At 38.8% G+C, this 72,089-nt stretch overlaps 1 protein-coding gene across 1 annotated transcript; it reads left to right on the forward strand.

The window, feature by feature from the left end:
- The first annotated feature begins 6,844 nt into the window (after positions 1-6,844).
- LOC126252299 (fatty acid synthase-like) lies at positions 6,845-55,364 on the forward strand. The gene is made up of 11 exons (XM_049953181.1): positions 6,845-6,939; positions 7,355-7,432; positions 8,091-8,342; positions 9,520-9,634; positions 14,386-14,556; positions 33,204-33,383; positions 33,536-33,734; positions 40,208-40,391; positions 54,648-54,796; positions 54,885-55,198; positions 55,329-55,364. The coding sequence occupies exons 1-11, from the start codon at positions 6,845-6,847 to the stop codon at positions 55,362-55,364; spliced, it is 1,773 nt and encodes a 590-aa protein (XP_049809138.1).
- Positions 55,365-72,089: the final 16,725 nt, after the last annotated feature.

Here is a 72,089-nt window from a genome sequence, read left to right on the forward strand (position 1 = left end):
TTATTGTGGCCAAGATAGACACAAAGCCCATGCCTACTACAGTAGTACAAGTTTATATGCCAACTAGCTCTGCAGATGATGAAGAAATTGATGAAATGTATGACGAGATAAAAGAAATTATTCAGGTAGTGAAGGGAGACGAAAATTTAATAGTCATGGGTGACTGGAATTCGTCAGTAGGAAAAGGGAGAGAAGGAAACATAGTAGGTGAATATGGATTGGGGGGAAGAAACGAAAGAGGAAGCCGCCTTGTAGAATTTTGCACAGAGCATAACTTAATCATAGCTAACACTTGGTTCAAGAATCATAAAAGAAGGTTGTATACCTGGAAGAATCCTGGAGATACTAATAGGTATCAGATAGATTATATAATGGTAAGACAGAGATTTAGGAACCAGGTTTTAAATTGTAAGACATTTCCAGGGGCAGATGTGGATTCTGACCACAATCTATTGGTTATGAACTGCAGATTGAAACTGAAGAAATTGCAAAAAGGTGGGAATTTAAGGAGATGGGACCTGGATAAACTGAAAGAACCAGAGGTTGTACAGAGTTTCAGGGAGAGCATAAGGGAACAATTGACAGGAATGGGGGAAAGAAATACAGTAGAAGAAGAATGGGTAGCTCTGAGGGATGCAGTAGTGAAGGCAGCAGAGGATCAACTAGGTAAAAAGACGAGGGCTAATAGAAATCCTTGGGTAACAGAAGAAATATTGAATTTAATTGATGAAAGGAGAAAATATAAAAATGCAGTAAATGAAGCAGGCAAAAGGGAATACAAACGTCTCAAAAATGAGATCGACAGAAAGTGCAAAATTGCTAAGCAGGGATGGCTAGAGGACAAATGTAAGGATGTAGAGGCTTGTCTCACTAGGGGTAAGATAGATACTGCCTACAGGAAAATTAAAGAGACCTTTGGAGAGAAGAATACCACTTGTATGAATATCAAGAGCTCAGATGGCAACCCAGTTCTAAGCAAAGAAGGGAAGGCAGAAAGGTGGAAGGAGTATATAGAGGGTTTATACAAGGGCGATGTACTTGAGGACAATATTATGGAAATGGAAGAGGATGTAAATGAAGATGAAATGGGAGATAAGATACTGCGTGAAGAGTTTGACAGAGCACTGAAAGACCTGAGTCGAAACAAGGCCCCGGGAGTAGACAACATTCCATTAGAATTACTGATGGCCTTGGGAGAGCCAGTCCTGACAAAACTCTACCATCTGGTGAGCAAAATGTATGAGACAGGTGAAATACCCTCAGACTTCAAGAAGAATATAATAATTACAATCCCAAAGAAAGCAGGTGTTGACAGATGTGAAAATTACCGAACTATCAGTTTAATAAGTCACAGCTGCAAAATACTAACGCGAATTCTTTACAGACGAATGGAAAAACTGGTAGAAGTGGACCTCGGGGAAGATCAGTTTGGATTCCGTAGAAATGTTGGAACACGTGAGGCAATACTAACCTTACGACTTATCTTAGAAGAAAGATTAAGAAAAGGCAAACCTACGTTTCTAGCATTTGTAGACTTAGAGAAAGCTTTTGACAACGTTAACTGGAATACTCTCTTTCAAATTCTGAAGGTGGCAGGGGTAAAATACAGGGAGCGAAAGGCTATTTACAATTTGTACAGAAACCAGATGGCAGTTATAAGAGTCGAGGGGCATGAAAGGGAAGCAGTGGTTGGGAAAGGAGTGAGACAGGGTTGTAGCCTCTCCCCGATGTTATTCAATCTGTATATTGAGCAAGCAGTAAAGGAAACAAAAGAAAAATTCAGAGTAGGTATTAAAATTCATGGAGAAGAAGTAAAAACTTTGAGGTTCGCCGATGACATCGTAATTCTGTCAGAGACAGCAAAGGACTTGGAAGAGCAGTTGAACGGAATGGACAGTGTCTTGAAAGGAGGATATAAGATGAACATCAACAAAAGCAAAACGGGGATAATGGAATGTAGTCAAATTAAATCGGGTGATGCTGAGGGGATTAGATTAGGAAATGAGACACTTAAAGTAGTAAAGGAGTTTTGCTATTTAGGGAGCAAAATAACTGATGATGGTCGAAGTAGAGAGGATATAAAATGTAGACTGGCAATGGCAAGGAAATCGTTTCTGAAGAAGAGAAATTTGTTAACATCGAGTATAGATTTAAGTGTGAGGAAGTCGTTTCTGAAAGTATTTGTATGGAGTGTAGCCATGTATGGAAGTGAAACATGGACGATAACCAGTTTGGACAAGAAGAGAATAGAAGCTTTCGAAATGCGGTGCTACAGAAGAATGCTGAAGATAAGGTGGGTAGATCACGTAACTAATGAGGAGGTATTGAATAGGATTGGGGAGAAGAGAAGTTTGTGGCACAACTTGACTAGAAGAAGGGATCAGTTGGTAGGACATGTTTTGAGGCATCAAGGGATCACAAATTTAGCATTGGAGGGCAGCGTGGAGGGTAAAAATCGTAGAGGGAGACCAAGAGATCAATACACTAAGCAGATTCAGAAGGATGTAGGTTGCAGTAGGTACTGTGAGATGATGAAGCTTGCACAGGATAGAGTAGCATGGAGAGCTGCATCAAACCAGTCTCAGGACTGAAGACCACAACAACAACAAACCCCAGCCTTGGGTACTCCCTGTATTAGCAGCTTCTTCAGTATTAGACAACATTGTGATTTTTCATGTAGCAAAACGATTGATGAATTTATTTGCGGTAATAGATTCTTTCACAGACAGGAAAGCATATTGTGTAAGGCTGTAGGAAGACCAGAGAAAAAAATGCTGGGACATAAGGATTGAAGAAATGCATATTGTCTGGCTTGTCACTTGTCTTTACTGGTTTTATGTTTCCTCTATTTAATTTTATGTCACACAAAGGAGAAAGTTATTGGCTAATAGGCAATAAAGAGCACATATTTTCTGAAGATTTCTTATTGTCCTGGTTACAAGTAATCCTACTCACTCTTAATTGTGAGGGTTTGTCCTGAATACAGGTTTGATGGCTTCCATTACAAGTCTGAATTCCAGAGAGTGAATTACAGTGCCGTGCAGTAGAAAAATACTGTGTAAAGAGGTGTGGCATTGCACTTTGGCACACTTATGGCTAAATAACGTGTCTTACATTTCCTTGAAGTTATGTGTTTTATACACTCCTGGAAATTGAAATAAGAACACCGTGAATTCAGTGTCCCAGGAAGGGGAAACTTTATTGACACATTCCTGGGGTCAGATACATCACATGATCACACTGACAGAACCACAGGCACATAGACACAGGCAACAGAGCATGCACAATGTCGGCACTAGTACAGTGTATATCCACCTTTCGCAGCAATGCAGGCTGCTATTCTCCCATGGAGACGATCGTAGAGATGCTGGATGTAGTCCTGTGGAACGGCTTGCCATGCCATTTCCACCTGGCGCCTCAGTTGGACCAGCGTTCGTGCCGGACGTGCAGACCGCGTGAGACGACACTTCATCCAGTCCCAAACATGCTCAATGGGGGACAGATCCGGAGATCTTGCTGGCCAGGGTAGTTGACTTACACCTTCTAGAGCATGTTGGGTGGCACAGGATACATGCGGACGTGTATTGTCCTGTTGGAACAGCAAGTTCCCTTGCCGGTCTAGGAATGGTAGAACGATGGGTTCGATGACGGTTTGGATGTAACGTGCACTATTCAGTGTCCCCTCGACGATCACCAGTGGTGTACGGCAAGTGTAGGAGATCGCTCCCCACACCATGATGCCGGGTGTTGGCCCTGTGTGCCTCGGTCGTATGCAGTCCTGATTGTGGCACTCACCTGCACGGCGCCAAACATGCATACGACCATCATTGGCACCAAGGCAGAAGCGACTCTCATCGCTGAAGACGACACGTCTCCATTCGTCCCTCCATTCACGTCTGTCGCGACACCACTGGAGGCGGGCTGCACGATGTTGGGGCGTGAGCGGAAGACGGCCTAACGGTGTGCGGGACCGTAGCCCAGCTTCATGGAGACAGTTGCGAATGGTCCTCGCCGATACCCCAGGAGCAACAGTGTCCCTAATTTGCTGGGAAGTGGCGGTGCGGTCCCCTACGGCACTGCGTAGGACCCTCGGTCTTGGCGTGCATCCGTGCGTCGCTGCGGTCCGGTCCCAGGTCGACGGGCACGTGCACCTTCCGCCGACCACTGGCGACACCATCGATGTACTGTGGAGACCTCACACCCCACGTGTTGAGCAATTCGGCGGTACATCCACCCGGCCTCCCACATGCCCACTATACGCCCTCGCTCAAAGTCCGTCAACTGCACATACGGTTCACGTCCACGCTGTCGCAGCATGCTACCAGTGTTAAAGACTGCGATGGAGCTCCGTATGCCACGGCAAACTGGCTGACACTGACGGCGGCGGTGCACAAATGCTGCGCAGCTAGCGCCATTTGACGGCCAACACCGCGGTTCCTGGTGTGTCCGCTGCGCCGTGCGTGTGATCATTGCTTGTACAGCCCTCTCGCAGTGTCCGGAGCAAGTATGGTGGGTCTGACACACCGGTGTCAATGTGTTCTTTTTTCCATTTCCAGGAGTGTATATAAAACTTTTCAGAAAGATGTGCACTATAAAATGAACATATTTTTGAAAAATCAATTTTTTTTTTAAATTAACATCCTATCTCAAATGCTCAAGAAGGAGTTGGCAGGGGGGGGGGGGGGGGGTAACTGACTGGATGCATTTTGTTTGCTGTATAAAATTTATAGTTGTGGTTGAAGTTTCCCGAGAAAGCAGGATAACTTTGGGCAGCAATGAAATATTATGGAAACACAATGTTAAGGCCACCTACATTAGCATCAGCCACTTACAATAAATACTATAAGATCACGCTAACTTCTGCTAATGGTCTTGGACTAAATGTTGTATAACTGTTTTGGACTAAATCTTGTATTAGGAAATTAAATACACAAATAATTTTGTTACTCAGTGTATTGAAAAGTAAGTTGGAACAACATAGTAGCTAATAGTTTAAATATAGTTCCTTTTTTTCATAAGACTTTCAGTTCACTAACTGCCAACATTTTAACACATGAATATGAATATACTTCCACTTGAATACAATATTTTGAAATATGTGTAAACTGTCTTCCACGTTCTTGAAAAGATATGTCACAAAATTTGTAGCATTTCAGTATATAAATTTCTAAACAAGAATAGCAATCTGAAAATTAACAGACTTCCACAGAAAGGATGCAAAGATGCCTGATTTTTCCTGTATCAATTTCATTAATTTTGTCCTGGAGGGTTGTTCAAGGTACAACATGTACAAGGTGCTATCCAATATATCTGAGAATTTTGTTATACCAGTCAAATAAGTAGCAATATGACATTCTACTGCTAGGTGTCTCAAGGTATATGTCGTAGCTGCTGTGGTCCAAAATCACATCATTTGGGTGCCTGCACTTGTGAGTTGTAGTGGTGCATATCAGGAAGTGTTTCAGTGCATCTGTGAATTGTGAAATCGGTAACGTTAAGGAGCTATGGATTTGCATCAAATTCTGTCCCAAGGTGAAGAAAATAGGAGCTGAAACCTACCAAATGCTGACAGAGGTAGTTGGTGTGAGTGCACTGAGTCAAGCAAGAATATTTTGAGTGGTTTGTGTGCCTCAAGAAAGGCCAAGAATCTGTAGAAGATGACAGACATTCTGGTTGACCGTCAACATCATAAATGATCATGAAATTTTGTAGCATGATAAACGAAGACCTAAGGCAGACAGTTCAAGATGATTGTAACAAACTTGGGCTGTCATATAGTGCATGTCAATGGATTTTAGCCAAAGAACTGAACACGAGATGAATTGCGGCGAAGTTTGTCCCTCGCCTTCTCAGCATCAACCAACGAAACCTCAGTATCCAAATATGAACTGAGCTGCAACAAAAATGTCAAGAGTGTCAAAATTCTTATCCAGAGTCATAATAGGTGATGAATTTTGGGTTTATGGTTATGATACTGAAATGAAGCAGCAGTCTTCAGAATGAACAACACCATCTTCTCCTAGGCCAAAAAAAAGCTCGACAAATTTGCAGCAACATGAAGTCAATACTGATCATTTTTTTCAATGTTCAGGGAATAGAGCATAAGGTGTTCGTTCCAACTGGTCATTCTATCAATGGGCAGTTTTACTGTGAGGTTTTGAGGTGACTGAGGAAAAGTGTTCTCTACAAACTGTCACAGTTGTGGAAACAGAAAGACTGGTTGGTGCACCATGGCAACACAACCATGCACGTATCACTTGTTTTGTCATAATTTGTGTCCAAAAACAACACTGCTATGGTCTCCCATCCTCCCTACTCACCAGATGTAGCCACATGTGACTTCTGCATGTTTCTGAAGATGAAAATCATGTTGAAAGGGGGATGTTTTGGCTCGATTGAAGACATCCAAATGGAATCACAATGAGTCCCGAACAACCTTCATCCTGCAGACTTTCAGGGGTGCTTCCAGAAATAGGAACAACACTCTGATGACTGCATGAATGCGTGAGATGACTACTTTGAAGGTGATGGAGGACATTAATATTCTGATTTTTACAGTGAAATTCTTGAATATTTTTGGTGGCACTTCATATTTTGGAGACCTGGTGTAATTACGTTTTCTCTATCAGAGTCCCTTCTAATGCATTTTGAAAATCAACTTGGTTGCAATTACAATAGATGTGCCCTACTACTTTTCTTATATACTTTCAGTGTTGCTGAAGGTACCCAGGAAATTCACATTGGTGATCTTAAAACTAACTCAAACAAACACTAATTGTTACTTAAGTATATTTTTGTGTGTATATATTTAAATGTACTTACAAGCAGTTCTGTTAAAGAGGTAATGGTTTACAAAATCAGGCTTCAGCTGTGCAGAAGTTTGTTTTCACAGTTTAAAGCACCGCATTATTCTGCACTGTGTGGACACCAGTTATCACTGTATGGCAGCTTTTGCGCACAAAGTCAAGTGAAACAATGAGGATCTCTGAGACTGTCAGCCACTGGACACTGAACTAAACTAATCTCTGCCCAAACGGGCCATGAAGGCCCAACAGTACCGGCTGGCTACCGTATCATCCTCTGCCCACAGACGTCACTGAGATGCGGATATGGAGAGGGACATGGTCGGTACACTGCTCTCCTGAGAAATTATGAAAAACAAAAAGTGAGAGAGAGGGAGAGAACTACTAATTGGCCTTTTCTCCTGTACAGTTTTGTCAGCCATTTAGTGAAATAGTGCAGAAAAATGTTTTTGTCAGCAAGTTCAGTAAAGCTAAAGATATCAGGTTCTGATAGGGAAATGCAGCAAAGAAGAATGTGATGAAATTCTTACCTGTGTATAATTTTTTGACAGAGATTGTATTGTCAAGGTACAGTTCATAATGTGGTCCAGTAGAACCGAACAGCTGGTGGTGGTATGGCTGATCATAAAGTAAATACAGTTATGAAAATGAGCAGATATAACTTGATCAGCCATCTGCATTATCTTTATTTTGCTTGGCTTATTTCAGTACTTGCAGAGTCTATCAATAACTGCCTATAATGATCATAGCACTAACAGGAATATATAATGGGTTTAATCATGGTTATGCAAAGCGGGTGCATATTTAATCTATACATATCAGTCTATGGTAAAAATACTGAAGTTGTTCATGCTGTGACCGTCAAAGTAAAGTAAACAACACACAGCTCTAATTCAACTGAAAAATAAGGGTCAGAGAACTGAATCCAGTGAACATGTGGAATTCAGTGTTGTCATTTCTGTCATCATATTATATCTTAACACTTCAAAGCCTCTTGAGTATAGTAGATATGTCCTGGTAGAATGTAAATACTTCAAGAGAAAAGGAAACCACTCATTGAAAAGCAGTCAGATACAAAAAGGAAAGAAAAGTTGCTAGATTTTGGAATAATCCTTTCTCACTCTAACCCAAGAAAGAATTACTCTGTAAACTGATAAGTTTTCTTTACTTTTTGCACCTCTCAGCAACTCATTGTTTCTGCTTTCTGGTGAGTCATCTCCTTTGCTGCTGAAGTATTTACAAAGCGTCATATTTATTTATTTGAATGAATTATTTTGTCTGTTGCAGATGTCTGGTGCTGCTTGATCCTGATGTTCCCAAGTTTGATCCTAATCTTCCATTCTATAATGACCAACTTGCATTAGGATTGGCAATGAATGTATATAAAGATCAATGCTGGGGAAGCTATAGATACACTTTGCAACCACCAGAACCAAAATCAGTAATGACAGAATATGCTTACATTGACATACAAAACCCTGGAAATTTGTCTAGTCTGTGTTGGTTGCAGGCAGAGCCACCACTCAGCAGCAATAAAGTGTGAGTTAAAAAGAAATACATCTGTTTCCTGATTCATTGTCTTTCTTTGCAGGTACCTCTACAGTCACATCTATTGTGATATGCAGTAAAATAGTGCATATTGGTATCGTTATGAAGAACAACAACATTTAATACATATGTTTGTAGCAACTTTCATTTTTTATGTCAATGGAAGTAATCAGTTTTTTTTTTAAATGTTGTATAATTGGATAGACTTACCCATCTGGGTGACTTTTAAGCATTCTTGCCATTTCTTAAATCTCACCAGTCATTTTCCTTCATCTGTCTACCTTCAGCTTTAACCCTTCTACCAGGAGAAAGAGCCACTAAGTATCCTGCTGCCGTTGGTGAACGGATTGTTTTGGTCTATCCAATCATATTAACTTTTGTTTTGTGTATGATAGTAGTACTACTCATACAAGGTGTCTAAAATCCTGGAATTTTATCAAGTAGGTACATGTCGACAGCCTCCATTAAATAGTGGGTAGCCCAGACACTCTCATTTCTTATGTATTGATGGTAATGTATGCTTGCTTGTTAATGTAGCCTTGAAGACAATAGTAGTCCAAATGATTTAATAATAAAAGCAGTGACAGTCTTGTTTGTCAACAAAGACCTTCACTTACTCTTAATGTAACTCTGTGACTTGACCAAAAGGGCAACAAAATACTGACCTGCCACTGTGTCATTGTGTCTTAAGGCATCATTTAGATGAGATCTGGAGGCACATGTGATCAGCACATCACTCTCCAACAAGATGTGAACTTTCCATATCTTGGATCCATTATATCTCATTCAAGTAACTCTTACAAAGGAAATTTCCCTGGCAGCATCAGTAATTGAATCCAGCTTTTCCGCATAGCAGTCAGACACATTACTGTTCAGCTATAGAGGTTAACTCACAACTTATTCTTACATAAACAAAATTTTCCAAAAGCAGCAACATATCCATGTTGTGACTTAAAAACACTAAAAAAAGCAAGAATATTTTATGTATGTAGAGATCATTTAGCACAAATATCATGTTTAATTAATGTGTCATTAATTTGTATCTTTAAGAAGAGTGTGTGTGTGTGTGTGTGTGTGTGTGTGTGTGTGTGTGTGTGTGTGTGTGTATGAGTGATTGTACAGAAAATATTGTCCATTGAGAAGTTACAAAAGGTATTTTGTTCAACAGGGACATTCCAGAAAATTCTTTCTCTGTGTATTTTTCTGCTTTGAATTTCAAGGACCTTATGATGGCAACTGGAAAACTCCCAATTAATGTTCTCCCAGGACAATTATCAGAACAGGTGAGCTTCTCATGAAATAGGATTTTTAAGAATAATTTATTTAGTTTTATGTAAAAATAATAAAATCACCTATACAGCAACATGTAGAAGTAGATTAACTACAAAACATTTTACCTCCTGTGTAATGATGGTGTACCCAAAGCAACTCAAGGGAGCTAAAACAAAACTTTAAAATAAGAGAGAGAGCAGACAAAACTCACACACACACACACACACACACACACTATTGTCTCTCAACACAACTTTCCAAGTTATTGTACCTGATTTGTTTGTTTTTTCTTCATTTTTCCTTTATGTATGAAAACACACACATTTTTCACATATTATTCATATTTACATCGCATTCATTTATTTGATTAGCTTTGCAGTTATACTTTCTTTTGTATGGCACATACCATGGATCCTTGCTCCTACCTATGGACAAAATGAGGTGATGTTCTGGTTAAGGTTGTGGAGTCACATTCAGGAGAAATGTGGTTCCAGTCCCTGAATCTGGCTCTGCAGATTTATGTTTTCCATGATTTTCCTTCTTCCTTTACTTAAATACAAGGTGGGTTCCTCTGAAAAGGATGTGACTGATTTTTTTGATTATCTTTGTCGTATCCAAGGTTGTGGTTCAAATGGTTCTGAGCATTATGGGACTTAACATCTATGGTCATCAGTCCCCTAGAACTTAGAACTACTTAAACCTAACTAACCTAAGGCCATCACACAACACCCAGTCCAAGGTTGTGCACCATCTCTGATGGACTCATTGTTGATGTAATATTAAACTTTAACTGTCCTTCCATTTACTTCCTTTAACAACGGAAAATTTCCCTGTATCTAGCAAAAAATCGGTCTCACGTAATGTTACTGGATTGTTATTAAATCATGTAAACCTCCCCACCCCCATCTCCATATTCCAATGGCCTGATCACTTAATTTCCCTGTCTGGATGTGAATCTTCCTTTCACAATGGTCTCCATCTGCTCAAACTTCATGAACCCTTAGCTCTCACCAGTTTACTACTTCAAAATCATAGCACCTTGAAATTTACATTCATGATCTAATTTTAGTCTCTCCATAAAATTCTTCTGCTTTGCAATTCCTAATTACTAGATCCCTTAAATATGCTTACTTCTGAACTATTACATCAACCAATACAAAACAACATTAAAAAGTATCTACCCTATTAACCACTTCTCACACCCTGGAATATCCCTATGCACTGTAATGTTGCTCATCTGTGTCCATCAGACATTCCCTTTACCCTCTTATAACCAACTAATCCTGTCTTGTTTGCTAATCTATTACACATAGAACCTAATCCCAAGAGTTCCTCTTTTTATCCAGTGTAAACCAGAACCCAAACAGACCTCAAAGACAAATCTCAAAATGGCCTCCAAACTCCTAGTGATAAAGAAGTAAGATTTCTCTACAAAGCCTTTAGCAGTAGTCCCATTTCCAAATGTAATGATGGTGGGTTTATCAAAAATACACTTTCCTTTCCCCATTTACTACAATGGAAACATTTCTTTTCCACATGTATGAGAGATTAGATTCAGCACAGTGTTGACTTTGAAGACTGGGTATCTCAGTTTTATCTCCATTCGACTGTGATCCATTCATACTTCCACCTAACCATCCATCAGAATCCTGTATGGATGTTTGGCCTCCAGTCTCACTCACTTTATTTCTGTGGATGCTTCCACAATAAGACCAATCTCACAAAAGCTGAAAGAACAGCTATTCACTGTCTTAACCATCCTATCTGCATTAAAAACTCCACCACTTTCATTATGAACCTTGATTATTACATGGAAAAGAACACTACTAATTTGTCTGGTACTCTCATCTGCCAGGCTGGTTGCAGTGACCTCATCCCAGAAGTCCAACTGGCCTCCAATCTCTTGATCTTCCAAAAAGCTCTCTCCAGAATGTCTTTCTCTCCTCACTTTTGCCATATCAAGCACCCAATTTCTGTGTACTTCCCTAAATCCATACACTATCATCCATCCATGAGGTCATACTATTGTTACAGCAGCCTCACTAAATGAACCTTTGCTCTTGTGAAGCAGTACCTCCAAACTATTTCCTACAACCTACAATCTAATATCAAGGACACTAATCTGTTTATGTATCAAGTGTCCATCTCTCCTTTCTCATTAGCATCTGGTGCTCTGCTCATTACTTTTGATGCTAATTTCATTCATATCAATAGTATTTTGAAAAGGATAGGAGAGAAGATATTGAGCTGCAGATGAGTGCAACGAAAAGACTGCTATACATTTAAGCTTTCAGCCAAAAGGCCTCCTTCTGAAGTAGGAAACACATATACAGGCACAACTAACACACACATGACCACTGTCTGTGGCCATTATAGCTGGACTGCAGACAGCAACTGCACCTGATGGGAGCAGCAATCTGACATGGGTGATGGGCTATGGAGGAGGCCTGGTGTGCAGAGGGGGCAGGATAGTAGAGTAGGGGTGGGGTAAGGTGTAGGACTGCTTGTGAATCTTCACCGATGGCCCTGGTCTTTACACCATCAAACATTACCACTCCCAACATTGATGAATTCCAAACCCACTACCTCCTTCCTGGTAAACAAGAGCAAAAACATCAGCATCTACACTGATTTCTCCTTTGAGGGTATCATCTAATAATAAATTGTGTTGCTGTCACAGGCACTCGAATGGCACCTTATGATGCCAACCTCTTCATGAGTCATGTGTCTAGCCCCTCAGAATCTTAAATCTCTTATTAGGCTGATGTATTATTTGGATTCAGGATGAGGACATCATCCTTCTTCCATTAATATATGTTGTTGTGTAAAATGTGCTTCTGGCATGGAGAACCACAAATAAAGCACATCATTATCAATTAAATTTAGTGTTGAAGCAGATCAGACACCACACGAATTGTTGTATCAGACTTAGCACTTCTATTTCTTTTAATATTGACCTTGACATTCAAGAGTATCAATGATGCATTCATTTCTGTTATCATAACTTCACTTGAAATAAAATTATCTTGTCAAATATTTAGTCAAGGTAGTTTTGGCCTAACTGTAATATACATTTTTCATCAGTTTAGACTATGTGGTAATATCTATTCATGTGACAAACACATATTTTCTTAATTAATTCAAGTTGTCAAATATTTTTTGACCGGGGATATGTGTTGCATTTTTAATAACTTTCAGTTAAATTAGCTTCTGATCACTATATTCAAGCAAATATCATTCATCTAGTAATCGCAGCAAACAAAACTTGTCTGTTTTCAGGTATGGGAATGGAATTACTTTCATAAACCAGGTAATCAGTTTTCAATAAAACACATGACCATTATTTATTCACTGTACTTTCTACATGGACTTAACCACTTAATAAATGAACCATCGACTATTAAAATGGCCAAGAGCAGAGTTCATATAAGAAATATCTGTACAATACAAGACTCAAAATGGGACTGACTACAATTTTAGTTCAACAGTAATTCATTTTTCACATTGACAAATCAAATTGGCTATAGGACATTAGGTGTCCTTCAGCTTCTTGTGATTGATGGCTGTCAAAAAGCTATGATTTGTGTCCAGTGATGCATGATGCTCAAGCTGCATGAAGCTTAGCTGTCTGTTCTCCTCATACATAAAAGAAACAACGCAAACACTTTGTATATGAACTAAACAGATAATAGTATTACAATCATGGACCAATAATATATATATATATGATAGAGGGAAACATTCCACGTAGGAAAAATATATCTAAGATGATGTGATCCCTCTCCTTCCCTCTTTCCTGATGAGGCAACAGTTTGTTGCGAAAGCTTGAATTCTATATATATATATGTGCTGGCAGGTCGACAGACACACAAACAAACACAAACATACACACAGAATTCAAGCTTTCGCAACAAACTGTTGCCTCATCAGGAAAGAGGGAAGGAGAGGGAAAGACGAAAGGATGTGGGTTTTAAGGGAGAGGGTAAGGAGTCATTCCAATCCCGGGAGTGGAAAGACTTACCTTAGGGGGAAAAAAGGACGGGTATACACTCACACACACACACATATCCATCCACACATATACAGACACAAGCAGACATATTTAAAGACAAAGAGTTTGGGCAGAGATGTTAGTCGAGGCAGAAGTGCAGAGGCAAAGATGTTGTTGAATGACAGGTGAGGTGTGAGTGGCGGCAACTTGAAATTAGCGGAGATTGAGGCCTGGTGGATAACGGGAAGAGAGGATATATTGAAGAGCAAGTTCCCTCTTTCCTGATGAGGCAACGGTTTGTTGCGAAAGCTTGAATTTTGTGTGGATGTTTGTGTTTGTTTGTGTGTCTGTCGGCCTGCCAGCGCTTTCGTTTGGTAAGTCACATCATCTTTGTTTTTAGATGTATTTTTCCTACGTGGAATGTTTCCCTCTATATATATATATATATATATATATATATATATATATATATATATATATATATATATATATATATATATATATATATATATATATATATATATATATAAACCTCTACCATTCCTGGAGTGACCACATCAGTGAAATAACTGTACATCTCAGTGTACACAAAGAGGATAACTGTGGAAAGTGAGACTTGGCAGAAGATAATAGGAACATAGAAATATATTGTTATTAACTGATCTCTGTATTAATTAATTCTGTAATAATAACAATAATAATAATAATAATAATAATATGTAACAGCTATGTTTTCTTTTTCAATAAATTATCATTCAAATACTTTTTCAGAACAGCATACTTGGTCTGGAATTCTCTGGGAAAAACAGAAATGGTAGACGAGTGATGGGCATTCTTCCTGGCCAAGGCTTTGCAACTAATGTTATTGCTGAACAAGTTTATGATGTTCCACAGTCATGGACTTTAGAGGATGCAGCTACAGTACCTGTTGTCTACACTACAGTAAGTATCAGTGTGGATTTTGTGTGGCATAAAGGCATTGTATTTTGTGATGAAATTGGTACCTTACTGAGTCAAACTGATCTCACTTTTTGTGTTGAGATGATTCAAATACTGGTCTGCATACCCATATAATGAATATTATTTACTGTGTGATGTAACCTGATAGCTATTGTCTGTTTGTGTGTTGCTTAGTTGGTTTTGTTGATGAACAGTACACTACCCATTTTATTAATTGGCAACTCCATGGAGAGTTCTGTGCACCACAACCAGATAATGGATACAATTGGAAGGAGATACAGCACTGGTCATATTTTTTTGTTTTATTATCCGCAAAATCGGTTCTCGGTCACTTATTGACCATCCTCAGTGCTGTAATATACAATTAAAATTGGTAGGCACTGGTATCAACAAGCTTAGAGTGATCACATAAACTGAAATTGCCTTCAAATTTGTCAGTTTTTTTTCCTTTAAGAGTGACATACTGAGTCCAGAAAGTCTTGAATTATCTGGTCTGATACTTTTTAAAGCTCATTTTTTTTCCACTAAATGACAGTATGGAACTGTATCGAATGCCTTCCTGAAATCAGGAGCTTGGCATTAAGCTGATTGCTGATGTCTATGGCGAACAGGCTCTCAGCTGAGTTTTGCAAGATCCCTGCCTGCAGAATCCATTTTGTTCTTTGTGTAATCTGTGTTGATTTTTCTAGAAGAGATTTTTGTTCTTCAGAATTATAACACGTGAGCATAAAATGTGTTCCATAATTCTACATCTGATTGACTCCTCAGTATAGGCCCATAATTATCTGCATGCTTCTTGAATGTGGAACTGACTTACACTTTTTTCTAGTCACTAGGTGGCTTTCATTGCTCCTGTGATCTACAACAAACTGCTGCTAGAAGGGGAGCAAGTTCATTCACATGAACTCTGTAGAATCTTACATGTATCTCTTTGGTCCAGGTGCCTTTCCATTACTAAGTTACTGTAGTTTGTTTTCTATTTTTAGCCTAGTATCTGCCATTTTGATGTCCCTGTGAAGAATCAAAGGAGAGACCACCCTCAGCAGTGAAACAGTTTTGGGTGACCACATTCAATATTTTTGGCCTTCTCCCTATCAGCCTCCACTTTGGTGTCAGTAGGGTCACTGGGTGACTGAGCAGATGATTTCAGCCACTTTCTGCTTACTGAATTTACATAGGGTTGTAAGATTAGTTAGCAAAATATTACTTTCAAAATTACTGACCACTTCCCCCATTGCTCTCAGTATGCTCGTTTTTGCTTTGTTTGACTTTTGTGTGTCAAGTATGTTTTGACTTCTCATAAATCTGTGATGAATGTTTCTTTGTTTAGATAAAAACTTTCCGACATGGCTATTAAACTATGGTGAGTCTTTCCCATCCCTTAAAACCTTGCTCAGATAATACTTGTCTCATGTGTGCTGGATGATGCTTTTCAATTTTATGCATTTGTGCTCCAAATTTCTGTACACAGCACTGAATTTTTGAGGTTGACTACCCAGATATTCTCTGCAGTTTGTATTCCATCATTCTTGCTAAGTAATATTATTTTCCTACCTTTCTTAAGGGGACCACACCATGGTTCAGGTCGAAAAAACTCGATTTTAGGTTTTCAACATATTTCGATAGATTAAGGTTTTATTTAAGTACTCTGAAAAGGAGTTTGCTGAAAAAATTTTTTTTCAAGCATTTAAAGAGCATTTTCCTACCACGTGTGTTCATGTGCCACGCCCACTTTTCTGTCACCCACTTTTCTGCATATATTTTAGATTTTTATATCCCCTACATTGCAAGTTCAGGATTTTTTTATTCTTGAGTATGTTGGTTATGCTTGGAATGCAATGATCGGTATTCTTTTCTTTCTGCTGTTTGTAAACAACACGCTTTCAAACACATGGTTAGTTCTGTTCAAGTGTGATTGCGAGTAGTTGTTATACTTACATTTGCACTGCTTGTTTGTGTGTGTTTTGTTGTGTTTATTGAAGACGACAAAATGTAAAGGTATTTTCAAGAAATGACAATTTAGAGGAAACTAGTTTAGAAAGCTTTCTGTACAAGAGGTGGTGCAAATACAGTAGGGCTCAGGCAACTGGAGAATCTTATTATCACCAGCATTCTCTTCCTGCTGCTGTTATTACAGCAATTAAACCTATTTTCAGAGACTTGGTTCACCCTGACCTTCTAAGGAAATGTCTGCATGGGCAGACACAGAACCCAAATGAATGTTTCAACAGCATAATTTGGAACTGCCTTCCTAAAACTGTATTTGTAGGCATGCATGCAATGAAACTAGAAGTTATGATGCTGTTATTACATTCAATTGTGGTAATGTTGGAAATTTTGGGTACTGAAAAAGCTGAGAATTAGTCCTGGTGAAAATATGATCACTGGGCTGCAACATTGCGATAAAATGAGGATAGCTGATGCAGACAGGTCTGCATCTAATATGGCCAAGAAAGCCAGACAAACATCCAGGTAGGCGAAAAAGAAGCTAGAAGACCTGCTAGAGGCCAAAGAATGGCCATCGTATGCAGCAGGACAGTTTTAATTAACTGTATGTAAAAAATTTCAAAAGTTTTTTCCTTTGAAGTCAGTTTCCCACAAACTATAATTTTCAGTACATATGCCCCATTATATCAGAAACTATCATAGATAAATGAATGAAATTTTCAGAGACTCTGCATAACATAAAAAGCCACCTCTAGTACTAAATTCATTAATATTTCCCCATTAAGAAGTGCACAAAAAATATTTTCTGCAGAAAAAACTTAATATTTTTTGTTAATAAATTTAAAAAAAGTGTTTCTTAAAAACTATAAAATGGATATAGGAGATTTTAGTACAGTTGACTCTATTAGCATCATGTAACATACAGTAAAAATATTAAGGTCCTGCTTCAAATAGTTTTTTTCAGAAATGGGTCATATACTTACCTAAATTAACAATAGGTTAGATAGGCAGGTTGTGGTCCCCTTAACAGGTTGTAGCAACACCCATAGTCACTGATGCTATCACAGCCTTATGACCACTGAAGCCTCATCTGTATTAACTTATTCAAAAAGTTGAGATTGTTAGGTGGTATTAACACATTACCTACAGAGTTGGCTCTCAAACTATCTGCTCAAAGCACTTTTTGAACAAGACAATCAAAATAATGTCATGCAAATCCATGTCTCTGGTGCCAGTTCTGACTTCATGACTCTCCTGTTCTGTAGGTGGCAAACTGAAGCCTACCCCCTATTATAGTAGCATCATCTGGAATCTTATTCATTGAATTCTACAAGTTATTTCTTAAGTACTCTGCCACTACAGCTCCTGAAACAAGCAGTTTATAAAAGCATCCTATCACTATGTTTGACCCACATTTGATGCTTAACTTTCACATTTGGAATCCTTAATAATTTAATGAAATATTATTGAATTCTGTACGGCAATTAATATACCACCAGTGCTGGTCTCTAATCTATCATTACAATTTAAATTCCAATGTGTATTTAGATTTTGTTGCTATACAGTGCCACTTTCAACCAACTGTTCCTTATAATATCTCTGCATTATTACCTTTCATAAATGATACAAAGTACGAGACCTACCATGGATCCTCGTGCAGTTTACTAAGACATTAACATTTTAGATTTCCTATCTGTGAGAATGAAAATTCTTTGAGAATAATGTAACTGATCGATCTTTGATTTTCAGCCATGTAGGAAAAGATAGATTGCTACTTACCATAAAGAAGACATGTTAAGTTGCAGACAGGCCCAATTAAGAGACACTCACATATAGGTTTCGGCCACAGTCTTCATCAGTAAAGAGAGACTCACACACTCAACATTGAAACACACACACAAACAAGCCCACCTCACACACACACATGACTGCCAACTCCAGCATCTCATGTTGGAATACATCATCACGTGAGATGCAAGCAAGAACCTGGAGGGGGTGGGGAAGGGGCAAGAGAAGGGATGGTAGTGTACAGTCGGGGAGAAAGATGAATGTTGTCTGGTGGACTGTACAGGGACAAGACTGCCAACAGGCACAGCATCAGGAGGTTGTGGGGCAGGGAGGTGGGGAAAAAAGGAACAAAACAGGAGAGGAGGTGGGAGAGACGGGTGGATGCGTTGGCAGAGGGCTGTAAATAAATAGCGTGGGAGACTAGAATTGTGAGGAGATGATATGGCAAGGGGGTGGAAACTGCTGGATGCAGTGTGTGAGGACAGTATGTTACCATAGGTTGAGGCTGGGATAATTACGGGAGGGGAGAATGTGTTTTAAGGATAACTCCCATCTGTGCAGTTCAGAAAAGTTGGTGGTGGAAGGAAGGATCCAGATAGCTTGGGTAGTGAAACATCACCTGAAATCAAGTGTGTTATATTCAGCTGCATGTTGCACCACAGGGTGGTCTACTTTGTTCTTGGCCATAGTGTGGCAGTGGCCATTCATTCTTGTGGACAACTGGTTGATTGTCATAACAGCATAAAAAGCTGTGCAATGATTTCAGCAGAGCTGGTAAATGAATAGCTACTTTTCCAGGTGACCCGGTCCCTGATGGGGTAGGATAAACCTGTGACAAGACTGGAATGGGAATTGCTGGGTTTGTTGGATTACGCTGGTTTTGTACCTGGGTCTTCCACAGGAGTATGGTCCTTGTGGCAAGAGTTTCAGATTAGGAATGGCATATAGATGGACCAGGATGTTGCAGAGGTTGCGTTGGCAATAGAACAGCACTTTAGGAGGGGTGTGAAGTATCTCAGGTCAGATGTCCCTCATTTCGGGGTATGATGAAGGTAATCAGAGCCCTGGCGAAGGATGTAGTTCAGTTGTTCCAGTCTGGGGTGGTAATGGGTGATGAAGGGGACATGCCTTTATGGCTGGTTTCTGGGGGTGGTGGGAGGATTGAAGTTGTGAGGGGAGTTCTGTTTGCGGTCTAGGTCTGGGGTAGTGCCCATCTGTGAAGGCCTTGGTGAGACCCTCAGCATACTGAGCAATAGAGTTTTTGTCACTGCAGATATGCCTATGGGTAGCCAGTCTACACAGCAGGGATTTTTTGGTGTGAAAGGAATGGCAACTCTCAAAATGCAGGTGCTGTTGGTAGTTGGTGGGTTTAATGTGGACAGAGGTGCACATGGAGCCACCAGAGAGGAGAAGGTCAACATTTAGGAAGATGGCATGCTGGTTTGAGGAGGACCATGTGAAGCGAATGGGAGAGATGGTGTTGAGGTCATGAAGGAACAGAGATAGGGTGTTTTGCTCTTGTGTCAAAATCATGAAGATGTCATCAATGAACCTGAACCAGAATAAGGGTTCTATGTTTTGGGAGGCTAGGAAGGTCTCCTCTAGATGGCCCAGAAGAAGGCTGGCATAGGAGGATGACATGCAGGTACCCCTGGCTGTGCCATGAATTAGTTTATATGTCTTCCCTTCGAATTAGAAGTAATTGTGGGTCAGGATAAAGTTAGCAAGATGTATGAGGAATGAGGTAGTGGGTTTGGAGTCTGGAGGACCGTGAGCATGAGGGATGTTGGTATATAGGAAGGTGGTGTCAGCAGTGATGAGTAGGGATCCAGGGATCAAAGGAGTGGGCATGGTGGAGAGCCAGTGAAGCAAGTGGTTAGTGTCTTTGACACGAGAGGCTAGATTATGGGCAATTGGTTGGAGTTGTTGGTCAGTGAGTGCTGAAATTCTTCCAGTGGGGTCACAATAACCATCCACAATGTGGCGACCAGGATTGTTGGGTTTGTAGATTTTGGGGAACATGTAGAACCTGTGTGTGTGGTTGTCATAATAGGGGTAAGGAGGGAAATTGATTCAGGGGAAGTGTTCTGGGAAGGGTCTGAGGCTTTAAGTAGGGATTGGCGTTTGCATTGGACTTCTGGGATGGGTTTACTCCACCAAATTTTATAGGTAGAGGAGTCAGACAATTGGTGGAGGTCTTGTGCCAGGTAGTCACTGCGATTCATGTCAACAGTGGTGAAACCTTTGTCTGCGGGTAGTCACTGTGATTCACGACAACAGTGATGGAACCTGTGTCTGCAGGTAGGATGATTAGGTCAGGATTTGTTTTGAGGTTGTGCATGGCTGTTCTTTCTTCAACTCAGAGGTTGTTGTTCTGAGGAAGGGGCCTGGAGAATGATGGTGAGGCTAAGTTGGAGGTAAGGAATTCCTGGAAGGTGACCAGCAGGTGGTTAAGTGGGAAGGGGGGATCATGGTTGGATGATGGTATGAACTGGAAGAGGCAAGGTTCAATGTTGGAATTAGGGTGGTTTTGGTTGGAGGGATTGGCAGCAAAGAAGTGCCTCCATTGCAGGGATCAGAAGAAGGAGGACAGGCCTTTGACAAGTCCAGTATGGTTAAATTTGGTTTTAGGGCTAAAGGTGAGGCCTTTGGATAGGACTGAAACTTCTGTGGAGCTGAAGCTTTTGGTGTAAAGCTTAGCAACAGTGATGGGAGGCTCTGGATTTGTTGGAGGGTTGGTAGAGGGTCGGTAGGGAGTTTTAGGGGATGTGGCAAGTTGAAAAGGTCAGCAAGGCAGGGTTTAGCTGTAATGAGGGGTGGACGAGGAGGAACACTGTGGATATAATAGGGATTGGATAGTGGTGCCCCGAGGCAGCAGTAGAATATCAGCAGATTGGATAATTTATGGAGGTGATGTCTGGAATGCTCCTTCATGTGCTGGAGAACAAGGGATTCAGTTTCAGAGATGTGATGCATGGAGAGTCACCTAAGCTGAAACAAACCATGTCTGCACTCTATACACTGTCAACCATTTCTGATCCATTTAGGAAGACCTTACAGTTTCCAACCATATGACATGAGGTCCAACATGACACAACCTAGTTTGCAACAGAACCTTCAAGTCTTCTCCTCATTTTAAAACCAAAGGATCTGATCACTTTGGGAAACAATACTGCAGAGTGATCTCATTGAAAATCTATGGGTAAGGCTGGTCTTCTAAACTTTCTCTACCAGTCACTGAAATGAAGGAATTATGAGTTTGGACCCCAGACAACAGGCAGCGTTCATTCCAGTGTGTAACACAAATTGTAGCTTGTTGCACCCTCTTCCATGAAAGCTTGCTGGAATACTCTCTTCAGCATGTTGAATGAGAGTGCACAAAGCGATCCTTTCCATTTTTTCTGCCTCATAATGGATACTGTCAGTAGTTATTGCATGATTAACAGACTCTCGAACTTCTGCACTTGCTTCCCTGACACAGGAGACTGCAGGCTTCCCAGCTGGTGAAGTGTGTTTCCATTGGATCAGTTACAATTTCAGTGGAATACTACACCTCAACCTTGTTGATTAGCTTCCCTTGCACAGGCCCCCTTGACCAAACACTAACATGTCAGTCACAGCCAAGTGGACAAGCGGTAATAGATCCCGTACTTCCTCTAGAGGAGACAATATTCATGGGAAAGGATAGAACTTGAGATACCTTTGATATCTCTGGTACATGACTCTCAGTATTTTACCTAATACACCTGTTCAAAGAAGCGTCCAGTCACTTGACAACAGTCAGAGTGATTTCCATCTGACTGCAGACAGCAACCAACTAATCTCGTACCTATAACATCGATCGCAGTGGAGTTGCATTCTACCTGGTGCAGTATTTACATGAACATTAAATAGGTATCTCTGAATAAACCTTGCTGATTCAGTTTTAATTTAAAGCTCTGTTATGTTGCAAGGAAAGCAAGTTTCCTTTAAGATGTGAAACTCAAAGTGCTCAATAAAAATGGTTTGCTTTATAACAAGAGAAAAACCTGGAATAAAATTTACAGACTCCTTAAAATAACATTATATCTTGAACTTTGTTTTTGAAGTTATGCTTGCTAACAGATCCATGTAACAATGTCTAAAACAGAGCTACAGTTGGAGTCATGAATGACAGTGGTCTAGTTTATGGTGGTTCTGCTCACCTATGTCACACATTCTCTGACAGGCAGTGAGTGTTCAGTGGTGTTCTGAGCAATCTGCTGTGAATCTTGTAGCCAATGCAAGCTTTAAACATGATTTTAGCAAGTTATTTAGTGAATTTTTGTTCCGTTTGTTGTGAGAAGCATACTTTTACAGCATAAACCCTTTCTTTCAAACACAAAAGTAAATATACGCTCATTCCTCAACTGTTGCTTTTCACTGGGAACACTGTAACCCCAGTTTGTGCCTCGAGCTGCATGAACCATTATTGTTTGTGAGTAGGACTAAAATGTGCAACAGACGTTGACTATATAGAGCATTGCTGAATGAGAAACCAAATGGAACACAATAAGACACTTATAAATTGCACAAAACTAACTATTACACCATAGTAGATGGCTTTGTAATAGAGAAGTGTACATTGCAGTCACAAAATGTCAAACATGACGTGGAAGAAACAGCTCACTAAGCAGGGAAAAGTGGAAATTTTGCTCTAATTGCTTAGCGGCTTATGGAGAAATAATTTCTTGAAAAGATATTGCTACCAAAATTTGCAGACTAAACAACTGTAGCTCACCATTTACTATGAAATAAGTTACTCAACTGTAGCTCACAATTTCCTATGAAATAAGTTACTCAAGTAAACACACACTTAAACTAGGATGTGTTTGAAGGAGGATACTTATGCCAAAATTTGTGAAAATCTCTAATGAAGTTTACAACCTATAAAATAGTACATTTTGCACACCCTCTCGGACATTTCAGAATACACAATGTATCATGATACACACAAGCCTTGACACAATCAATGGGAGAATGTGGAAAATGACTTGAATAGTAAAATATTAGAATCTTTAATCTGAATTTGGACCTATCTGGCACAGAAAGGATAAATTGGAAACCAGCTTATAAACTCAAATAAATGTGTAAAATGCTGGATGTTTTACTTAACTGAATCTGTTAGACTTTGCACTAGTGTGTCAACGACAAAGACTGTAGTATCAGTTTGTCCCACTGAACTCAACAAAAATTATGGAGAATAAATGTTCCTGTCAAGCCTGGGTACGTAACTTGTCTTTGCTGCAATTATATCTGCCTGCAAGAAAGTCTTAGGGTCTCCATAATGTCAGGACCTGCTTGTCTTGATTAATCAGATCTACTAAATAATGTGGTTGAAATGAAAATGTACTGAATTCGAAGTTTGTTCGCACCACAAAGATGACGTAACGTTGACTCTACAAAATCAGAGACAACACTATCCATGACAGGGGTGCTGCCACTGGTCCTTAAAAAATCAGACTTTGAATACATTCATTGTTTATAACAGTAATTTTGAAGTTTACAGTTAAGAGTTGATTAGATTTCGACAGAGTGTTACAGAATTTCCATTTATAACTCATTGCAATCATTCCACAATAATAAACACGCCAAAATATACAGTTATTATTACCAAATACATGAAATAACTTTTCATAAGAGTATTTGATTTATAAATGTTAACAACTTCTTAAACAAAGATTTAATATTTTACTATATTTCTTCATAATTTCCTTTCAGGTACATCAATTTCATTAATTTAGTCAACTAATGTCATTGCAAAGTGTGCTAATTAGTTTATTTAAGTTCACATGTATAGACAGCTAACAGTAACACAACAGTGAACATTGGGAGAATACTTTGGAAATACAAAGTCAAATGCCTGATGCCTACACTACAAGCAAGATATTCAGGGCAGAAATCTCTAAAATGTCAGCTGTTGTTTCCATCAACAGCAATTTTACAACAGATTTCCACGAAACACTATGTAAATCATAACACTAAAAATCAATTTTATCATATACAAGGAAAAGGTTCTATTAACATGACTAGAGTTTCCACAGTTTTCATAAAACTCTGTGGATGAAAGACGTGTGCATTTACCCAACATTAGTTTCACAAGTTTTGTCCTCTGTCATTATCAAACTAATGAAATAGTGCTTCATCTCTAATGACTCTGTGGTGGTAGCATATTAAACACGAAATAGTGGTAATAAAAAATTGTTACTTTAAGTGCAAAATGTAAGATTTATTGGAAAGGTATTGCAGAGCTTTAGTTATTGAATAACTTAATTACACCATGGGAAAGGAAAACTGTGGTGGTAAATAATCAGTTTCTTTTCATTGTTAATACGTATTTTGATGCATGAGAATGTTTCCTATGAAAGGTCTGTAATTATCCTGTCAAACAAGAAATAAATTGTGGAGAATAAAATTTCAAATGACTATAATCTGATAGCTAAATTCTTCAAGTAAAAGTTAAATAACAACAAAAATGCTGTAGCTTTTATCATACTAAGCAGAATTCTTTTATAAGATTTGCTGAGGATGTCAAACAGCACAAATCTACCATTTTGATATATTATGAGCCTTGACAAAGCCTTTAACCATGATGATGATGATGATGAGGTCTCATACTCCGAGGAGCGTAGGGGACGATGCGGGAGACCCGTACTGCTGTACTTGGCAAGGTCCTAGTGGAAGTGGTTTGCCATTGCCTTCCTCTGACCGTAATGAGAAATATGTTTAGATTAGATTAGATTAATTATTCATTCCATAGACCCATAAAAGAGGGAATGTCCTGAGTGTGGAACATGTCAGATAAACACATTACAAAAATGTAATTAGCAAACTTGAGTTTCATTAATTTTAATGATCCTCAGTCAATAAACAGTAAAATTATGTACATGAATTAAATTTAAACTTCTAATATTTACAGGTTTAATACTTACATCTGCTTTCATTAAATCCATCATTCAGACATTTGCTAGTTTCTTGGCTATTACAACCAAGTATTGTCAAAAATTAAAGTAAATTATTCATTTCAGTTATCCTCAGTTAAGAACAGTCAGATTATATACAAGATTTAAAATTAAACTTCCACTATTTACAGACTTAAGACTTACACATCTGCTTTCCATACATCCATCATTCACACAGTAGGTAATTACTTGGCTGTTACAACCAAGTATTGTCAAAAATTAAAGTATAATAAATTTTCATTAAAATGGTCTACTGCACTTGTTGAGAAACTCATGGATGGAATAGAAGGAGTTGGGCACCAAAAATTCTTTTAAATTATGTTTAAATTGTGCCTTGCCTGAAACTAAATTCTTAATGGTTGCTGGTAACTTCTTGAAAATATGCGTTGCTGAATACTGGACTCCTTTCTGGGCAAGAGTAAGTGATTTTAAATCTTTATGTCTATTGTTCTTATTCCTAGTATTGATACTGTGTACTAGGCAGTTAGTTGGAAAAAGAGATGTATTATTTTCAACAAACTTCATTAAGGAATAAATATACTGAGAAGCTGTAGTTAATATGCCCAATTCTTTGAATAGGTTTCGACATGATGTTCTTGGATTTACACTACTCATTACTCTTATTATACGCTTCTGTACTCTAAACATTTTTTCTCTGTTTGTGGAGTTACCCCAAAATATGATACCATGTGACATAATGGAGTGAAAATAATCAAAATATGTCAGGTTTTTTTTTTTTTTTTTTTTTTTTTTTTTAGATCTCCTATGTCTGACATCATTCGTATTGCAAACACAGACTTGTTTAGGAGCTTTAGAATTTCGTTAGTATGTTGCTCCCAACTGAATTTATTATCAAGTTGTAATCCCAAGAATTTTACACCCTCAACTTCTCCTATTTCCATGTCATCATATTTTATACACACACCAGAAGGAAATCTCTTGTGAACTAATATAATGTAAGGACATGCAATGCAGTCCTCTTACATGGATGAAACATCACCTTCATGATGTGATGTGGAGGGTCATACTGACAAGTTGCGTGAGAGGCATAAATCCAAACTCAGAATATCTTTTATGGGTAAGAACTGAGTGGAGAACATAGCATGTGGAATCCCACAAGTTACGGAACTAGCTACATTCCTCTTCTTAATCTATATAAATTACTTTTCAGTGTCATTAAGAGGCTAATCTTAACTGTAATGCTAGATGATGACACGAATATACTTTCTGTAGCTAGCCTACATGGAATACTTGTACTCCCTGTTGTTTTACAGAATTATCTTCTGGTATGAGCACCTACTGTGAAGAAAGTATTCCTTCAGAAAAAATCAGCGGTAATAATACTGTGAAATGAAGTCTACAAAGGCTCCTTAAAATGTCATGGATTTCTTACACCCACTTTTCAAAATGTTTACACCTCAATGCTATTTGTTGCTGTTAAAAAAATCAGTTTCAATTGAACAGAGATTTATATAATCACAATACACAACAGAGAAATGTACATTTTGCCTCCTTCTCCAGTTACAAGGATTGTCTTGTAAGCTACTGTGAAGTAGTCTATCTTCAACAGCTTCCATCAGGAATAAAGTAAGAAACTGGGAATCCATAGCTCATCAGGAATCTCCAGAACTTACACCTGGGCCAAGAAGGCCTCATGCTCAGCTTTGGCAACATAGCTCTCTTTGTAAAGGTGCATATAGGAGACTCCCTGTGCTTCATAGGAGAAAAGTGTGGACCAGCACAAATGAAACTGTTTGAACTGGTCCTAAAGTCAACCTATTTTCTATTTGATGGAAATTACTATGAACAAACAGATAGAGTACCAGTGGTCTGCTCACTGTGACCAGTAGTGGCCAATATGTGTACGGAGGCACCTGAAGATAAAGCCTTCAAGTCAGCAGTCTGCTGTGGTTAAACTCATGTTTCTCTTGGTTTGTAGATGATACATTCATAATGTGGCTGCATGGATGACATCACCAATAAGACTTCCTATAACACCTGATGTCATTGCTACAGAACATAAAATTCATGATCGAGATAGAAAAAAAAAAAAAAAAAAAAAAACTTCCACTTCAGGATGCACTCAATGATCAAAGACCAGATGGAACACTAGAACACAGTGTCTATCATAAATTGACACATACTACCATATATTTGTGTGCCTCCATCTGTCATGCTTCTTCACAACAAGAACATGTCCTTAGCACATTAGGGCTATCTCAGACAGTGATAGTCTAACAGCTGATTTCTTGCACTTAAAGTCTGTAGTCCATATGAATGGTTACAGCCACTACAAAATACAACATGCCTTAGGATCAAAGAACTTGAGTTGCAGCTTGCTGAGGATGAATAGATGCCTGTCGTGATGGCATTTATCCTGTACACTGGGATACATCAGCAAAATTCCTAAGAATGCCCTGGAAACACAGCTCAAAGTTCATATTCCACCCACTAGCCAATATGAAAGCCTTACTGGGAGCAGTCAAGAGTGATTTAGGACTCCAGAAACTGGGAGTCCACTGCATCCCTTGCCAGTGTGGGAAAATGTATGTATCCAGACAATCTGGATGGTACAGGAGAGATGCACTGAGCATAAACATCATACGGGCAATGAACAACTGATGAAGTCCACTGTGGCAGGTCACCCATCTCCCATGGACATGCTTTGAATTACGATGCACCAAGTTGTTGCAACAGTCCAACACATTCTGGGATTGTATTCTAAAAGAGGCTGTAGACATCTGTCTACATGAAGGACTAACAAATAAGGACAACGGCTTTTTATGAAGCACGGCTTAGTATCCAGAGTTGAACATGACCAGAGCACAGTTACAATCTACACTGGAATCCACTCTAATCATAACAGCTGAAGGAGATGAGGATTCACTGGTGACACGCCAGCAGAAATCCACGTCTGACACCAGCTGTGTTGCTACAGAGGACCCTGGATCGACTACCGAGGTCTTGCTTCCCCAATCACAGCACCAGATCCACACCCAGAGGTGGCCAGTTGGAGGGGGTGGGGGCAGAAAATATAAAGGCAGCACCCAGCAGAAGTTGATCATTCATCAGGATTGCCTGAAAATGACAAGAAGTCAGCATGTCAAAATATCATGCCTTCTGGACAACACAACCTGGCTAAATAATTGAGAAATATTCAAGACTTCTACACAGGAAAACCTAAAATTACACAAAAAGTTTTCGATTGGCACTCATTTTTACAAATTGTATGTTTGTATACAGGGCCTTCATTTTAACTGAAGACTCTGAAATATCACGAAAACTTCACATCAGATCAAAAAAGTTATAATTCCAATTTGTTTGTCTTGGACGGGGACATCCAATGATAACACACTTGACTCCCCACCCCAACCAGTGCATGGGTGGCGGGGGGACAATTTTGAAATCTTCAATGGGAACCCCCTTCCTTTATTGTAGATCATGATTCTATGGCAAAATCTACATACGTTTTGTCTGAAGCATTTTCTTCATTCTGTGTTGTAATCGGAGGAATAGAAATGGGTACACAATCATAATTTACGACATGCTACTCAATGGCCCCGAATATCCAATGGCACGTGGGACCCCACCTCCATGCTGCAAATGTAGGACAGGCCAGTACTTCATAACTTGTAATTGGAAACCCCATTCACAACGTTGTAGTCTTCCAATATTTCTAACAGGGGACTATTCAGCACACCACTGTGGCCATGTAGCAAAGCACAGGGTATCGTAACAGGCAGCACACTGCGAATGGAGCTCACGTATCATTCAGATGTACAACTGATAGCAGTTCTAAACTTTACAATACTTGCACATTGTTTATTGGCTGCACAACTTCTTATCATTTGGAGAACAGACGTGCAAGTGGATGATGAATGTTGCAACTGCAGAAGAAAAAATTGAAATGATTGTGATCTGCGGAAAATGTAGGAGGAATGTTGAGGATGCAGTTGTCTCACATGCTGAGAATTTTCCAGAGAAAGCTCACTCTCATTCTTTCTTTTACAAGGTGGTGAACACCTGTATGTTTGATGGCAGCATACAGACTGGCAAAAGGAAATTAAGGAAACATGTTACAGGAGAAGTAAATGAAACAGCTGTACAAACAGCAGTGCACCACAACCCATGGATAAGCAACTCGCAATTACACCACAAATCCGGTATGTCCGTAGGCAGTATTGTCACAATAGTGATGTGTCACTGCATCAAGAATTTCTTGGCACCGATTTCCATAATCAGGTAGTGTTTTGTGAGTGGGCACAGCAACAAATGCAGCCGAGTCCCACATTCTCTGCCGAGGTACTATTTTCCAATGAGTTCATTTACAAACCATGGTAGCATTAACCGGAATAATACGCATTACTTGAGACTAGACAATCCCCATTGTTTACACTGGTCGGTAGATCGGACGTCCTGTTGATTGGCCTGCTAGGTAGCCAGATTTGATGTTGCTAGATTTCTTTCTGTGATGATATTTAAAAGCTAAGATGTACCAACAAGTGCCAACAGGCTGTGAAGACATGGTCAACTGCATCAGAAATGCTTGTGCTGACATTCCCACAGGTATGCTTCTGTCTTATGTATGCTCATTTGAAAAGCAGATCACTTAGTGTATTGAATTTTGCAGTACTACTTTTGAACACTTACTCTAAATGGAAAAGCAGAGTAGTGTTTACCTCTAGCCATGGCCACAGTTGTGCTTTGAGTAGTCCCCTTTTTGATATATTGGAGGAATACAGTGTTGCAAATGGAGTTTCCAATTAGAAGTTATGAAATACTGGCTTGTCCTACCCTTGCAGCATGGAGGTGGGGTCTCAGATGCCATTCAATATTCAAGGCTCATTGAGTAGCATGTCATAAATTACGATTATGTGCCCATTTCTATTCCTCCAATTACGGCTCCATCTGTGGCAAAACAAAGAAAATGCTTCAGACAAAACATATGTAGATTTTTTAGGAGAATCATAATCTGCATTAAAAATGGGGGTTCCCATTGAAGATTTCAAAGTTGACCCCCGCCACCCATGAATGGAGTGGGGTGGGGGGCTGAGTGTGGTATCATTGGATGTCCCTCTCCAAGATAATAATAATAATAATAATAATAATAATAATAATAATACAGGATCAAACAATAAACACCAGATATTACAGCAAGCATATTATTAAAGATCCCAATACCACAACAGATAAATGCAGACTTTGCAAACAACAAAGAGAAACAAAAGATCACATCACAAGCGGATGTACAATACTAGCAAATACAGAATACCCCAGAAGACATGACAATGTAGCAAAAATAATACATCAACAGCTTGCCTTACAACATAAACTTATAAAACAACACGTTCCCACATACAAGTATGCACCACAAAATGTACTGGAGAATGATGAATACAAATTATACTGGAACAGAACCATTATAACAGATAAAACAACACCACATAACAAACCTGACATCATACTCACCAATAAAAAGAAGAAATTAACACAATTAATCGAAATATCCATACCCAATACAACAAATATACAAAAGAAAACAGGAGAAAAAATTGAAAAATACATCCAACTGTCTGAGGAAGTCAAGGACATGTGGCATCAGGATAAAGTTGACATTATTCCAATTATACTATCAAGTACAGGAGTCATACCACACAATATCCACCAGTACATCAATGCAATACAGCTACATCCAAACTTATATATACAACTACAGAAGTCCGTAATTATTGATACATGTTCAATTACCCGAAAGTTCCTAAATGCAATATAACATATACCGTACAGTTAAAAGGAAGTCACGCTTGATCAAGGTCCGCGTCACTTTCCATTTTTGACCAGACATTAACGTCTGAGAAAAGAAAGAAATAATAATAAAAGATTATAACTCTTTTTGATCTGATGTGTAGTTTTCAAGATATTTCAATGTCTTCAATTAAAATGAACATCCTGTATAATCAGTAATGGAGATGCCTGATAGCTGGACAGCACATTTAATTTTTCTTAGTAATGAGCAGCTATTAATATGGCTTGGTGGTAACTGTTGGTCTTTTCAAGTATAAACATTATTAAGTGAATGTATCATTGGCATAAATGTTGGTATGCATACAGCAATACTTAATTGATTTAGTTTTGTTGGAGGTGGTATATACTTGTCTTCCTCCAACCTCTGAACCAATTTACTCTACCAGTTATTGTGGGACCTACAGTTTAACACTGACTCCAAACCAAGGTGTAACTTGGTATTTTTCACATTTTAAAATTATTGCCAGAGGTGTAGGAAATGATAAGTGATGGGGGAAGGGGGGGAGGGGGGGCAGTAGTCATTTCTTTTTTTTTTTAAATAATATGAATGATTACAAAGAGATTATAGCTGTTAATGTTAACTAATTATCAGTTCAGTTTCAGACAGCTGACAATATATAATCAAAAGTGCCTGCAGCACTCTGTAGGGTGAATGGTGTTGATAAAGGCTGGTTGGCAGCGACCCATGTTGGTGAAGGCTCACATGCGGCAGCTTCCACCCTGGCAAGTAGGAAGAGCATCAGCACTACATGATGCTGATGTTAGGTGGAGTGGCTGCCGATGACCCCACAGTTTGACACAGTCTAGATGTCAGCAGCACTATGTGTTGTGCCACGTGTGGCACACAGCCTGCTGTTCCCTGGCAGGAATCAGATACAGTAGGCACAGATGGTCAATTAGTGGTATTTTGGGAGCAAGTCCCGCAAGCAGACCCATTGCAGGTGGCACCTGGTGTAACCTGGTCTTGAACCCATGGCTTGAGCTGGTGTGATGGTGGTGCTGCTGGATTACCAATTAATCTACCTAGAAATTCATTGCTATTTATATGGCTTGGGTGTGCACTTGTTACATTGAAACCCCACACTCAGTCATGTAGTTCATAACAAGAGTTTTACCATGGTGTGGTCATACCATTCTGCCCACTCTGGCCATTATCATGGCATAGTGCAGTTTTCTGCTGAATATGGCTAGCCCATCTCGCAAACGCTTTGTGTACATGTTGCTATGACCTATATGATGCCACACTATGTTTACTTCCCAGTGGTAACTTAAGGCAATGTTACACTGTGACTCTTACAAATTATTCCAAGTTCTACTAAAACTAGGTTGTGATATTACAGTAATTATGTACATGGTACCATGATCCATTTCAAAGCTCTCTTTTAGGATATACTATATGAAACGTGATGACTGACTGAATGAATTAATATAATGAGGAGTTCATAAGAATGATCATTAAGAACAACCTAGCAATCAAGTAAATAAAGTGGCAGTTCAAGAACATGTAGTAATTCACCATGTAGTCCACAGTTGAGAAGCATTTAATCTACCAGCTTGGGTTATATTTTCTAGTACTACAATTTTCAAAGTAGCCTGTGACAATGGTACAAATATACTGTGTACATCCTGCCAGTCCATATTTGGCAATTATCTCTTAATTTATCAACTCCTGCTTAACGTAAGATGTGTATGGACTCATTTTTCAGTTACCAGATTTACATTTATAGCTTATAAATGAATTGAACATCTACCTTTCTCCTAAGTCTGTTTATTTTAAATGTGTTTCTTGACTCATTAAAAATAAATGCATAATTCAAAGTACAAGAAATCAGTAGCTGAAGAAACAATTACTAATATGATCATGAAGAGATTTATTTATATGTGCAGTACTTTTTAAGCTGAAACTTCCATAAAAGCCATTCAAATATGAGACAAACTTTATCATCCTTGTAGTCAGCAAGGTCAATGTGCAAAGCAAGAAAAATAAAAGCACAATAACTTTCATGAAACTGTCTGTACAATATGCACCTTCCTTTGTAATTTTCTCTTGGTTTATAAATGTATGAATGGCTTTTGGACACTTGCCCAGCATTTCTTTTGTTATTTCAGGCATATTACGCTCTCATCATAAGAGGAAGGCTGAAACATGGAGAGACCGTTCTGATTCATGCAGGTAGTGGTGGTGTGGGGCAGGCAGCTATCTCAATTGCACTGCACATGAATTGTACTGTGTATACTACAGTTAGTAACCATCATAAAAAACAAACACTTTGTTCAATATTCCCACAGGTAAGAGCTATAGTCAGCTTATGCATGATAAATAAGACTTGGAGTGATAAAATTATTCTACTGATAAATGCATTATTTTTGGCAGTATATAAAAGTAACTCTTAAGAGATGCTTGTGCTTCTGTTGACTTTGTTTTCTCATTTTTATCCCAGCTTAAGGAATGCAACTTTGCAAATTCAAGAGATACAAGCTTTGAACAACATATTCTGAGGGAAACTCAAGGAAGAGGGGTGGATCTTGTTCTCAATTCTCTTTCTGGAGATAAACTACAAGCCTCAGTTCGATGTGTTGCTGAATATGGACGTTTCATTGAAATTGGCCAATATGATCTGTATACAGACAAACAACTAGGTAAAATTTGTTTCTTTTCATTAAAACAAATGCACAGTAAGAGCTCACACTTACCTGTTCTCCAAGATGCAACTGTTGATCAGAACTCTATCAATCTCATGATTAAAGCAACAGAATTATTCATAAACCAATGATTTTGTAGGAGGAAGATTTGCGTATGAAATAATGCTTCTTCACTGTGGATAATTACTGCTTGGTGTTAGTAATTTCAATGCCAGAAGAAGATAAAATAGTAATCTTACTTTTTTAAACACTTTCCATGTTCTTATCATGTGTCAAGTTCTAAGTTATAACTTCATCAGTTTGTTCAGGTTTTTAAGTAATTTCTGTTTTCGTAGTTAAATGTCATAATATTATAATTTGGGTGAGCAGATACTTGTTGCAGTCCTCATAAAAACAGGTGACTTGGTTGGTTGGTTTGGGGGATTAAAGGGACCAGACTGCGACGGTCATCGGACCCAAACAGGTGACTTATCGTAGCTTCTAATTGTGACAATTTCCTGTTTGAATCCCTTACTTGTACACACACATCTCCTAAGTAAGAATATGTGATGAGGTATCAAGTTACATTATTCTTTGCAGAACATTGGATTTCAAGTTTCACAGTGGAAAGCTTTGAACTAATGATTCTTCTGGTTCATCACCTTTCATATATTATAATTTTCTGAAATGCGGGTGCCTGTAAACCAAAATACTACCAACACTACCATAAAAATTTCGCATATGAAAGCAGCAGAATGGACTGTTGCTACGGAAAGTGTCATTATCATTTCAAAGTTTGTTTTCATTATTAATTTTACTTTTTTTGGTATGGATGGTACAACTCCATATTTATTGTTCTAAATTATGGTATTGTCTTTGACAATCCATTTCTCCCCCGCCCCCCGCCCCCCGCCCCCCGCCCCCCGAATCATGGTACCTAACTCCTCCCCGGACCCAATCTATTTTGCTGTCCAAATCCCTACAATTAGTGTTGCTGCAGGATTGAAGATGAGAATTTGGGTGTCTGTATTTTTAACGGGAATGCCGTTAAGTTTGAAATAAAAGTGAATGAAGAGCTAAGTGTCACACACCAATGAGATTACCTCATTCTTAATTGTCAGTGTGCTAACAGCTACTCCTCTTTAAATCAGTTGTTGCCTGTCCTCATTTTTATGTACTGAAATAAGTTTGTGCTAAAACTGAAAGAAAGCTACGTCTCACACACCTCTGAGATTACCTCATTCTTAATTGTGTCTGTGTGCTACTGGCTACTCCTCTTTAAATTAATTGTTGCCTGTCCTAATTTTTGTATTGTGAAACTGAATGAAGATTTCAGAAATCTTTTGCATGTGTCATTCCCCTCCCCCAGTCTATATATATTCTCTAATAATTGTTTCCTTTCCCATATGTGTGGTTCCTAAATCCATAATTAGATTATTACTCCCTGCCACATATTTTAATTCCTCTGTTCGATTACATGTTCTCCAAGTTTCAATACTACTAATTTCTTTCGAGAGTATATTTTGCAAATGGTATTGAATTAGGCTGATCTTAGAGCATTGGATTCCCTCCACTCTGACAGTGGTGGCTTGTCAATGTAAGGACAGTAAGAAACAGAGATACTGTATGCATGGGATTCAAAGGACATATTCTCTATTTACCAGTATTCTAGATACACTCAGTAGAAAAGAGAGAGCAAATGATCTTGAAGAAGTAGGCAGTGGAGCTGCAAACAAGTGCACTATTGTGTGTGGGTTGTTCTTCATCATCCTGATTGAATTTGGGGTTAATAGTCTGTTGTACTGTTTTGTTTAAGAGACAGATATACAGTGGGCTGCTTTTGGCAAAGAAGCAAGTTTATATAAACTACTAACAGATCCATCAATTGTTTCCCCTGTGAGTGACAATAACAGATACATTTTACTTGTAAATTTCCCACATGAAGTACCTTTCTGACAACAGGTGTTTATCATACATAATGTTACATGTTTATCAATGTGATAAATCAGTCAAGATTATCCAGTTGTCATGTGTCAATCTTCCAATGGCAGTGTTCCTTCATCTGTGCATATTCTGTGGCTAGTGTCGTGTAGTGAGCAAACATACTTGTGTGAAATAATAGCCTCTATACCCTTTAGTGATGGATTGGTTACAATTAGTGTGGCTGTTCATTATGAAGTCAACAAGGGAATGGCAGGCTGCATCCACGCAAGAACAGGCAACAGCTGGGGGTTATGGCGAGGATGCAGACCGGTAGTAGCTCACTATAACAGTCCCAACAAGTCAGTCACTTTATTACAAATCATGAAGCGACACTCAGATGCTTCTGTGTAATGTCCATGCATCTTATGCCATGCAGTGAGGTAGGGGCATGCAGCAACCAGCCGGCAGGTCGAGAAGTATCTGCCCCAAAATATTGATGATGTCTTGCCTGTTACTGGCATGCATCCCAGTTAGGAATACTACACTGTGTGAGTGTCATCGGCTGGAAAGGCACTGCGCTGACAGAATCGAGGCACGTACCCTGCAGCTGTCAAACAATTTTACAGAATCTATTAGTAAAAAAATTAATTTTTACGCTATGTGGATCTTTATATGTCAACTTCATGGTGAAGTGCCCATCATTTCATTAATGGTCATAGTTATTGTGATATTTCACATATAAGTCACATACTGCATGAAATTAAAAAATGTTGAAATGAAAAATAGGGTTCATTATGAATTTGTATTTGGTGCATATTAGACCATATATTGCTGTGTATGAAATGTAGCTATTATTTTGAATTTTTCTTTAAACTTGAGAGGGGATCAAGATCTGCCTACTGTCTCAATAAAAGGGGTTTATATAGCACATTCACTTCTGATTGCATGTGCATGAAAATGTAATATTCATAGCATCCCTCATATCTCACAAACAGTTCGAGATACCACAGGAAGATGGTGGCAAATGATAGCAGACAAAGAGGACAGTATTTTGCCATATGCTTAAAATACAGAAGTTTCTTATCTATGGTGATATTGCAGATGCTATAGTTTTTATTTTATTTTTTCAAAAAAATTCTGTAATTTTTTGAGTGATCCACAGCTAGTGAAATGAGAATTTGTTAGTATGAAAAACATGAAATTTCTTCTCTTATGTTATATTGTAAACCAACACAATGAGGTTTTTCATAAGCTGTTGACCTCTTTTGTCACTGATTGCTTGTTTAATAAGATATTCTGTTTCAGGATTCTGTCACAATAGCCACTGCTGTCAACAATAGAAATGTAGCTTTTACTCATAACTGGTGATACTTCTTCAAACTAGGCTTTCCTCATTTGTAGAAGCATCACGAGTTATGAGTAAAAGTTACATTTATCTTGTTGACAAGTTTAATATTGCCATTTTGTCAAAACACAGTACAATTTGCACAAAATCACCTTTCAGTAGCTATTGCAACATTATCCTGAAACAGATTGTCTTTTTAAACAAGCAACTCATGACCATCGAGATCAATAGGTTGTGGAAAACCTCATTTTGTTGGTTTGTGGTAACATAAGAGAAGAAATTTTATGTTTTTCATACTTACAAATACTCTTTTCAGTAGCTGTCAATGACTTAAAAAACTGCAGTACTGGTTTGAAAAAAATACTCACATAAAAAAAAAATGCATCACCTCGGTTCCGAGAGTTCTGGAACCTGTAAAGAAAATTGGAATAGAGATCAACATAAACATCATTTCTGTCCTTTTTACTGCTCATGAAAACCACACATTGTATGTTTACCTCCATACAGCGAGACCTTCAGAGGTGGTGGTCCAGATTGCTGTACACACCGGTACCTCTGATACCCAGTAGCATGTCCTCTTGCATTGATGCATGCATGTATTCATTGTGGCACACTATCCACAAGTTCAGCAAGGCACTGTTGCTCCAGATTATCCCACTCCTCAACAGTGATTCAGCGTAGATCCCTCAGAGTGGTTGGTGGGTCACATTGTCCTTAAACAGCCCTTTTCAGTCTATCCCAGGCATGTTAGATAGGGTTCATGTCTGGAGATCATACTGGACACTCTAGTTGAGCGGTGTCATTATCCTGGAAGAATTCATTCACAAGATGTACACAACAGGGTGTGAATTGTCATCCATAAAGATGAATGCCTCACCAATATGCTGCCAATATGGTTGCACTGTTGGTCAGAGGACAGCATTTACATACCGTACAGCCATTACAGTGCCTTCCATGACCACCACAGCATACATCGGCCCCACATAATGCCACCCCAAAATAACAGGGAACCTCCACCTTGATGCACTCACTGCACAAGGCAGTCAGCCTGACCGGGTTGCCTCCAAACATGTCTCTGTTGATTGTCTGGTTGAAGGAATATGCAACACTCATCAGTGAAGAGAATGTGATGCCAATCCTGAGTGGTCCATTCAGCATGTTGTTGGGCCCATCTGTACTGCAGCCTGCAGTACTTGGGCAGCCTGAGTGAGGCATTCATCGACAGTTCCTGTCTCTCTGTATCTCCTCCATGTCAAACAACATCACTTTGGTTCACTCTGAGATGCCTGTACACATCCCTTTATTGAGAGCCCTTCCTGGCACAAAGTAACATAGCGGATATATATATATATATATATATATATATATATATATATATATATATATATATATATATATATATATATATATATATATATATATATATATATAACAGAGGGAAACATTCCACGTGGAAAAAATATATCTAAAATATATGTCTGCTTGTGTCTGTATGTGTGGATGGATATGTGTGTGTGTGCGAGTGTATACCTGTCCTTTTTCCCCCCTAAGGTAAGTCTTTCCGCTCCCGGGATTGGAATGACTCCTTACCCTCTCCCTTAAAACCCACATCCTTTCATCTTTCCCTCTCCTTCCCTCTTTCCTGACGAAGCAACCGTTGGTTGCGAAAGCTAGAATTTTGTGTGTATATTTGTGTTTTTTTGTGTGTCTATCGACCTGCCAGCGCTTTTGTTTATATATATATATATATATATATATATATATATATATATATATATATATATATATATATATATATATATATTTCTGTAAAATCATTTCACAAAGATTGGCTTATGCCTCAATTCTGTCAGCATACTGCCTCACCAGACCTGTCTCTCCCTCTCTGCATGACATCACATCATCACATACCCAAGCTGCAGCCTCGAGTGGCCCACCAGTGTACGAGGACAAAGTTCCAGAAGGTGAGCTTTGCTGTAGTAGAGCAACTGGCAGCTGGCTGGGCTCGTGGGCTGCTTGCCAACCCTTAGTGTGGAGATGCCTGGTGGGTCCCCCTCATCATAGTCAACCTGCTGGGCTGTGAATACCTCTGCTGAAAAGTCACAGCTATTTATATGAGATAGCGGCTCGTCTGTTGTGCCGCTGCACTGCTTCCAGTTGCATTTCAGACATTTCTGTCCACCATTGGGGAAACTGATTCTGTAAGACCCCTGTCTTATTGCTGTGCTGGCAGATTCACAGTATTGGCCCTTGTGTGCCTCACAGTGTATAAACAGTCCCAAAACTGTAACTGACTTACCAGCTGCCTGCGGCTTCTGCAATGCTGGACTGTAATATTTCCACAGAATTGGCAAAAAATGGTGATAACACAACAATAAGTTTCTAATGCAGCATTTAATTGGTAAATGATCTGTGCAGTCCTATCAGCATGCAGCTACATACTGAACAATTGAATGAGACCCCCTTTCAACCATACTGTGTTGACTGCAGCAACCGACCCTGACAGTAGAAGTTTTACTCAAATTGAGACACTCATAGGGAAATGGTAGATCCTTGGCCTAGTGGTTCTTGAAGAGCTCAGTTCTTGCATCTGCCATCAATCATATGACAGTGATGAAATTGTCGAAGATCTGATGTGTGACATGTCTTGCAGAGACCAGTCTGACTGACAATATCACAGGCATTTGCCTTACATTCACTGATTTTGCAAAAGTGCTCTCTCTTTGTGTGACACATACCTCTACTTCAATTTCTCTCCAGTGTAAATGGATACAATCATATGACTTTTCACTGTTTATATTAACCTGATGTGTGACCATCTTTTGTGTGTGTAATAATACAAATACCTGTTACAACATTCACTAATTAATTGTCTACTATCTTACAATCATATGAACATAAGTATTCAAACCCTTCTTCATTTAAATTCAGCCTCAGTACTTTTAAAATAATCCTATCACTTTATTACGATTTCCCTACCACAATGAAACTTCGAACATTTCACATTCTAACTTTTATCACATTCAATTAGCCAGCACTATGTGTATTTATTTATTATGATGATAATATAACAAAATCAAACATTAGAAGTCAAAGGTGCTAACAGCTAATCTCAGTGACACAGAGAATTCTGTTAACAATATAAAAGTGGTTTTATTGCATATTCTTTTACAATAAACTCTAACTTGTTTGCTAATTTTTTAAGTTAGTGACTTTTTTGTAGGTCTTGGTGTGTTTCTGAAAAATATTTCATTTCATGGAGTCCGTCTGGATGTACTTTTTGGATCTCATCATGATGATGAACTGTATCAGCTGAAAGAGTTAATGGAGGAAGGAATAAGAAAAGGTGTTGTAAAGCCTTTGCCCAGGAAAGTGTTTTCAAGAAATCAAGCAGAAGAGGCTTTTAGGTGAATCCTATAATTACTTACTTAAATTTTGTCACAGTTTTTTACTGAAAGTGTTTAATTAAACTGTCATTTTCTCACACTCATCATCATCATCATCATCATCATCTGCAGCCTCTTTCTTCTTCACACTATCCTTTCTTCCAATGATCCACCTGTCTGTCAGTCATCCTCTAGGTCTCTTGCCTCATATTGTCATTTAGTGTGAATGTCTCAGTACCCAGCCAACTGCCATTCTTTTTTCTAACATGCCCCATGTATCTTAAACTTGTCTTTTGTCACACTGAATCACTGGCATATCCGTGTGGTTGCTTTTATGAGAGTTAATTAAAAAGAAAGTTTCCTTAATTCTTTGCTGATGAATATATAGCCCTGTTTCAGGGTGAAGAATGTAATTTTATTTCATAGTCACTTGTTAGATTTAGAAAGTCTTTAAAATTAGTGAAGCAGTTGTCACATGAAAAAGTGCTTGAAATATTCCTGACAAGAAATATACCTTTTTGATCATCCTTCTTACTACAATCTCACTTCACTTGCACTGTGAATTTTTCCTCTGTAGATATTTCTCCACAGCACCAACAGATAAAATTCTTAAGTGCAGTTAATAAATGTTTGAAGCAATTTATTTATTTTATTGAATGGACAAATGATACTTGAATTCACATGTAGGGAGTGAAAGATCAGGGTATGAAAATGTCCTGGGAGCAGAAGGATCGGGAAGTAGAAAGGAAGAAAGATAGGGAAATAGAAAGGAAGAAGGAAAGAGAGTGCTGGAATTCTGCAATAGAAATGGTGTAGTGAAATATAACTCCTGATTTTGCAAGAAAGAGAGCCACAAAGTAACATGGTACAGCTGGAATCTATTGCTGAAATCTTTGATGGATTACATTCTCTATAATTATGAAACAAATAGGGCTGTAACAGATGTAACAGTACTACCTCTTGGGGCAGTAGATGGCAACCACCATCTACCAAGGATCAGTATAAGAATCATGAAGGAATGAAAGAAGACAGAGAACCGGGAAAGGAGAATTAGAGTTTCATTTTTCTTTACGTAATATAGCATAAAACGTGAAAAGATTGTACAGTTGGGTTATAGTCATATTTTCCGTTTACATTTTGTCACAGCAAATCTACACAATTTCATTTAATTGTTTTTTGCTCTCTCCATCAATTTAAGTGTAGTATACCTCTTCATTATTTAACTCACATTTCTGGAAAGTAGCATAAAGTTTAAGTTGTTGTTTCAGAAACATTGCACTGTTGTTTTTGTTTACATACAGTTGCATATAGACCAAATTTGTGGAATCATATTTTCGTGTTTATCTGCAATTCAACTCACTTATTCTTAATAAACTATTACGTTTATCATGAGTGAAAAGTGCTTGACTTGCCATAGAACTGTTAGGATGGGGCCATGGTGTGACAGGTGCTGTAGTTTTTTCCATGTGGGTGACTGTAGTGGCATGGAAGTAGGGGCAGTAAATGAGACTCATCAGTGGTTTTGTTGGGTATGTAGTAGAGACAGGAAGATACTAGAACAGGAGGGGAAAATTGCTGCCCTTCGGGCTGAGGAAGACAAGGCCAGGGGAGATCTTGGCAGGTTAAGGAGGTAGAAGGGCAATGAGAGGTGAGAAGTGGCAAGAGGCAACAGGAGGAACAGGCCTAGAACTTTGTCTGACAGCTTCATGGTGAAATATGGGAAATAGATTTGACCTGTTGCTTCAGTTAGAAGCTGGTGAGCCACAAGCAGTTGCAGGTGTACATGGGGCACAACAATCTTTCAGCAGCAAATTGAAAAGTAAGAATGTAGGGAAATCAGTAAAGAGAAAGAAAGTGTTGTTGTTAGGTAGTTCCCATGGAAGTGGTGTTGGCCAACTTTTGCAGGATGAACTAGGATCAGAATATCAGGTCACCAATTTTTTTAAATCTAATGCTGGTCTGGAGCAGGTGACAGAGGATTTAGGATCACTTTGCAAAGATTTCACGAAGGAAGACACCATGGTTATAGTGCGTGGGCCAGGTAATAGTGTTGACACAGATCCTGGGTACAGTATAGAGTGTGACTTGGCAAAGATTGCATCAGCATTGAAGCATACTAGTGTTGAGTTTGTACCTGTTCTTGGGCGCCATTACCGACCACATTTGAACTCTTTTATCAGGAGAGTTAATTTTGAGCTAGAACTGTTGCATTATATTGGGTGCAGGGTCACATTTTGTTGTGGTTCCTGTTGATTCTCTCAATAAGTGGGAATACTAGGCATGGCCTTCACCTCAACAGGAAAGGGAAGGGTAAACTGGCTGGGAAAATAGCAGAAAAGTTAAAGGGGGTAGGCACTCTCAGGGTTGATAAAATACCAGTGGTTATAGGGTTCAGAAAAGGCCCTTTTTTAGGGTAGGGAGGACAGAAAGAAACCAAGTTTTAAGAGAGGTTAGGATTGAGACAAACCTTCAGTTTGAGAAAGAAACCAAAAAACATAATTCTAGATTATTACATCAGCATACACAGCTGTTGGTTAAGAATTTTCAACATCAGCAGAAATTTCAACTCTACCCAAATTTTAACTCAGTCATTGTGAAATATCAGCTATCTTTATTGAATCAGAATATTCAAGGACTGAGAAATAAAATTAATTAATTAATTATCTGCATAGATGAATTAAGAGTCCTCAAACCCAGCTGACATAATCTGCTTCTCTGAACATCGTGTGACCACTGGTATAGAACTTTTAAGTGTTACAGGATTTAGGTTAGCATCTCATATTTTTAGAGCAGAAACGGAGAAAGGAGGAGTTGCATATTCATTAGGAAATGTCATAAATTTAAGAACATAGACATTCATAAATTTTGCCTAGAACAGGCATGTGCAACAGAAGTAGAATTTCATAAATAATCCTTCATAATATTAGGTGTATATCAAGCACCTGCAGGTAACTTTAATCTGTTCATAAATCACATTGAAGCTGTAGCAGCCCATAACCAAAAACAAAGAAATAGTGGTTGCTAGTGACTTCAATGTAGATTGCCTTAAAGACTCTCCCAATAAGAATGTATTTGACTTAGTAATGCTATCATTCAACTTAATTCCCACTGTAAAGTTCAAAACTAGGCTAGCGAATTACTCCCAAACAGCTATTGATAATATCTTTAAAAGTCCAATGAACAAAATTATATTACAAAACCAGTAGTCAATGGCCTCTCAGACCATGACATGCAGTTCCTTCTGTTAATTGTTTATACTGAACAGGATATAAAATCTGTTAAATCTGAACTCAAGAGGGTAATCTATAAGCCAAAAATTGATTATTTTAGGACACTCCTCAGAGACATTCACTGAAGTGATGTTTACAGTGCTCATGACATGAATGAAAAATATAACACTCTTGCTAATAAAGTGCTTACCTTATTTGAACACTGTTTTCCACCAAAATTAACCAAGGTTAGAGCAAAATCTACAAAGAAGCCTTGGATTACTCAAGGAATAGAGGCAACTTGTAAAACAAAAAGAAATGTGTATCTGTCAATCTGAAACAGTTCTGACATTGATGCTACATCTACATCCACATTTATACTCTGCAAGTCACCCAACAGTGTGTGGCGGAGGGCACTTTACGTGCACTGTCATTACCTCCCTTTCCTGTTCCAGTCGCGTATGGTTCGCGGGAAGAACGACTGCCAGAAAGCCTCTGTGCGCGCTCGAATTTTTCTAATTTTACATTCGTGATCTCCTCGGGAGGTATAAGTAGGGGGAAGCAATGTATTCGATACCTCATCCAGAAACGCACCCTCTCGAAACCTGGACAGCCTGCTACACCACGATGCAGAGCACCTCTCTTGCAGAGTCTGCCACTTGAGTTTGCTAAACATCTCTGTAACACTATCACGCTTATCAAATAACCCTGTAATGAAACGTGCCACTCTTCTTTGGATCTTCTCTATCTCCTGTCAACCTGACCTGGTATGGATCCCACACTGATGAGCAATGCTCAAGTATAGGTTGAACGAGTGTTTTGTAAGCCACCTCCTTTGTTGATGGACTACATTCTCTAAGGACTCTCCCAATGAATCTCAACCTGGCACCCACCTTACCAACAATTAATTTTATATGATCATTCCACTTCAAATCATTCCGTACGCATACTCCCAGATATTTTATAGAACTAACTGCTACCAATGTTTGTTCCGCTATCATATAATCATAGAATAAAGGATCCTTCTTTCTTTGTCTTCAAAATACAGTACATTTGTCTATGTTAAGGGTCAGTTTCCAGTCCCTGCACCAAGTGCCTGTCCGCTGCAGATCTTCCTGCATTTTGCTGCAATTTTCTTATGCTGCAACTTCTCTGCTATAGCACATTACAAGAAATACTGCAAAATATTAAAGGCTGTAATACAGACATCAAAGAAAATATATTGCAAGGAAAAGATATTCATATCAGATAACAAAATAAAGACAATATGGGATATAGAGGAGGAGGAGACTGGTAGAACCAGACATGAAGAGGGGGCAAATAGCAATAACAGTAAATGATACATTGGTGACAGATGTTGCAGAACTTTTTAAGAAACATTTTATAACTGTTACTGAAAAGATGGGGTTGTCAGGTTCTGTAGATGCTGGCTTGGGATACCTCACACAAGACATTTCAAGTAACTTCCATAATATTAATTTGACCCTCACTACCCCAGCATAAGTAATGTCCATCATAATATCTTGAAAATCAAAAACATCTAGTGGGTATGATGAATTATCAACAAAGTTAATTAAAGGATGTGATTCTGAGTTAAGTAACATATTAAGCTATCTGTGTAAACAGTCGTTTATTGGTGGAATATTTCCTGAATGGATGAAATATGCTGAAGTTAAGCCACTGTTTAAGAAGGGAGACAAACAAATAGCATCAAATTTCCTTCCAGTTTCACTTTTGCCAGCATTCTCAAAACTTTTAGAAAGGGTAAGACACAGTGGGCTTTATAACCATCTTATCACAAATAACATAATGTCAAAGTCACATTTCGGATTTCTAACGGGTTCTGATATTGAGAAGGCTATCTACACTTACAGTGAAAATGTACTTAAGACATTAGGCAGAAAATTGCAGGCAACTGGTATATTTTCTGATCTGTGATTTGTGGACTGTGTAAATCACAATATCCTTTTAAGTAAATTAGAATATTATGATGCTGCAAAATGGTTCAAATCTTATATCTCTGGCAGGCAACAAAGGGTGTTATTAGGAAAGAGACATCTGTTAAGCTACTGGGAACTAATTACATGTAGGGTCCCACAAGGTTCCATCTTAGGGCCCTTACTTTTTCTTGTGTATATCAATGACATTTTAACAGTAACAACCCAGATGCCAAGTTTGTTTTGTTTGCCAATGATACAAACATTGCAATAAATAGCAAACCAAGTGTAGTCTTAGAAAGGTTGACTAATAAAATATTTTGCGGACATTAATCACTGGTTCCTGGCCATTCTTTGTCACTAAACTTTGCAAAAACACACTACATGCAGTTCAAAACTTGTAAGTGGTGTTCCACGAGTATATGCCTAACATACGATAACAAGCAGATAGAGGAAGTGGACTGTGTTAAATTCTGTGGATTACAGCTTGATAATAAATTCAACTGGGAGGAGCACACCACAGAACTCCTGAAGCATCTAAACAAATCTCTATTTACAATGCGAATTCTGTCAGATGTAGGGGATATAAAAATGAAAAAAACTGGCATACTATGCTCACTTTCACTCCATAATGTCATATGGGATTATTTTTTGGGGCACAAAAACGTGCAATAAGAGTTATATGTGGTGTGAATTCGAGAACAACCTGCAGAGGCCTGTTTAGGGCACTAGGGATACTAACTACTGCTTCCTAATATATTCATTCCTTAATGAAACATTTCATTAAAAGTATATCACATTTTCAAACCAATGGCTCAGTTCATGGATTCAATACTAGAAATAAGAATAATCTTCACAAGGATTTAAAGTCACTTACTCTTGCACAAAAAGGTGTGCATTATTCAGGAACACACATTTTCAATAATTTGCCAGCAGCCATAAAAAGCTTAACAACCAATGAAATTCAGTTTAAGAGAAGCCTAAAGGATTTATTGGTGGACAACTCCTACCACTCTATTGATGAATTTCTCAGTAGAACCAACTGATTTGTGTGTGTGTGTGTGTGTGTGTGTGTGTGTGTGTGTGTGTATTTATGAAGTACAATCTAACTTCTGCACCATTTCAGTGCAGTAATGTGTTCTTTGTAAACAAGTATTGTAGTAGACATATTATATACACTCCTGGAAATTGAAATAAGAACACCGTGAATTCATTGTCCCAGGAAGGGGAAACTTTATTGACACATTCCTGGGGTCAGATACATCACATGATCACACTGACAGAACCACAGGCACATAGACACAGGCAACAGAGCATGCACAATGTCGGCACTAGTACAGTGTATATCCACCTTTCGCAGCAATGCAGGCTGCTATTCTCCCATGGAGATGATCGTAGAGATGCTGGATGTAGTCCTGTGGAACGGCTTGCCATGCCATTTCCACCTGGCACCTCAGTTGGACCAGTGTTCGTGCTGGACGTGCAGACCGCGTGAGACGACGCTTCATCCAGTCCCAAACATGCTCAATGGGGGACAGATCCGGAGATCTTGCTGGCCAGGGTAGTTGACTTACACCTTCTAGAGCACGTTGGGTGGCACGGGATACATGCGGACGTGCATTGTCCTGTTGGAACAGCACGTTCCCTTGCCGGTCTAGGAATGGTAGAACGATGGGTTCGATGACGGTTTGGATGTAACGTGCACTATTCAGTGTCCCCTCGACGATCACCAGTGGTGTACGGCCAGTGTAGGAGATCGCTCCCCACACCATGATGCCGGGTGTTGGCCCTGTGTGCCTCGGTCGTATGCAGTCCTGATTGTGGCGCTCACCTGCACGGCACCAAACACGCATACGACCATCATTGGCACCAAAGCAGAAGTGACTCTCATCGCTGAAGACGACACGTCTCCATTCGTCCCTCCATTCACGCCTGTCGCGACACCACTGGAGGCGGGCTGCACGATGTTGGGGCGTGAGCGGAAGATGGCCTAACGGTGAGCGGGACCGTAGCCCAGCTTCATGGAGACGGTTGCGAATGGTCCTCGCCGATACCCCAGGAGCAACAGTGTCCCTAATTTGCTGGGAAGTGGCGGTGCGGTCCCCTACGGCACTGCGTAGGATCCTACGGTCTTGGCGTGCATCCGTGCGTCGCTGCGGTCCGGTCCCAGGTCGACGGGCACGTGCACCTTCCGCCGACCACTGGCGACAACATCGATGTACTGTGGAGACCTCACGCCACACGTGTTGAGCAATTCGGCGGTACGTCCACCCGGCCTCCCGCATGCCCACTATACGCCCTCGCTCAAAGTCCGTCAACTGCACATACGGTTCTCGTCCACGCTGTCGCGGCATGCTACCAGTGTTAAAGACTGCGATGGAGCTCCGTATGCCACGGCAAACTGGCTGACACTGAAGGCGGCGGTGCACAAATGCTGCGCAGCTAGCGCCATTCGACGGCCAACACCGCGGTTCCTGGTGTGTCCGCTGTGCCGTGCGTGTGATCATTGCTTGTACAGCCCTCTCGCAGTGTCCGGAGCAAGTATGGTGGGTCTGACACACCGGTGTCAATGTGTTCTTTTTTCCATTTCCAGGAGTGTATTTATCACCTTATATATTTAAAAAAAGTTTTTTTTTTTTTTTTAAATTTTAAATTCAGTGCATTACTGTGATCTTAGTAAATGAGTGTTATAAAATGATCCTTTCATACAGTGTTAATGAAAAAAAATTTCCTGACATGTTCTACATCCTGGAGGACCTCCTCACTATGAATCAATTGGAATGAAAGTGAATTTAATCTATTCTAATCTAAAAACTACAGGAAAAATATGTCAAGGAAGAATACCAGCTGATTATAATGGAAATATTACCTAGGGATGAAACAAAAATAGGAGTAGAGGAATGGGGGCAGAAGCTACAGTAGCTGTATTCGGAAGGCTGAGTAGCAGTAAACAGTCGAAGGAGACATTGTGATGGGGGTGAAAGGGTCAAGGATATAGTGAGAAGGAAGAACAAGGCCTTCAGACTGTTCTTCCAAGAAAGGATCAAATTAGCAAGAGGAAGAGTGAATTTTCTCATTTTGAGAGGTGTGATCTGTTTTACTAACTGAAAAATATTCAACAGTGTAGATCACAGAAAATATTTCTTTATTTAAGACAACTGGTTTCGACATACACTATGTGATCAAAAGTATCTGGACACCATCAAAGAAACACGTTTTTTTTTTTTTATATTAGGTGCATTGTGCTGCCACCTACTACCAGGTACTCCATATCAGCAACCTCAGTAGTCATTAGACATCGTGAGAGATCAGAATGGGGCACTCTGCGGAATTCATGGACATCAAATGTGGTCAGGTGACTGGGTGACACTTGTGTCATACGTCTCTATGAGAGATTTCCACACTCCTAAAACATCCCTAGGTCCACTGTCTCTGATGTGATAGTGAAGTGGAAACGTGAAGGGACAGGTACTGCACAAAAGCGTACAGGCCGACCTCGTCTGTTGACTGACAAAGACCACTGACAGTTGAAGAGGGTCATAATGTGTAACAGGCAGACAGTTATCCAGATTGCCACACTGGAATTCCAAACTGCATCAGGATCTACTGCAAGTACTATGACAGTTAATGGGGGAGGTGAGAAAACTTGGATTTCATGGTTGAGCGGCTGCTCATAAGCCACACATCATGCCGGTAAATGCCAAACAATACCTCGCCTGATGTAAGGAGCATAAACATTGGACAATTCAACAGTGGGAAAACGTTATGTGGAATGATAAATGACACTACACAATGTGGCAATCCAATGGCAGGGTGTGGGTATGACGAATGCGCAGTGAACATCATCTGCCAGAGTGTGTAGTGCCAACAGTAAAATTTGGAGGTGGTAGTGTTATGATGTAGTCATGTTTTTCATGGAGGGGGCTTGCACCCCTTGTTGTTTTGCATGTAACTATCACAGCACAGGCCTACACTGATGTTTTAAGCACCTTCTTGCTTCCCACTGTTGAAGAGCAATTCGGGGATGACAATTGCATCTTTCAACATGATCGAGCACCTGATCATAATACACGGCCTGTGGCAGAGTGGTTACATGACAATAACATCCCTGTAATGGACTGGTGTGTGCAGATTCCTGACCTGAATCCTATAGAACACGTTTGGGATGTTTTGGAATGCCAACTTCATGCCAGGCCTCATCGACCGACAACACCTCTCCTCAGTGCAGTACTCCATGAAGAATGGGCTACTATCCCCCATAGAAACCTTCCAGCACCAGATTGAACATATGCCTGTGAGACTGGAAGCTGTCATCAAGGCTAAGCCTTGAGCTGGAGGGCGCCATGAACTTGTAAGTCATTTTCAGCCAGGTGTCCTTCAACTTTTGATCACATAGTGTACTTTGCTGTAATCTTCAGATCATAAAAATATTTTTGTTGCAAAATGTGTTCATTTTATATTGAACCTGACAGTTGAAGAGGGTCATAATGTGTAACAGGCACTCACTTGACGACTTGGGATGAGATTCAACGTAAAATGAACACATTTCACAACAAAGATTTTTAAGAATTGAAGATGATAGCAAAATCTGTTGAAACCAGTTGTCTTAAATAAAGAAATATTTTATGTGATCTAGGCTGTTGAATGTTTTTTAGCTAGCAAGAGAGGAGTATAAGAAAAACAAGAAAGTGGCAAATAAGACAATGAGTGAGGAGGGAAGAAAGTGGATGGAAGAATGGACAAAGTTTATGAGGAAGATAGCAGAGGAAATAAGAAAGTGCCATATGGAATGGTGAAAACTAAGTGGAGAGGTCTGAGAGAGGATGCAACAATGTTAGATAGAAATGAGAAAGAGGTGAACAACAAAGAGACACTGAAGATAGTGTTGATGGAGTACTTTTAGCACTTTCTAAATCTGAAAGGACTTGGAGAGGAAGGTAATAGACTTTGGGAGAAGGAGGAATGGCACTAGGTAAAGGCAAAGTAAGTGTCAAAATGGTGAGGGCAGCAGGGGATGTTGGGAAACAGTGGCTGTATCTTTTGAGAGGAGGGTGGTATGGAATGAGAAGATGATTTAAAAGATTGGAAGAGGGCATTAATTGTTCCTGTATTCAAGAAAGGGAGTAGGAAGGATTGTAGAAACTATAAGGGGGTCACACTGATATCACAGTGCACCAAGATATATGAAAAGATCCTGGAGAGTAGAATCTGAACAAGGATAAGGACAAAATTCAGAGAGGAACAGCATGGCTTCATATCTGGGTGGTCAACTTTTGACCTCATATTTGCAGTGAGACAGTTCGAGGTGCATCACTATAAATTTGGGCAAGATGTTGTGATAGCCTTTCTTGCTATAGAAGAGGCATTTGATAGCGTCTGTAGAAGAAAGGTCTGCGAAGCAGTAGAAAACAAGGGTTTGGAAAAGGAGACAACAAGCAGAGTGGAGGAGATGTGCTGTGAAAGTTTGAGTTGTGTAAAAATGGGAAATGAAAAGGCAGATCTGTTCCAACAGACAAGTGATATGAAACAGGGCAGTGCATTGCCATCTCTCCTCTTCACTGTGGTCCTGTATGAGATATTGACTAAGGAGGCAGAGAAAACTGGAAAACACAAGATCAAAGCAACAGTGTTTTCTGATGGCTTGATGATTGGGAAAACAGAGAGGAGGATATTCGGGAACTGCTGGATGCTTGAGAAGAAAAATGTGAGACAGTATGATTTGACTTTTAGTGTCAACATATGTGAGATTCTGATTACAACTAGAAAGAAAGATAGACCAACTAGCAGAATAAGTATTGAAGCTGACCAATTGAAGAAGGTGGAATGTGTTGAGTACTTGCGAATTACTCATAGTACGCATAGGAAAATGGAAGAAGTGAGAAAGAGATTAGTGAACTTGGCAGACAGCAGAAGCATTCCTGTGAAGTGTTAGGAGACTATTTTGGAACAAAGGTATCCCACAAAAAGTCAAGGAAGTAATATATAGAAGTTACTGCAACCCAATACTGCCCTACGCATCAGAATCATGGGTAATGAAGAAAGAAATGTCAGCAAACTACAGTGATGTGAAATAAAGTTCATCAGAAGTAGGCTAGGAGTAACAATGAAAAATAGGATGTGGACTGAAAGGGTAAGGGAAATAGTGAAGAGAAACCCTCGCAGAGCAGAATAGAAACATGAGGACTAAGATGATAGGGGCATTTAAAAAGAATGGAAAATGAGAATATTCCTAAGAAGATACATGAAATAGAGATGCAGAGGAAACAATCAAGAGGAAGGCCAAGGGACAGACAGTGTAGAGAAAAGAGGTGAGGACTGGACCAGGGTGAATACAGAAAGATGGTAGTAAAACAAGACTAGATGTTGAGGCTTATGTTCCAAACAGATCCAAACTGGGTCTGGAAACTGTTCTAGAAGATGATGATGATGATTCTACAATGATAATTTATTTAAACTTGAAATGTTACAAGTTCAGTTAAACTAACAATTCAGTTGCATAATAGGCCATAGTACGTAAAAGAACACACTGTAAACATTTGAAATGTAACTGCTTGGCTACCCTCATACTTAATCTTTTGCATCACAAGGATAACCATGCCACCAACATATTTCCATCATTTGAGTGACCACTAAATTACAGTTTCATGGTGCAGTTGGTAAGATCCAGGCTACAAGCCAAAAGTTCAGAGTTTGATCCTCAGTCAGTCTCACAACTTTTTTCCAACACTAATTTGTTAATAAGACAAATTATGACGAGCTACACTGTGGTTCAGAGTCACTTTTAACTGTAAGTCTCCAAATAACTGGATGGAAAAGCCAGTTAAAAATTTGCAGGAAAGCAAAGTCATACCATATCCAATGGGAACATGTCTAATAATAACTGTATGCAAACCAACTTTTGGACTGATGACAGCTTTAGTTTACTTATGCACTTAATGGCCAGACATCAGTTTCCTTGCATGCACACTAATGTTTCTCAAAACTGCAACACCAAGAAGGATTGATTGAAATGACCTTTATACTACAGATTAAATACACTACTGTGCAAACATAATTAATATGATCAAACTATATATCACAGCAGGTATTGAGAATTCTGTATTATGTGAAGTCTCCACATGTTGAAATCTGAATCTTCCAGTATTGTAACAAAGAATCAAAGAGGACTTAGATATGTTCCTGAGGAATCTCCCTCTACACAATTCACCTGTGAGAGTTGATGACACACAGAGACTGCAAGAGGATCATGCCAAACAAATTTTTGGCCAAACATATTGCAGACATGTTCAGCTAGCAATATATCTGGTGAATTTGTAGATCAAAAAAGAACCAGTCATTCATTCACTGAAAAATTTTTGCATATTCCTCACTGCTTAAATTTTTGTGTATGATAGTTGGTCAAAAACCTGTGCCCCAGCTCTACAAATCTTGCAAACATTGCGTACAGTACTTGCATTGTCAGTGCAGCTGTTGCCACAGAGTTGAACATATGTGCCAAGAGCAGCAGCAGTTTCTGTTTATACACATGATTTAGCTATATTTTTGTTCCCCATTCTTCTGCAAAGAAGTGAATAGTATTTGAATCTTTAACTATGTTGACTAGTGTGTACCACCTTATTCTTAGTTTTTGCTTCAATTTTAGCGAATTTTTGTTCTGTGAGCTGACTTTGGAATGTTGTTAAAAACCAGAAATAGCATAGCAGCAGTACTTAGATTGCATCCAGTGACTGCTTGGATTAATGTTATATTCCTTTTGGCATACACAAATATTGATTAAAGATGGCTGGGGAGTGCACCTGTTGTTTATGGATGCACGAGGAATTGGCCACTCCCTGTAAACAGCTGTAAGCTCTGTTGGCCTCAGTTGACAGGCTTCAAGCATGTATTACATGCAAGGAGTAGTACTAGGGTAGCGGTGTATGTGTGGCATGCACATGTGGGTTTTTTGGGCCCTGGAAGATACAGTCTGATGTCATATGGGAATATTAGTATTCCCATTAATTAAAGAGATCAGCATTCGTTTTGGCAGAGTGGAGAAAGATAATGTTAATATAGTATTAGTTAACAGGAGGTGCATTTATGGGAAGAACCCAGAACTAGTCTTACTTATAAATGGTGATAAGGCCCACATAATACTAGGGACAGGAACCTGGCTGAAACCAAATGTTAACAGAATGAAGCTCTAAATTCTGATTGGGTTATACATCATAAAAATGTGATACTAGATTAGCTGTCAATCTTAGCTGTCAAAACTACAACAGTATATAGCACCAACAGAAGACTTAAGCTGACATCTCCCATCTACAACAATCATAAGTGAAAATTACATTAAATGACTGACAAATAAAATTAATCTGTAACTGAAGTCCTTCTGCAGCAATAAGATTGTAAGACAGTGACAGTGTCACAATGCAATATGGATATACAGTAGCCTAAAGATGGTCATTGTGCTAAAATAGGCCTATTGCTACTTATAATCTACAGCAATAAAACAGCATCAATTATAGCAGCATTTTGGTTCATTACTATTATTACATCATCAGTACTGCTACTCAGTGAATGACTTTGGCACAACACTGATGTTTCTGGCCACACAAGAGGTGATGCTGATTGGCATACATGTATGCCATTTGATGCAGGTTTCGTCTCTTTTGCTGGTACACTTTTCTGCACACTCTCTGTTGTTTGGATTCATTCAAACCATTCTTTCTGGGTGGTTCAATTTTCATGGAATATTGGTATTCAAATCTAGGAGAAAGAGCATTGGGAATAGTGCATGGAGGAAACTCAAGTGAAGGATAAAAACTGTGGGACATGTAGATACTTACTAAAACTGTATTCATTGTCATCCACTAACACCAGTTTTAACCTATACGAAATTAAGGAAGGGAAGATTAGTTTGAATGCATTCATTGTATTAGAATGTTAATTTTGTTCAGCTCATTCATCAACTGATGATTTTAACCTGTATACTTTCCTGTTATCTTTCTCTGTTAAAGTAGACTAGTTTTGTATGTTCAGATAAAATGTTCAGTGTCAAATCCAATCACTACAACAAACAAATACCTCAGTATTCATAAATGCTGTTTGTTATAATTTGTAATGCATTTACTGCCATCTTTTTTCTTCAGGTACATGGCTAGTGGACATCATATAGGAAAAGTTCTGCTTTGCATCAGGGAAGAAGAAAAACACAATGAGTCCAAGATATCCCAGCCCTTGAGGGTACAGGCAAAACCTAGGATTAGCTTCACTCACAATGCAGTCTGTATTGTTACAGGTATATAACTATAGCAAAAATAAATACATTCACATGTATGGTAACTTCGTATTTGTAGCAAAATTATCTACAAAACTGCAATACACAGGTGGTCTTGGAGGAGTTGGCCTCCAGCTATCAAACTGGCTAGTTTCACGTGGCCTACGACAGTTGGTCATTACATCTAGAAGAGGTGCATGCACAGCATATCAGCAGCTTTGTCTGGAAAGATTGAGGAAAAAGGGTGTGGCAGTGTATGTTGCTGTGGATAATATGTGCACAAATGATGGAGCAAAAAGCATTATAAACCAGGCAAATAAAATGGGCACTGTCATTGCAATATTTCACCTGGCTGTAGTAAGTAACACACTTTTTCTCTTATGTGAAACTGCTTACAGCAATAGCATGATAGATAGTTACCAGGTATGATAAGCATATTTTTATACTATGTATACAATGATATTCTGGTTCCATAAGACAATACAGAAACATATTGGATTGAAACTCTGAAAAGTCAGAAGCTTAAATAAGAACTATATTGGTTTCTTTCAAGGAGACTCTCTTAAGGGAGGAGGCTGTGCTGATCTAACATAAATCAGAAAAAATAACTTACTCAAAACAGAGCATATTATACTAAGTACTGTAAGAAAGAGATTAGCACAGTGAACAGCAGAAGTTGCTTTTCTATTTCATTTTAGTGGTGAGCCATAGTGGACTTTTATTCCAAAAATTGAGCTAATAACTGTTTTGACAGTTGCCTTTCAATGTACGCATTTTCATGTTTTTTTTTATGTGACACGTTCAAGTTTGGTGGCATATAGATGTTGCTATTAAATTTTAAGATAACTGCTGTTTGTTGGTACCTTTCCGCCACTATATGCTGATGCAGAGTGTTATGGCCACTTCAGGTGTGAACTGAGTTCCTCTATACAAGACCAACCCCCCACAGCACATGCATGTTATAGTCCATTGCATACGTGCTGCTTGCATGCACTTACGCTCTAAATCTGTTACTTGCTGAGAGCACCATTTGTGGTGATAGCTCAATGATAGATTAATGTCAAATTGATAATTTTCATACACTAGTATCACAGAACGATGTCAGTTAAACAGCTCATGAAATTTCCATTTAATACAATTTCTTACAGTTTCAAACTTGAACGGCTTCAGTAGTGCCAGACAGATATAAGCAAATTATGAAAATTTCATTCTCTGCCGAATGTGTTCCAAGTATCTGTGCCTGCATAGTGTAACCATTCTCTTGCCTAGTCCACATAAATATCAAATTTATTCTTTTGCTGAGATATAAAAGTTGGAAATTGTGTGTGACTTACTGTGCATTCTTCTAGCAGTTGACGAGTTGTTATTTGAAATGTAATATACTCAGTTTTTTTGTGGTTCTCTACTGAAATGTTGCTTATTGCCCAGGAAATATGACAGGTTTTATTTGTAGAAAGGATGTGAGTTGATTTGCACATTGGAGTTATTAACATCACTTCTTTTTAGTGATTAGTTCGTGTTTTACGCATTAATAACATGAGAAATTAGTAAAATGTCACAACAGAAGATCACGTTAACAGTGACTTCACATTTTCCCACCAAACCATATCAGAAAATCACACCATGCTACATGTGATGCAACGTGAGACCACCTGTACAAATAAGTTCAGTTCATGTGAATTTTCAGAGAACTAAAGAACCATGAATTGTTTGCAAAGATAATATCAACATAGAAATGATGTGTCTCTGGGGAATGCAAATTGTGAATGGTACTCTAGAATGATCTTCATAGAACTAAATCGTGGCATGTTTTCAACTACTACTTGTAATCTAAATGTGCGCTCCAGAATATTCTGGAAACCTCCGTTGTCATGTTAATTATTGTATTCACATCTGGTTTTCTTAATGTAGAATGCTTATATACAGTTGTATGTTTTTAAGACTAGAAAAATTTAAGAGTCAAAATAGTTTTAAAAGATATCTGAAATAACCATGAATTGAATACTGATGTTTCCAGAATACAAGACATGAAAAAGTTTAATATGTTTTGGATGAATGGCAGCATCGGTCATAAATATTGCAATCCTTTATTCTCCATACAGAGAAACTCCTATAGAAGCTGAACAATATCTTTTAGGATATGTGACATAAGTACATTGAAAACTATTTATTGCAGCCTGGCACATTCACTCATTTTATACACCATTTCTTTCTGAGGCACAACACAAAAAAACACATTTTTAATCCAAGACAGGTTTTTAAGAAACAAGCTTCAACCTGAGCAGCTATCATTCAAAGACTTAAATAGTTAAATGTGTTGCCTGTAGTCCTCTACATTCTGTTGAGTGAACACTACATTAAATTGGGGTGAGGGAAGAGACATTTAACCACAACTAATGGTCCAGCAAAAGCATTCATCTTTCTAACCCAAAATTAACCAGAAATCTTTTTTAGTGCTGCTAGTGGACAAAGATCAAAGACAGAAGAACACAAAACCACCCTTGCTTTTGGAACTGTTAGTTCCTTCTCCATAAAGGAAAGAAGGATAGGTTGGGGAAGGTTAAAAAGGAATGGCAGGTCACTCAGACCCCAGGATGTGAGGGAACAAATTTGAAGACAAGGGGAGACCTACATTCTGTACTCATATCTTGCTTAAGCAATATTGTTGTTGTTCTTCTTCTTCTTCTTCTTCGTAGCATTAATTTTGCATTGTGTAGTGTCCACTGTACTCAAGGTCTGGCAAATTTATTTTATTTAAATTTGCAGCCGGATGACCTTTCTGTTGCTGCAGTCATCAGTTAACTAAGGGAGGGAAATCATTTGTGCCCACTGTATGTGAATTGTGTAAACTTTGTTCTGTGTGTATCGTATTTTAGCTGTTTGTGTATTATTTTTTATGAGTTGGAAATTAGGCTCCAAACCGTCAGTTGACTAAGGGAGCATTGGAAACAGCCAAAAAACCACACACGGGCTGGCCAGTGTATCCAGCCATAGTTGTTGATGCGCTATGCTTATTCCATCCAGGTCTAGCACATCTTACTGTCTCAAAACCTAGTTCAATGTAAACTATACAAGCAAGGCTTGTATTGTGTTAACATTACAAAGTGAGCAATAAAGATAAAATGTAAATCAAATAACTGAGCTGCTTGTAAGATTTCTTCAAAGATATTGCAACTGACACACTTACTTTCCATTAGATTAACTGCTTAATGTTAATTGTTGCAAGTCCACCACATGGGTTCAATCCACCTTCCTGTCTCATGAGTTAGTATGCTTCACATGTGCTCTATGAGCAGCTCTCATTTTGTGTTATCTCAACAAAAATGAGCAATGTAAAGCAAATAACTGAATATCTTGTAAGATATCTTGAAAAATATTGGAACTGTCACACCCAAATTCCAAAAATTTACTCCAAACATGGTATTTGTTGCAAATAAGAAAATCCGTTTAGTTTTGTTGTATTTGACAAACACACCACAAGAGAAAAAATAATTTCCGTGTAGACTTTACCTTACTGACTAGTGATCAGAGCAAGGTTCTTAAATCTGTTGGAAATGTCTCCAATAAGTTCCCATTTGACATGAGCTTAAGGAAGGATATTTTTGCAGGTCGGAACCAGAGGGTAAGTGTCAGCAAAGATACCACAGAGAAAATGGACATATTGTCAGAAGTGTCAAACGGAAGTGTGCTGGGATCCCTGTTGTTTATAATACATATAAATTACATATGACAGAAATTCATTCTAATTTTGGATATAATCTAATGCTATTTTGCAGAATTAAGCAGTTATGAGATTGTGCAATTCTTCAGGTCATCGTGCAACAATGGAGAAGTGATAAACATAAGTGAAATAGGCATAAATGTAAGCAAGAAGCAGTTGGTCAGTTTCTGATCAAGAAACACTAAGATGACTTTTGAATATCTGAGTATAATCTAGGAGGAGAGATCATCTCTTTTAGTGCAAACTGATTTCTAGTACCTAGGAGTGATATTTTATGGCATATTGCTTTGAATACTGCATGTGAAAAGGGTAGTTTGCAAGGCAAACAGGCCCCTCCTCTAAGCAATGAGAATCTTCAAAATTGCTCCTTTTCCTGATAGTTTTGCTATGTGAAACATAGCTTGAATAAGCATGAAAAATAGCTTGAATAAGCACAGTTTATCAACATCTACAGCTACATCATTCTCCGAGAGCCACCTAATGGTGTGTGGTGGAGGGTACTTTTCGTACTACTAACTCAGCCCTCCAACTGTGTTCCACTCACGGATAGCATGTGGGAAGAATGACTGTCAGTAATCCTCTGTATTGGTTCTAATTTCTCAAATTTTCTCCTCATGATTATTATGCAAGATGTATGTAAGGGGAAGTAATATGTTGTCCGACTCTTCCCAGAAAGTGCTCTCTCGAACTTTCAATAGTAAATCTCTCTTGTAATAACTGCCAATAGTCAGTTAACAGTTGTTAATTATTAATGAAATTCTTCACTTTGTTTTAACTTACCTCATTCCACTTCCCTGAAGGCTCTCCTCTTTCATGGGTTTGGATTTGTTGAACATAGTGACTGAATGAATACACCCTGTGGCATGCATGAGAGTAAGTGTCATCTTCATTTCATTCATAGAAAATAGTGCAATAACATACTTCTTTACTGACTTAGGATGAGTTTCCAATTTCAAGTATTCTGAAATTAATTTTTCTTACATGACCATCATTTCTCAAGTGAAGTGTGGCCTCAAAACCTTCCCAGGATTGTCAATTTGTACTGGCTTAATTTGCACAGTATCTATTCACAGAATATAATTTACATTGATCATGTTGCTTACAAATCTGCTCCATTGCTTGCTAACAGGTGCTAAGAGATGGCCTCATACAAAATCAATCAGCGGAAACATTCCGTGAAGTATGGGAACCCAAATATTCAGCAGCATACTGGTTAGATATGGAATCTAGAACACTATGCCCTGATCTTAAGTACTTTGTATTTTTCTCAAGTGGATCTGGACCATGTGGTGTTCCTGGGCAATCAAATTATGCATTTGCCAATTCCGCAGTAGAGCATCTGGTAAGTATATGACATACAAATGTTCCTATTGTTTTATTTTTAAATTTGCTATTGTGGACATCAATATATATACAGGGTGTTTCAAAAATGACCGGTATATTTGAAACGGCAATAAAAACTAAACGAGCAGCGATAGAAATACACCGTTTGTTGCAATATGCTTGGGACAACAGTACATTTTCAGGCGGACAAACTATCGAAACTACTGTAGTTACAATTTTCAACAACAGATGGCGCTGCAAGTGATGTGAAAGATATAGAAGACAATGCAGTCTGTGGGTGCGCCATTCTGTACGTCGTCTTTCTGCTGTAAGCGTGTGCTGTTCACAACGTGCAAGTGTGCTGTGGACAACATGATTTATTCCTTAGAACAGAGGATTTTTCTGGTGTTGGAATTCCACCACCTAGAACACAGTGTTGTTGCAACAAGACGAAGTTTTCAAAGGAGGTTTAATGTAACCAAAGGACCGAAAAGCGATACAATAAAGGATCTGTTTGAAAAATTTCAACGGACTGGGAACGTGACGGATGAACGTGCTGGAAAGGTAGGGCGACCGCGTACGGCAACCACAGAGGGCAACGCGCAGCTAGTGCAGCAGGTGATCCAACAGCGGCCTCGGGTTTCCGTTCGCCGTGTTGCAGCTGCGGTCCAAATGACGCCAACGTCCACGTATCGTCTCATGCCCCAGAGTTTACACCTCTATCCATACAAAATTCAAACGCGGCAACCCCTCAGTGCCGCTACCATTGCTGCACGAGAGACATTCGCTAACGATATAGTGCACAGGATTGATGACGGCGATATGCATGTGGGCAGCATTTGGTTTACTGACGAAGCTTATTTTTACCTGGACGGCTTCATCAATAAACAGAACTGGCGCATATGGGGAACCGAAAAGCCCCATGTTGCAGTCCCATCATCCCTGCATCCTCAAAAAGTACTGGTCTGGGCCGCCATTTCTTCCAAAGGAATCATTGGCCCATTTTTCAGATCCGAAACGATTACTGCATCACGCTATCTGGACATTCTTCGTGAATTTGTGGCGGTACAAACTGCCTTAGACGACACTGCGAACACCTCGTGGTTTATGCAAGATGGTGCCCGGCCACATCGCACGGCCGACGTCTTTAATTTCCTGAATGAATATTTCGATGATTGTGTGATTGCTTTGGGCTATCCGAAACATAAAGGAGGCGGCGTGGATTGGCCTCCCTATTCGCCAGACATGAACCCCTGTGACTTCTTTCTGTGGGGACACTTGAAAGACCAGGTGTACCGCCAGAATCCAGAAACAATTGAACAGCTGAAGCAGTACATCTCATCTGCATGTGAAGCCATTCCGCCAGACACGTTGTCAAAGGTTTCGGGTAATTTCATTCAGAGACTACGCCATATTATTGCTACGCATGGTGGATATGTGGAAAATATCGTACTATAGAGTTTCCCAGACCGCAGCGCCATCTGTTGTTGACAATTGTAACTACTGTAATTTCGAAAGTTTGTCTGCCTGAAAATGTACTGTTGTCCCAAGCATATTGCAACAAACGGTGTATTTCTATCGCTGCTCGTTTAGTTTGTATTGCCGTTTCAAATATACCGGTCATTTTTGAAACACACACACACACACAAAATACTCTTTTTGCAATTTGACTTACAGGGTTATGGTTTTCAGAATATGGAAGCATATTATAAGTATTATATCTGGTGTTTTTTCTAAAACATCCTGCAGAGGACTCTCCCAAAAGGCTGATATTTTGATAAGTGCTTCACAATGCAGATATTTATGTATATTCTTTTTTATGAGTAGGGCACAGATTTTTAAATTTTTGTAAAGTGGGTTTCTTCCCTTTATTTTCTTGGAATACCCCATTTTGGGTTTAAACCAGCTATTTTAGCCTTTCACCATATAGCGGAGATGCTGGGTTGCAGATAGGCACAACAAAAATACTGTCACAAATAAATAAGCCAAAAGGCCTTCCTCAACAATAGACGTATACGTAGACGTAGACACACACACACACACACACACACACACACACACACACACACACACACAAATGCAACTCACACACGACCATAGTCTCAGGCAACTGGAATTGGTGTCAGTTGGCTGAGACTACAGTCGTGTGTGTGTGAGTTGCATTTGCGCTTTTGTGTGTGTTTGCATGTGGGCCGTAATGGTCGAAAGCTTTATTTATTTGTGACCGTATTTTCGTTGTGCCTACCTGTGACTCAGCATCTCCACTATACGGTGAGTAACAACTTTCCTTTTCATAATATTGTTACATTACATCCTGGATTTTTGAATGTTTGCTATTTTAGCCTTTTTGAGTCTTAATGTAGTCATTTATTAAATATAGTATGGTAATTTTCAGCCAGTCTTTCTTGCTGTTTATGGCAAAGTATTTCTATAAAAACTTTTGTTCACTGTGTTTACTTTCATTGAGTGTTGTTTCAGTGGACACTTGAATGTTTGGTTTTAGACAAGATATTGTGTCAAGTTTTGTGGTATTGATATTAGTTGTGGTTTAGTTGTATAGTTGCTTTCTTAGCCAAGAGCAAATTTTGAGATCACTGTTGTTAGTTCTTTAAATCATTCTACCATAGTAACTGAACTTATGGAAGGTAGGTGTTTAGTTTTTCAGTAATTGTTAACATTTTACCATGAACGAGAAGTGTGGGCTTTGTTGTAGGTTTGTGAGTAGTGGGTTATGGTGTGAGATTTGTTCATAGTATTTCCACTGAGAGCAGGGATGCAATGGGCAAGCCAGTGGAATTTATAGTGAGATCCTCTCCTAGAAATGCAGAATATTTATCAGAAATAACTCAATAGATGAGCAGGAGCATAAACCTGTTGGGTCAGTATGAATGACCCATCCCAAACATCCCAGACTCTAATATCTTGATATATCTCGAGCGCCCAGTCCCCTTGTTGTTAGGCCACCCGCCCAGTTGGCGTCGCGCCTAGAGCTCCTCAGTGTGATGCCGGGATAAGCGCACTGCCGCTGCAGTTACAAAACACAAAGGAGTAACTAGATAGGATGAGGAGGAAGAAGGGTGATGGGGAATGGGAACTGGCAGTTGGTAAGAAGGCTACAAGGAGGAGAAGATATCCTGTCAGTTGTATTTTGCAGCAGTAGATTTTACTAACTGTGAGAGTTTAGAGATGAGGAGCCTCTTGTAGCTGTGGGTGTAGGAAACATACAGCAGACCTCACAAGGCACTGATGACGGAGAGCATGTCTCACATTGCAGTGGTACCAGTTGAGTCTATGAATGATTGGGTTTCACTAGCCATGGCCTGCACCTCAATGAGTATGGGAAGGGGAGGTTGGCAAAGCTTATAGGTGACAGTGTAGTGAGCAGTGGTGGAATCACCCATGGGAAAATGTCTTTAATAGTTGCTGTTAGATCTGTACCTTTTTTAGACTGAAGTAATCTGATAGGTATTCCTACTTAAAGGGAGTCTCTTTAACATAGGACCCACCTTCAAAGAAGGTCAGGTATCCGAGTTGTGCAGAAAATAGCATACGTCATCAAAATATAAGAGATATTGGAGATAAAGTTAGTGAACTGTTCATAGATGTTGACTCTGACATTATTGGTATGTCAGAGCAACACTTAACAACATTGTGAAAAGAAAAGTTGCTACTCGCTATGTAGCAGAGATGCTGAGTTGCAGATAGGCACAACAAAATGACTGTCACAAATACAACTTTCGGCCAGTAAGGCCTTCATCAAAATTAGACAACAAACATGCACATACACACTCATGCTAACACAACTCACATACATGACTGCAATCTCATGACTCCTGGATTTTCCAGAGCACCACTTAAATAATACAACAATTAAGAGGCTTCCTTTACCACAATACAGAGTAGCTGGCTGTTCTTCAAGGATTTCTTTGCGAAGTGGGGAAGTAGTCATATCCTTTTGTGTCTGCAGATGTATCAAAGCACTGCACTAAACAGGGATTTGAATGCTGTGCTGGGGCAGTTGAATTTAGTAAAATTAAACTTTTAATTATAGTTGTTTATAGGTCCTCTGACTTTGGAGCATTTTTGTTCAAGCCAGAGAAGGTTCTTGATTCACTTTATAGGAAGTACCAAAAATTAGTTGGCTGTGGTGACTTCAATACTAATTTTGTGTGTGACAGTGCAAGAAAAAGAATGTTGGATGATCTCCTAGTTCATATGACCTGATTTGGACTGTATTTTTTCCAACCAGGGTGCAGGGCAACAGTAGCACAACAATAGACAATATTTCTATTCATACTTCTTTGCTAGATGGACATTCTATTAGTAAAAGAGTGAATGGTCTTTCAGACAATGATGCACAAATTTTATCACGAAAAGGTTTTTGTACTCAAACAGATGTTATATATAATTACAAACTATGTGTAAAAGCTAATCCAATGGCAACAGAGAGTTTTTAAGCATCATTAAAAAACAAGAGTGGCAGGATGTTTGTAGTTCTGATAAATAAATGATAAATAAAATGCTTTCATTAACATATTTGTCATGCTCTTTGAAAGTTGTTTTCCATTAGAATGTTCAAAACTGGGTACTAGCAGTAAAAGACAGCATGAGTGGTTGACTAGTGGGTAATAATATAATGTAGAAAAAAATATTAAAAGTAGTCGCAATTGAGCTACAGTAGCCCATTACAAACAGTGTAGTCTGCACAAGATAAGGTGGCTGATTTAAGTGACAAATTTTCATCAAAAGTGCTGAGCAAGTTCATTCATTTGTTTGGATGGGGAGGCCGATAAGTGTTTGCCACCTTTTGGCTGGGTGGCAATTATAGAATTGAGGTGCATGCCCTGCAGTCTCAAGATTTTACAGAAACTATCTGAAGAAAAAAAATTTTTTTTGTGTTACTTATAGCTTAATATCTCAAGTTCATGATGATGTACCCATCATTTCGTTAATGGTCATAAGTATTGTGATATTTACATGGAAGCAACGCACTGTGTGAAATTTGAAAAAGTTTGCAATGAAAAATGGTGGTTACTATGATTTTGCATTTGGTGCAAATTACATAATATGTTGCTGTATGTGAAATTTAGATAACATATCAAATTTTTCCTTAGACTTGGGTGGAGGTCACAATCTTCATCTGATGTAGCACACTCATTTGGTATCATGCTGTGCCAGTGATAAAAGCAGAGTGAAATATCCATAACATTCCACATATTTCATAAACGGTGTGAGATACTGAAATGATATTTTGCCAAATAATAGCACACAAAGAGGAGGGTATTTTACCATACAGTTGCTATGCAAAACTTCATTTTCTACCATCAGTAGCTGGTGAAATGAGAAATGCTATGAGTTTTGGAACAACGCAAATGAAGACATTACAAGCTTGTTTTGTAATGAGGATGTGTTTTTTTAATGAGTTAGTGACCTTACTTTTCCTCAGTTCCTCACTTAATGACTTAATAAACCACTCTTTCAGAATTCTCTCACAACTACATCTGCACAACATGTTAGAGAGATGACACTATGTAAATTCTGCTGTGTTTTGACAAAAGAAGCAAATGTTAATATGGAAACAAGAAAAATGTGTAGGTTTTACTCAAAATTCGGCACTCATGGTGATTCGCTGAAAGTTACAAATAGTTAACAAGCCAAGAGAAAACAAATTGCTGCATTTTCGGTATAATTCTTGTTAGATACTAATCAAAGCAGAGATGGCAGATCTTTTTGAATGGTCACCACGCACTTGTGGGTGTGAAGGGGCTCCACTTAATATTTACAAAAAATGTAAGCATAGGCTTCAGTTTAGAGTGGCACTTACCCTACAATGCTCGGCATTTCCCCTATAGTGCCTGCCCATAAACTCACTCCCCCCCACTACCAGTCTACCCATGTCTGCACTGCCGACTGTGCAACAATCAGCCATGGTTACCTGTGTTGCCTCTAGAGTAAGGCACTTAAAAATGTTATTAGGAAGGGAAACTGTATGTGATAAGCAAATAGAATAGCTAATTCACAGGATAAAATTAAAATGATATCGTCAGTCATGAAGCCAGCATGTGGACAGCAGCACAAGTTCAAATATATAAAGTCAGTACATAGTAAAATAAGTCAGATATAGGTACAGAAGTTAACAATCACTTTCTGAACATAGTGGTGAATTAAATAAAAACTTAGTTACTAAAGGGAGTCATATAACTCTATTCAAAAACGATTTCCTGTGACTGATATCTGACATTCTCCTCCATGACACTGACAAGGGGGAGACTGAGTCAGTAATTAAATCTCTGAAGACTAAAGACTCTAAAGAAATGATGGAATAGCTAAGAGAATACTGAAGTACTGTGTTGCACACATTACCACTGTTTAGCCATATTTGTAGTTGTTTTTTTATTTTTTTTTTTAGAAATTATCAGTTTCCTAGACCTATTTCTATGTCATTCACTTAAGTTGCTGTCAAATGTAGAGTTGGTTTTAGAAGTGGTTTGGCAACAGAAAATGCTATATTTTCTTTTCTATTTGAGGTACTGGGTGGATTAAACATATTGTCCAAAAACACTAGGCATCTTTTTTGATTTAATAACTAATATTGTTCTAGAAGTTGTACCATTATGGTAGCTCACAGTTAGTTCACCTCTTAATTTTAGAACAAGCAGCTGGTCATTCTCTACAGTATTGAGAATGGCTATGATGTGAAGTCTGAGTGGGACATGGTCAAATGAGGAGTGCCCAGGGATCATGCCTGGGGATACTTCCCTTCCTTATTTACACAAATGATATGCCTTCTAGTATTACAGGTGATTTTAAAATATTTCTAAATTTCTGTTTCAAATAGTGCAGTTTAAGACATAAGTTCATGGTTTGCAGAAAATAAATTGAAGCTGAATCACAGTACGACTCAGTTTTTACAGTTTCTAACACACAACACAACAAAACTTGATATTCTGCTTGCATAGAAGGGGCATATGATTAGTGAGACTGAACAGTTCAGATTTATACGTGTTCAGATAGATAGTAAACTGTCGGGGAAATCCCATGTTCAGGATCTTGTTCAATGACTTAATGCTGCCATTTTTACTGTTGGAACATTTTCAGAAGTTAGTGGTAGCTTGGTATGAAAAGTAGTCCACTTTTCTTATTTTCATTCACTTACATGTTGGTATTATATTTTGGGGTAACTCTTCCCATTCTCAAAGAGTATTTTTGGCTCAGAAACAGCTGGTTCGTGCAATAAGTGGTGTAACTTTGAGAACCTCTTCTCGACTGCTATTCATTAGGCTGGGTATTCTGACATTGGCTTCTCAATATATGTATTCTTTAATGTCATTTCCTGTTAACAGTGTCAGCTTATTCCCAAGAATTAGCAGTTTTCACTCAGTTAATACTAGGCAGAAATACAATCTGCATTTGGATTGCACCTCGACTGTTGCACAGAAAGGCATGCAGTATTCTGCTGCATCCATTTTCAATAAACTAGCACAAGAATTTAATAATCTAAGCAGTACTCCAAACACTTTCAAATCCAAACTGAAGAGTTTCTTCATAGGTCACTCCTATTCTGTCAAGGAGTACCTTGAAAAATTAAGCTAATTCCTGTGTCACTTTGTTGAGTGCATTTATATAAATGTATAGCATGTCATCTTTTTAGGATTCATGAACATTTTATTTTATCTCTTTCTACTTTTCTGTTGTAATTTCATATATTGCTACATTCCATGGCCATGGAGATCTGCTCCCCAATTTGGTACTACAGAACTTCATGTATAAAATAAAATAAATAAAATATGAAGAACACTAATATTAACATAGAACATTTCATTATAATTTTGACATAGTGATTCTAGTTCTTTATGGAAAATAAATAATTAACTTTTCATTGTATTAGCACTCAAAAAATCCATAAAAATTGAGATATTTACTCATGCTACAATTATTTTCTCTTTTTATAATATTTTAATGAGAAGTCTTTTACTGTGAAAAGTCTTTTCATGTGTCACTCACATGAAAACACACACACTAAGATGTGTACCTATGTACGACCAGAACTTGTGGCCCAAAACTACAGCTAACAAGAAGTTTTATATTACGTTTTGGTATATAATTAATCACAATTATAAGTTTTGTGTAGTGAAACTTTTTATATTGCCTGTTAGTACATTTTTATAGCCTGAGTAAGATCTCTCTACAGCACAAGTGGTTAATGGTGCATATTTCATTGACGCAGTTGCTTGTGGGTTCTCCCCAGTACAATACATTTTTGAACTTCTCCCCCCAGGGTAATAGTGGACACTTTCTTCATATCTTCATATCCAGGATTCCTCAGAAGAATATTCTATAAAATAAAACAATGCAAAATCCAGGATGGAATGTAACAATATTATGAAAAAGGAAGTTGCCACTCACCATAGAGGTAGATGCTGAGTCACAGATAAGTACAACAAAACGACTGTCACAAATAAATAAAGCTTTCGGCTAGTAAGGCGTTTGTCAACAATAAACAACAGACACACACACACACACACACACACACACACACACACACACACACACACATATGCACGCACGCGCGCGCGCACTTGTCTCAGGCAACTGAAACCACACTGTGAGCAGCAGCACCAGTGCATGATGGCAGTGGCGACTGGGTGGGGGTAAGGAGCAGGCTGGGGTGGAGAGGGGGAGGGATAGTATGGCAGGGGTGGCGGACATTGTAGTGCTGCAGGTTAGATGGTGGGCACAGGAGAGGTGTGGAGGGGGGGGGGGGGAGTAGTGGAATAGGAGAGAAGTAAAAAGACTTGGTGTGATTTCCAACTGTATAGTGCTGGAACGGGAACAGGGAAGGGGCTGGATGGTGAGGACAGTGACTGACCTCCCCGCCCCAGCCTCCTCCTTACCCCAACCCAGTCGCCACCCATCACGCACTGGTGCTGCTGCTCGTAGTGTGGTTTCCGTCTATTTTTCCCAAATGTCTTACTGATCAAAAGCTTTATTTATTTGTGACAGTCTTTTTGTTGTGCCTACCTGCAACTCAGCATCTCCACCATATGGTGAGTGGCAATTTTCATTTTCATTATATTGTTATTCTACAAAATAATAATGCGTGTTGTACCCACTGAAAAAGGTCTTTTCCTCCAGATGCGTCTGCACCTCAGATATCATCTGCTATATTTCTTATACCTTCAGAACTACAAAAATAAGTTAACTCAAGTGCCACCAATAGTGTCTCATTATCGAGTTATAAAGACAAGCAACACTGTGCTATACACATTCTTGATTTCAGTACAGTGTATAAATGTGGTTACTATATTTTTCCTTAATGTGTGCAAATTCACATTATTAATTTACATTGGAAAATCTATTTAAAAACCATGTTTTTCTGCAGAAGTCAGTTTTGGTCCCTACTTCTTTTGTAACACTTAGCCCTTTAAGTGTAATTTAGTCCTTTGTAGGTTCTGTAAGGTTAAAATCTTCTCATTCGAGCCATAGTTATGACCGGTATTTCTTTTCCTAAAAAATATAATGAAAAGTGTTTGCCCCAGGGAAATATGATTTTATTATTGGGAAAGTGTAGTTCATCTATAAAGCAGACCACATATAGGGTGCTGGTGCAACTTATTCTTGAGTACTGGTTGAATGTTTGGGCTCCACAGGTGGGATTGAAAGAAGACATTAAAGCATTTCACAAAGATTAGCTGCTAGATTTGTTACCAGTAGGTTCAGTCAGCTTGCAGGTGTTATGGATATGATTCGGGAGCTCAAGTGGGAATCCCTGGAGGGAAGAAAACACCCATTTTGAAGCACACTCTGAGAAAGTTCGTAGAACTGGCATTTGAATCTGACTGCAGAACGATCCAATTGCCACTGCCGCCAACATTCTTTTGGTGTAGGGACCTCGAAGTTATGATATGATATGAGAAATTGGGTCAAGGAGACATATAGACAGTTGGTTTTTGCTTGCTCTACCTGCGAGTGGAACAGGAGGGAATGACTAGTTGTGGTTTAAAGTAACCATCGCCTTGCTTTGTATGGTGGCTTGCAGAGTATATATGTAGATGTAGAATCCTAGGATGAAAACTAAACTCTACAAAGACTTCAAGGACCTCATATTATTAAAGAAAAGGGTCAGCTGTGTGAGTACACTGGTATTCAACAACATGACAGAATATATATACAATGAAGCATGATGAAGTTTAAGACTGAATTGAAGAAATTTAAGTTGGGCAACTCCTCGTCCTCCATTGAAGAGTAACTTCACAAAAGTTCTTAAAAATAATATTTTAGTTTATATTATAATTAATTTCCATTGTAATATAACAATATATCATAATGTTAAGCTGTTCATTGTATTGAATTTGAATGAAATGCACAACCTTGACTTCATTCCACACACCACTGACACCTCAACTAATATAATGTATAAATACATACCTAGACTACATAAAAGTAAATGGTATGTGACTACCAGCCTGGTGGATTGCTTTTTATGTCTCTGGCTTGCATATCAATTGCACTGCTTATTTCATCAAGCTTCTGATGAGTCTGGAAAGATAAGTCTTCAATCAGTATGTATTACCAGCTTGCACATCTTACAGTGAGACATGGATTTTTCATGCAAAACCACTCAAAACTTGAGTATTGCTCAGTGACCAATGATGAGGTGCATGCTGTAATAGGAGAGACAGGAAATCAAAGAAATGGATGAGGGAACAGAGCAGAGCGGATGGCAAAATTATGTCGATATGCAAATGAAGTGGAGGCGAGCAGGACATATGGGTACCAGGAGGGATGGTGGATAGAACAAGAATGTTCTTTTTGGTGTCCAAGGGATAAGAAAATACTGGGACAATGATCTGGAAGGTAGTTATATGACAGTATAAAATATGCAAGAGCAGCATGGAAGAACAGATTTGAAGAGCACTATTATGAAAAGTCTAGAGGGAGAATTTATCCAGAGTTACTGTTCTAGTGATGCTGATGATAGATATTCTAAACAAAAAGCACAGTTTAGGAAGTTTTGCAGTTAGAAGAACCTCTCACTGTGTTAACTGTAATAATATGATGCTTATTTATTCATAATGTAGGAAAGGATAGATTGCTACTTAATGGTAAGTAGCAATCAGTCTTTTCCCACATTGCTGTTATTCCTACCTGGAGTTTCCATTGTTTTATTTATTCATAATGTTTTCACTCCCCGAAGTTGTACAGAATTATCTTCTGGGACTAAAGTGAGCTGTAAGAATACCGTGTAAAGTGGATAACAACACATCTTGTTGAGGCCTCTTCAAAATTCTTAAAATTCTTATACACACTTTCCAGGACATTTCCTGAATGACATTTGTTCCTGATCATTAATACTGTTTCATTTAATTATGGGTTGCCTAGTCACAATAGCTGCCTGAAGAAATACTTCATCCAACTTCGCCTTTTTACTCTATGGTTGAGAATAAGGTGTTGCTTTCTGGTGCAAAGATTTGCAACATGCTTCCACCCAGTACAAAAAATAAATTGAGAGTCTCTACAAATTAAAATTAAAAACAGACATTATTTGTCACTCCTTCCATACATTATCCGAGTATCAAAGTTAAAGAACTGGAGTTTTCCCTCAGCTGTGTGTCAAATAACAATGATCATTGTACACAGACATCTATTCTTGAGGGCACAGAGGCAACTATTGTTTTGTGACAAGCATCAGCATGTTTATGTAAAAATTAACAGTAGAAGATAAACGGCATATGTTTAATGTAACTGAGGAAGCAGAAGCTTTGGTGTTGATTTTACCTCAGGAAGAACAAGTAGTTCTTCATTGTTGTTGCAGTTTGTTAATGCATACTTTGATTTAATCTACATTCTTGGTAGCTCTCTTTCATGATGGGACCTATAGAACAACATGAATTATTGCATTAACGAATGAGTGAATATAACACTGTATTCACATAAAAGCTTGTAATTTCAAAAATCTTATGTGATAAATCTGTCCAAAATTAAACTACAGTCAAATTCAGAGACAAAAGGTTTACCTCTCAGGCAGCAGCAACATAGACAAAAGCCAAAAGTGCCTCCATCCAATGAAAAATCAAAGGGTTGGAGTAAATAGGACAATATCACAACTAGTCACTCAAAACCCTGAATTAAATGAGGCAGACCATGAGACTAAAATAAAAGTATTCTTGTCATCATTTATCCTGTACCACCAATTTGGCAGCCACCTGCTGTATGTACCTCTCAAAAACAACAGCTTCAGTCATTTTCTAGTTAGTTCCTGCTGAAGGT

The sequence above is a fragment of the Schistocerca nitens genome, chromosome 4 (assembly GCF_023898315.1).
Source record: "Schistocerca nitens isolate TAMUIC-IGC-003100 chromosome 4, iqSchNite1.1, whole genome shotgun sequence".
NCBI classification, from domain to species: domain Eukaryota; kingdom Metazoa; phylum Arthropoda; class Insecta; order Orthoptera; family Acrididae; genus Schistocerca; species Schistocerca nitens.

Excerpts from the sequence above, each read along its gene's own strand:
- LOC126252299 (XM_049953181.1), top strand. The coding sequence starts at position 6,845 with ATGGTTTACAAAATCAGGCTTCAGCTGTGCAGAAGTTTGTTTTCACAG. Across the intron at positions 8,343-9,519 it reads CCACTCAGCAGCAATAAAGT|GGACATTCCAGAAAATTCTT; the intron begins GTGAGTTAAAAA and ends TTTGTTCAACAG. Across the intron at positions 55,199-55,328 it reads GCATGATAGATAGTTACCAG|GAGACTCTCTTAAGGGAGGA; the intron begins GTATGATAAGCA and ends GTTTCTTTCAAG.